This window comes from Schistosoma haematobium, chromosome 6 (assembly GCF_000699445.3).
Source record: "Schistosoma haematobium chromosome 6, whole genome shotgun sequence".
NCBI classification, from domain to species: domain Eukaryota; kingdom Metazoa; phylum Platyhelminthes; class Trematoda; order Strigeidida; family Schistosomatidae; genus Schistosoma; species Schistosoma haematobium.
Genome location: NC_067201.1, coordinates 11,389,679 through 11,456,734, shown reverse-complemented (window position 1 = coordinate 11,456,734; position 67,056 = coordinate 11,389,679). Strand labels below are relative to the sequence as shown.

General features: G+C 34.2%; 2 protein-coding genes across 2 annotated transcripts; one reads left to right on the top strand and one right to left on the bottom strand.

Annotated features, from left to right (window-relative positions):
* The first annotated feature begins 14,152 nt into the window (after positions 1–14,152).
* Positions 14,153–27,335, top strand: MS3_00011041 (uncharacterized protein). The gene is made up of 2 exons (XM_051219450.1): positions 14,153–14,478; positions 26,120–27,335. The coding sequence occupies exons 1-2, from the start codon at positions 14,167–14,169 to the stop codon at positions 26,591–26,593; spliced, it is 786 nt and encodes a 261-aa protein (XP_051065464.1). The 5' UTR covers positions 14,153–14,166; the 3' UTR covers positions 26,594–27,335.
* Positions 27,336–35,595: 8,260 nt separating this feature from the next.
* Positions 35,596–49,092, bottom strand: MS3_00008514 (uncharacterized protein; the record flags this gene model as incomplete). Its single annotated transcript, XM_012937003.2, has 4 exons — positions 48,154–49,092; positions 46,144–48,120; positions 42,749–42,862; positions 35,596–35,715 (listed from the first exon to the last, which is right to left on the bottom strand). Exons 2-4 carry the CDS (start codon positions 46,255–46,257, stop codon positions 35,596–35,598), a joined length of 348 nt encoding a protein of 115 aa, XP_012792457.1. The 5' UTR covers positions 46,258–48,120; positions 48,154–49,092.
* Positions 49,093–67,056: the final 17,964 nt, after the last annotated feature.

Below are 67,056 nucleotides of genomic sequence, written 5' to 3'. Positions count from 1 at the left end.
AGTAAGTAACAAACTGCTTAGATATAAAGAACAGAATGTCGTGTTACACTAGTCAGTGAGTTAATTCGAAACTTTTGTTTGATGGAATACGTCTATGATAACCTGGTGACCTATTAATTATGCAACAAGAATATGTATTATGAACAGAAATCCAATAGTTGTGTACTAGGAATACAAACATAATAACCTACAATATGACCAGAATATTATTTATTGATATTTCAAATTAGCATAAGGAAACTGAGTTTCATCAATTATGGCTTCTGACTGCGAAATACGAGTACATTTCGATTCAGAAAGAAAACAGCACTTGATTATTTTATTTCCTTTAACATTTCTACATTTCGTATTACTTTATCATAGAACTCAATATCCGGCATCATAGTTCTACACATAATGTTTTTAACACTGTTAAGTGACGCTGGTACATTTCGTAGCCACTTTCAATAACTGGTAGATAGAAAATACCCTATTGATTAGATTCATTGAACTGATTGTTGATATCATTTATCAGAATTTTCCGTAGAAATTAGAATCGAGAAATTCAGCCTGACAAAAGGTGTGTAATAGTAGTGATGAAGAATCCATTCCAATATTCATATGAATATTAGTGCCTAGAAAAACAGCGAAATCCATGTTCAAAAGAACTGAGCTTGTCCGACAGTGAGTACATTATTGAAGACTAAAGTTCCTCTTGGATCTCCTCAGCATTCAGTTACAGTTAAGTTGGTTTACTCATTCAGTAATGATCTGTGTTGATCTACATAAAATAGCTGTTGAGTAGAGAAAGAATGACGATTTGAGCAAAATAACACGAACTCATTCTTCTGCATTATGTTCTCATCAACTGCTTAAAACCTATAAAATTTGAAATTAAGATTGTCGTAAAGATTACATTATTTTAATAAAGAAAATGGTTTTGCATTTTCATAGTGGAGAAGTGGGAGTGAAGACATATAATGAGTACTGTTAGTAAATGTAATGTGTGGCACATTCTGTATGATCAGATATGGTAATTAGTTGATAATATAGTGAAGTATTTGACATAAATTAAGCAGCTGATGAGAAGATAATGCAATAAAATGAGTTTATGTTATTCTGCTCAAATATTTGTTCGATATGATAGAATAAACAAAAGAAACGAAATAATTAGTTACTGTCATAGAACTGAACGTTTCAAGTAACAATTTAAAAATAGCAAGTGTTTGATTGATTAATTAATTAGGTACTGCGTTAGGTAAATATTATGATTTTATCAACAGCTAAGAAAATCTGGGTCGACTCACAGTTTGTTCCGCATAAATGTGATCACGCAGGTCATTCTGCTTTAATAAATGAAAAAATGAATCGACTTCAACAAATCACTTACGCCTTTTGAAATCACTGAGATGAAGGCGATTTTGTATCACAATCATTACATCAGGCTAGAAGGGCCAAACATGTGTCATCAACTCAAACAACGCATGTCATAACTCAGTTTATATCAGTAAGCAGTCAACATGAGAGTACGATGAGGAGAATGTAGAATTGTAATGACTTAATTTCATATAAATTATGCTATAAAACTTTAAGAGAAAGCAGTCACTAAGTAGATCTGAAATTCACCAGCTTCTTCCTGTCAAAATTGAATGAGACTATCGTTGATACTGAAATAAAATATCGAACGTTCGCAAGGTGAAAAATGAACTATGAAATAATTACACAAAAATGTAATTTACTGGCGGATATTAACAGCGAACATCCCTGAAATAGACGCGGACGGCGCTTCAATACCACTAATAAAGAACTGAAGTTATCGATCCTCACAGTCATAATCGAATAACCGTGGTCTGTTTTGACGATCACTAGCATGTGTGTGCAAATGAATTCCCCGAACAATGTGCGTCCTAACAGTATCACTGCGATCATTATTGTTGTATTTATAAGCAAAGTATAAGTATTTAGCACTCTGCGAATTGTGAGAATGAGTTTGTATAGGCTGCACCTCTAGTTTATGGTTAGTTGAATTAACAGTACGTCGGTCACGAAGTTATGATGTCACTGGTTACCGAAATTTCATTTTTAATGCCGCGTCTTAAGCTGTAGTATAAACGATATGATCGTCTGATTCCTAGAATGATATGATCCAGTAAACTGTAAATTTTACTTGTATTGATTGATTTTACGCAAAACGTTTCACTAGTAACCACAGAAAGATCCAAACAAGATAAAGAGGTAGACAGTGACAGGTTAAACTTCAAACGTAACCCACAAAGATCGAGGTCAGCAGGATAGTTTGTGAATTCCATATGGATAGATTCTAAGACTTCACTTTGACCTGATGGTTATGCTGATGATGATGTTCAGAAGAGCAATCAAATCTTGTTGAACAAACTATGCAGTCTACAAAACAAACTTCACATTAACAAAGATCTTCATTATTTCTTTCTTATTTACCATGAGATCAAATTAGTACACATAGATGGCGGCGGTTGTCAAGATGAAACTAAAACTAAAGACTTACTGGAGAACTAGAGAATTTTCATTGGGAAGATTTAATAAAGCTACGCTTCATGATATTCACGAACAGAAGAATCTGAGTTAGCTCAGAACAACAGGTTGCAAGCCTTATAAGGTCCTCATAACCGAGAAAAAGCCAAAGCAAAGGAACCGAAAACCCTACATTCAACTGGTCAGAAAAGTCTAGGCTGCAACAAAACCATCGTGAGGAGTGGATCTCGATCTAAACGCCAAAAATTTCAGCAAAGAGAGAACAAACACTGCAGTGAACAACGACCGAACAGGAACAAAGGAAGTCAAAATACAAGCAGAATACAGAAGAGTAAACAAGTCAGTGAAGAAGAGCATTAGAACTGACAAGCAGAAATACGTGGATGAGCTAGCAATGACGGCCGTAAAAGCAGCAAGAGAAGGAAATATGAAACAACTATATGACACAAAGAAGAAACTGACAGAGAAATATTGTAAACCAGAGAGACGGGACAAGTATAAGGAAGGCATGACAATGACTGAGATTCAAGAAAGGAGTAACGGATTGGTGGAACACTTCGAGGAACTCCTGAACTTATCAACCACACTGTATCCCATGGACATGTTAACAGTACGTACAGTTCTTCTCAGTGCTGTCGCTCAAGCAACAACCGAGGGAATTCGGATGGCCATGAGACAATTCAATTTGTGAACGCAGTGTAACCTGTTCAGTATATACAAACTGAAACATGGAAGTCAGACATAGAAGTAACAGCAAACATGCTTCATTATTATTATTATTATTATTATTCATGTCCTATTTATGAAGATATTGGACGAGGAACATGTTCCAACAGACTGAATAGATAGAGAACTCATCAAGAAATAAGTATGGGAGATGTGAGCAAATGTGATAACTACAGGGCCACATATTACTGTCAGTACCAGGAAGTGTTCTCAAGAAAGTGTTGCTAAACCGGGTGAGAGACGCAGTAGACACCCAACTTCGAGATCAACAGTTGGGATTCCGTAAGCAACGGTCGCGCACAGACTAAATCACAACACTGTTGATCATCGTTGAGCAATCAAATGAATGGGACTGATCACTGTAAATCAACTTCATTGACTATGTGAAAGCATATGATATTGAGTGTAGTATGACTTTGGGGAACCTTCGTCGACACCATGGTGTACGTGAGAAGATCGCCAACGTCATACGGTATTCATATGACGGGCTACAATGCAAAGTGGTGCATTGAGGACAGCTGACATATGCATTCCGATTGAGAACAGTAGAACGCTGCCTACACTCTTCCTTTTTCTTTCTTCTGGTGGTTGACTGGATTATGAAGAATTCCGCATTCGATGTAGAGCACGAATTACAATGTACAGCTCAGAATCAATCGGAACATTTGGACTTCGCGGATGGCCTGACTCTTCTATCTCATACATACAATTAAGTGCAAGTCAAGGCAATCAATACGGTAAAAGCCTCATCATCAGTGGGCCTTTACATGCACAAAGGTTAAAACCCAATTACACTTGATGAAGAATCTCTGGATTATTTGGAATGTTTCACGTACCTGGGAAGCATCGTCCACTAGCTAGGGTGATATGATGCAAATGTAAAGTCGATGGTTGTCAAAGCAAGGGCTTCATTCCTACAATTGAAGGACATATAGAATTGAAAGCAACTTTCAACCAGTATCAAAGCCAGAATCTTCAATACGAAGGTCAAGACAGTTATACTGTACGGAGCTGAAACTTCGAGAGCTACTACAAACACCTTGAATAAGTTACAAGTATCGATAAACAGTTGTTTACATAAGATACTGAATTTCATTTGGCCGGATACTATCAGTAACAATCTGCGGTGGGGTAGAACAGACCAGGTTCCAGCTGAAGAGGAAATTAAGGAAAGGTGTTGGAGATGGATAGGACACACATTGAGGAAATTATCAGACTGCATCACTAGAAAAACGCTTACCTGGAATCCTGAAGAGTAACGGGAAAAAGGAAGACCGAAGAATACACTAAGTCGATAATTGCAGGCAGACATGAATAGAACAACACATATAAGCGAACAATTGTTTCAAGTTAGATTGTCATCAGGCTTTACTCGAATATACATGAATATTTATACAAAAATGTTAAACCAATCAAGGCAATATTGGTCAATAATCACAATGAAATAGAATAGGTCATCACACATAATAAGTAAAAAATACAAGTTGATGTTAGGAAGACAGGTGTACTGATAGTAATAAGAATAATAAAATACGATAACAAAATCTTATCAATAGCTAAAAGTTGACTGCCAATATACTCCTGCAGTTTCACACCTATCCGCTACAAAAGAAATTTGGTTAGATGTCTCACTAGTAGAGCTAAAAAGATCTGCACAGTAAACACCCTAAGTCAGGGGCTTGAATTCATAAACAACTGACTGACATAGATCGGCTACCCCAGTGCTTTCATTAAGAAGTACATGTATGATATAATAAAGAAGTCAGAGATTTCGACTGTTCGTAAGAAACCTTTATTCATGTAAATACAATTCAGCGGGAATGTGGCTAGTGTTACTCTGAAATATAGGTTGACGAAAGTAATCACCAGGACATTCTACGCAGCCAATCTTGCGTTGACTTTCTCTTGTCGACCAGCGATATCTACGCAAACGAAGGATACGTTAACTGAGTTGACCTCCTCAATGTGCATATACGAATTCAGCTGCTCTTGTGGACATAGCTATATCGGGCGTACTACCAGGCAACTTAAGCAACTGTAGCGGTAGATAAATCCCCAAAATAAATAGCTCTAAGTCTTCGACATTGGATACTGACCAAATGTTTTAGTGGACTCATCTAGCTAAAGGCGCTCGGTCATGCATCCGCACCAGATCACGTGTGGTAACGCCGTGCTCAACATCAACCGCAACCGCTAGCCAGATTAGATCAGAGAATTCCGATATATTGGTCATCGCCAAATATACTCTTCCGATCTCCTCGACTCTGTCTTTTGATTTCTCTGGGTGGGAACGAAATACATTAGGTGTTACTGGTAGAAGCGTTGTCAAACACTGAATACCTGTGACATCATCACAACGAATGAGTGAACATCTACCAGCTTGGTTTAGAAAGGGCCAGATAAAAACAATGCGCAGTTCTATGTTGGCACATCTTATTGACAGCGGTTATGCTGTAGATGAATCGAAATCATTTCGAGTGATCTATCGTATACCTACATCATTTCCCAACGGAGTTCGTTCCCGCCTTCGACATATAGCTAAAGCCATAGGAATTCGTACATATAACCCCAATTTGTGTGTACAGAAGAAATTCACAACCCCCTATTCCTTCCATGGCCAGTTATAACTTAACCAACGATTTTTTAATTATTATTTTATTATTAGTACTTATTTATTTTATTCCGTTTTTGTTATCATTAACCTTATCTTTGCATCCATTATATGTTTGCAATTTTCCGCCTCTTTCCGTTTGCATTCTTCACTATCTAATCATTTACACACTTCTTATTACGTGATAATTTTAGTGTATTTTGATGACTATTCAAAGTCCATTTACCCACGTTTAACCTTCTATTTCTTACGTTTAACTATTGATAAGACTTTTTTGTTATCGTATTTTATTATTCTTATTACTATCAGTACACCTGTCTTCCTAACATCAACTTGTATTTTTTACTTATTATGTGTGATGACCTATTCTATTTCATTGTGATTATTGACCAATATTGCCTTGATTGGTTTAACATTTTTGTATAAATATTCATGTATATTCGAGTAAAGCCTGATGACGATCTTGTAGCGGTGACTAAATCCCCAAAATAAATAGCTCTGTAAGTTTTCGACATTGGATGCTAACCACATGTTTTAATGGACTCACCTAGCTGAAGGCGCCCGGTCATGCATCCGCACCAGATCACGAGTGGGAACGCTGTGCTCAATATCTACTGCAATCGCTAGCCAGATTAGATCAGACGATTCTCGATATATTGATAGCCTATCTAATATATCTTCGAACCTCATCGCTTCTGTCTTTTGATTTCACTTGGTGTGTACGATTCATATTATGTGTTACTGTTTAAAGCGTTGTCAAACTCCGAAAACCTGTTGCATCTTCAGTCTAACTGAAAACAATTGTTCGCTTATATGTGTTGTTCTAATTTTCACGATGGAAATCTCTAATAGACATGAATAGGATGAGTAGAAACTTAAATAGATCGTCCAGGACAGAGTCGGATAGAAAATGTCGGTGAGCGAAATATGATCCCCCACCCGGGATAACAGGCATATGTAAGTGTAATAAAGGAGCGTCATAATTATTGCTTCATTTGAACAGAAATGTAACATAAATTAACTGACTATAAATTATTAAACCCATAAAGTGAAAAACAAACTACGGGCCGGTAAGACTAACGTAACTGAGGACATACGATATTGCTTCGCGACTAAAGACAACAGTCATTTATTCATTCAAACATAGTTCACAGTACATCGAATTGTTTCCGTCTATCTCCTCGTCATCCCTATTTACCTGTCATTTGAACAGCTCTGTCTGTTCGCACTATCCGCTTGGTTAATTTACATCAAACGATCCTCTTTTCTTAGCTCTAATAATTGAGACTTCTTTGACATTCGTTATTTTGCAACAAACCAGCAACCTGCCCACTTATCCAATGGCCACTGATTTTTATGACCCTACTATCCTAAGACAAAAACACTCGCTTAGATTATTAGACACGCAAACAGAAACAAGAACCAAATTGATTTAGGCTGGTTTAGTTAAGTGACTGTATTATTGTTCATCATAAATTTTCAGAGATGTAGAGTTATTTCAAGGCAATAGGAAGCAAGTGGAAAACAACACTCGGTTTATGCAAGCTGATCATAAAGATATCAGTTATTGGGAATTGAATTATTAGAGGTTGTAACGTGTAAAGCGGTACTTCGGTTACTAGCTATGATTACGGACGTACAGTTGACGGTATTTGCAAATTTGGCTGGCTCTGTCCTCTTTCTGTTAGTGGTCCTTTATCATTATGTTATAGCTAATCAAAAAACGCCAAAGCTGAACAAACGCAAAATCAAAGGTGCTGAGGCTGATTCTATGTCATCATAATGCCTTCATTTTTATATATTTGGTTTTCTATTTGAATACTTGAATAATATATGCTCATGATTTTAACCCCCGGCTATTCTCTATTTTTATTGTTGAGGGATCTCAAACGTCCTGTGGATGAAGTGTCCGTTTCGGGTACCGAAGAGTGTGTATGAAAATCAACATTCTCTTGTAAGCTCCTCAAACTAGAACTAGACGTTGTAGAACTAAGTAGTGTTGTAGTCTGAATTCACGAAGGTACTAGTCTCATCCACATATTAGCAGGTAATGGGCTTTTTTTACTATGGATCTAAATTCGTAGTAATATAATAATTATTACATTCGGTTACGAAAACCTAGAAATATTTTATTTGTTGCGCGTCAGTGATAATTTGAAACGTGTATAAGTAGGTTTTAGGTAAGAATGCTGATGCGTAAAATCTTGTTAATGCCCCTTGTTTGAGCACTTTTCCAAGACGAGGTTCAAATAATCAGATGTGTGCTTTGAAGGCAGTAGGCTTCCTTGTCTTTTCTCCCTAAGGTTTCCGCGCTGTTGTAATCTTCAGTATAAGGAATAGGGGGTTAGTCTACTTATATATAAGCCCTTGCAATTTATAGAACTGTAAATATGCTATCTCGGTTTGAATATATATTCAGAAGGTGCTGATATTACGTGTTCTGGTAGAGTATTCCACTAATTCACTGCTCAAAACGGAACTCCGGGCTTCAGCGGTTTGGTCTCTCTTAGAATGCCTTCTCAGATGATTAGTTCTAGATGGAAAGGAAATATTAGACATGAATACGGGTATCAGCATACGGTGGGCCAGTGTTAGGTCACTCCGTAACCTGTGGTAAGATAATGGTAATAGGTTGAGTCAACTGAATCTGCATTTATAAGATAGGCACTTCATCAAACTCGTTCCAGCATATCCGCCTCACACTTAAAACAATGACTCTGCTTGAATCCCACATTCCGATTGCGGCCCTACAAAAGTCGGGTATAATACCCTAAACATTTCGCCCAAGTGATGGAGTAACCTACGAATATTTCGCAAGATCTTGGAGTACTTGGTAGCATCAACCCCAAAGTTATTCGTAGTTCTGCTGTCATTGATTATTATGATTCCTAGGTAACACAATTTCGCTTATTTTGTAGTGACTTGAATCGTCGCAGTTACTTATTCACATCACTACACTCTTTTTATGATTAAGTTCTAATGACCACCTATATGTCCATGCAGCCGGTGAATTTAGGTCATACTTTAATATTCTAACAGACCATGCATGGGCCTTCACATCTTCATGTCATCTGCGAAATGTAGGACCGATGACTTTGCGGCAGTTGGTAGTCATTTACATAATGTAGGAGGACGTAGAGAGGCAAACATTTTACCCTAGGAAACTCCACATTTTACGGATTCCCACGTCGATATAGCCCCGTAACCATTGTCTCCTATCACTGAGAAAGTCAATTATCCAGTTCTTGATTAGACAATGGACCCCAAAGCTTCAGTTTTAATTTAGGATTCAAACAAAAGACTTGGTCAAAAGGTTTACTTAGATATGTGAAGAATTACATCTACCAGAATACTACTGTCTTTCACCACAGCCCAATCTCCTCTTTCAACGAGCAGATTCTCCAAGCATTAAGAACCTTTCATTAAACCATGTTGTTTCTTGGCTAAAGAGTCACTCCCTTTTACACAGTTCAAAATAGCCATCTGAAAAATAATTTCCGTTAGTTTAACACCTACATTGGTTTAACTAACGGTCTGATAGTTAATAAGTTTCTGCTCCGTACTTCATGAACCGGACTGATCATTGCATTTTTCCAGTCCGTTAGCAGGTTTGACTACCTCAAACATACGAAACAGTATCGCCAGAGGTTCAGTAATTACATCCTCCAGGGCTCCCATAATCCTGGGATGAATATCGTCAGGACCACTGGACTTATCTGGTTTCAGATGTTGAAGTAATTGTGAGACATCTCTAACAGCAGCTCCTTTATTAATAACCAGAGGACCCATCGACTAGTCTCCTACAATTTATTGATGGTCTTTCACTATCGTCGGCAGAAAACACTACTACAGTAATCTGATAAAGCCCCAGTTTCTGTCACATCATTTGCCAATATCGACGGATTTTCTTGTACCAAAAGTGGTGGGATCCCATCACTTTGAGTTAGCCTCTTTGTATGCGTGAACAATATTTTGGGACTGTTGTCACAACCCTTAATCAGTTGTTTTTTATACAAACGTCTAGCCTTACTTATCAACGCTGTGCATGAGTTCCTAGTCTTATAATGAATGGATCTACACTGTTTAGAGCCTGTTGAGATAAACACATCCTAACGCTTCTCCCTACTTCAAAGAATTTTCTGGACCTCTAGTTATCCATGATGGGGAGTTATTGGGTCTACGTGGTTCTAAGCATAGTATAAACAGGGACGTGACTAAGCCATGTGGACCATGCTTTTTCAGTCGATGAGCTGTTATTTACTGACCAGTCCGTTGTTACAGCTTACTTCTGTATAGCTGTTATGTTTGCTCTCCATACATTTGGTTGTGGTATAACCTGATCATATACTATATCACGAGTCTTCTCTTCGGTGTATCGATCAGACAGCACTCCTTTGTTCAGTACTTTCCAAGGCTTGATTACTTGATGGAACCTGTATACCCTGAGGGTTTTTTTTGTCACTTGTTCCTAAGATTTTCCACTAAATCTGAGTTTTCATGACAACTAAAAGAAATGAAAATGTACCATGTCCAAAATTCTTTTTTGGCAATATATGAATCGTAATTAATCCACATACTTGATACGATTCCTCAAGTCGCTCATTGTATGATAAGCTACACTCGTGGTTGTCGGTATTCTGTACTTCAAAAGTTCTCAGTTGCGTCGAAACAGTGTCTTGTAGCCTGGATACAATTACCTAGTTTTGATTACACTAAGGCTCCGTTTGCCGAGGTGAACATGTGTTGGTCTATCTTAAGGTTCATCATAACTCCCAGACGATTCTAAGCCCTTAAGCTGCAGTGGTACGTGGTCTTGACTCCGTGACTTACCATGGCTATGTGATCGTGACTTAGGGATGATGGTACGAACGTTCATCCAATGTCATAGTGCCACGTACGTATCTAGTGTGTATAGAGACACTTAGACGGACTGTTGGCCATTCACTACACCTTAGAATGGCTTAAAAGGTTTTTCTTTGGTGCATGTACGACATCCTCTTCTGTTTATCGTCAAGACTCAAAGTAAATCTGATAGGTAGTCATATAACATATCATGATCCTATTGCATAATCCTTTCAAGGGGTAAACGAACCAACCCACAGTATTGACGCAACTGAGTGACGAAATCGGATTTAAACGTAGGCTCAGTGATACTAACGGCTTTAAGCAATGCTATTTCGGAATGTCTCTTTGATACAGGACTTCCATGGCAATGGTTGTATGCACGTGGCCATGTGAGAGCATTTCGAGGAGAGCTGACTCTCCCTGCCCTCGGCATTTGGCTTATATACAATAGTAAGGAAAACTCGTTGTGTTGCACGTAAAGGCATGCACTTTGGAACTCAACACGAATAAAGGCTCTGATATATATCAAACGGAATCAGAAGTGATCAGTAAGAAGTGTACAAGTCCTAATTCACGTCTTGGAAAGTATTTCTTTAGTGTCTGAGATACACTCATTTTGGAATAATCTCCCGTTAACGTGAAAGTTTATCACAATTCATTTGTTCTTCATAGGTTCGGTGATTAGATAGCACCGAATGACCATTCAGACAGCATAGGAACATTGAGGTCACATTGAATTGTGATTCTTCGTAGCTGGCGACTTGGTCAAAATAGGTTCTCTACCACGAATGAATATAATATAATATTAAGTCTGCGGAAGGCCTAACAGATTCATAATTGTTACTGAAACTCCAAGTATAATGACGCACGGTTAGAAAATAAAGACAGGTGGTAAGGATTTATTTAATCCCCAAAACAAATCAAGCTGATGTCTGAATACACTTTTTTATATGATGTTTTTGACGTCAGATTAACACTAGAGTTTATGTAATCTGAACAAAGTATTAAGGGCCAGTTGGTCAATAACTTATCATTTGAATATACATTAACGGTATCATGATGGTCAGTCTCCACATTCAACAAATGTTACTCATATTATTCTGTCGTATTAGATGCAACAGATTAAGATCCAAATCGGTTAGCGGTGAGGAAAACCACTCCTTATGTATCTGTAACTCGAAGACGGTATTCTGTGTGAAGTAATGTCATAACACCCTACATCATCAGTCAAGGAAATATTTTTACTCAGAAAGTTCACCTTAATAGCATAATTTTCGACTAACTCTCATCCAAGGCTAACCTAGGGATGATCTAGTTGCGACTCGTTTTTGCAGATACGAGTAAAAGTCTTACAGTGAAGAAAGCCACATACCCGATCTAAGTAGGTGGTGAAGTTCCATCGTTTACCGGTCATATGTTACAAACAATTGCCTACACAAATTTACATGTACCTCCCAAACCTGTTACATTGACAGGACAGGAAGGCCCTACTTTTGATTCTAAAACACATGTCAAAATGTCCTAGGTTAATAAGGCTAGCCGCTTTCAGCAATACTATTTTCAGATAACTCTTTGATACAGGACAACACGTTGACATACTGTGATCTCTTAGTTATTCATCGATAATCAAACTTTATTCTTCTTAACGCCATCTGGGCCGTAGCTGTTGTTAAAGACAATTTAACTATGAGGTAGGGACTTTCGAAGCTATTTTTCTATGATTTGATTTATGTATATTGACTGCATGTTTATTAGATACCTCTCAACGCGTGATATATCTAATATGGATTTTAGGATTAGAACTAAACTTCAGCTTAATGTGTAGTTAATTGTAAGCTTTCAGTTATTTTATATTCGTCAAGGTTTTATGAAGGCAAATTTGGGTTCGGGATTTTGTTTATTGATTACGATATGCAATAGTAAATAATAAGTCTCGTAAATGATTCATAAACACAAGTAGAGATGATACATGCTTTTTTAAAATCCTACAAACAATAACTACTATGGCAAGGAATGAAGAGAAATGATAAAAATCACTCCCATTTAGTATTTTTCTGTCATGTTATTCTGTACAAAACACTATAATGTGAAGTTAGGGGAATTAGTTTCTTTCAACAAATTGGTTGTGTGATGTAACGTAAACTTATAGTTAAATGGCAATATCAGAGGAATTCACCCAGTATGTAAAAAATGACTAAGAAACCACAGTCAAGAAGATATCTATTTTTGTTCATTTTAAATCTCAATGGTGACAATGTAGCCTTAACAGTAAGTCGAAAAAAAGCCATAGTGAACAGCATGCTTTTTGTAGCCAAGCTGATTATCTTGTACAAAACAATATGTCTTTTACTGCGTCCAAAGTCTGACAGGTACTCCATCCATGTTACTGTCAAATACGGAAACACACTTACACGTGTCTGTGAAACCAAATGAATTGATACGACAGAAAAAAGACCCTTTTTAACTCTAAGAACATATTTCATAAAGCAATAGCTCAGTGATACTAACGGCTTTAAGCAATGCCATTTCGAGACATCTCTTTGATACAGGACATCACGTTGATATATTGCGATATCTCAGTCATCAATCGATAATCAAACTCTATTTTTCTTAACACCATCTGAGCCGTAGTTGTTGTTGAAGACAGCTTAACTATGAGGTAGAAACTTTCGAAGCTATTTTTCCACGATTTGACTTACATATATTGACTGCATGTTTATTAGGTATTTTTGCTTTATTATTTCCTTATTATCCTAAATATAAACTTTTAGTTGAGCCGTAATTTGCTGCCATAGCATTTTCCACTCATAAACTAGGACCGATCATTTGTGCACCTAGTATTCCGTTTTCCCATCATTAGTGCTGCTGTTCCGTGTTAATACTGTAACCCAACTGGTCTGCTGCGTATTCTGGTCTTATATGTATACAAATGAATATCTGGAATTAAATAACGATCTTGGAGTCGTGAACATTAGTCTTCAGTTCTTTGTTCGGGGCTAGTTAGCATGGGCCAACCTTGAGGCAAAGAGTATCAGTCTTTCTCGTCCTTGCTGCGTATTGGTTGCTTAAAGTCATCTACATTTATTGGGTCATTGTACGGCATCACATTAGCCATCAAACTTCTTAAGCCGGATCTGTGTATCCATAAGTAAACAGCAACAAATCTCACCTTAGTAATTTAATTATAGTCTCACCGTCATTTCTCTAGAAACGGCTCTTTACATAATGGTACCATCAATCGTTTCAAACTGAATGCTTCTTGTAAATCCAACGTTTCGCCTGGCAATCTGGTCCAAGCTTTTTCAAGGAAAATGCTTCTTGTTTTCATGTCGAAGTCACATTCGTCAACAATTTGACCTGTCTGTTTCGCCTGTCACCAATATTGTATCAGGCGATTGGTCAATTTGATTTTACTCAATCAGATTGCAGAACGAATAAATGACCTTGTGAGGATAAAGTGTGTGCAATTCAGTGGGGCTTATCATTCGTGGGTAATGGGTCGTGAGGACGAGGAGTTTGGTCTCGTAGTAATAGGTGCAGGTCTGGGTCGTACTGGTACCAATAGTTTAAAAATTGCTCTAGAGTTGCTTTATAAAAAGCCCTGCTATCACTTAAAGGAAATATACTTGCATCAACATTCACACATCACGAAATGGATGGAACTTGATAGGAAATTGAGTGATTCGCCGGATAAAAAACTCGACAAAGTTCTGTGTCATAAAATTTTCAAAGGATACACGGCTGCCATTGATCATCCTTCATGTGCATACTACAAGGAGTTATTAGAACTTTATCCTAATGCAAAAGTGAGTCTATAGTTGGTATTTATTTTCAAATATTTTTATTGTAAGGATAAAATATACAGAGATGCTTCGTCGTGCATCACATTTAATAAACTATAATATGCCAATATTAGCTTCATCATATGTTCGTCTGGTTCTTTTAGTTACTTCCTTGAGTATCCAAATGCGAAGTGTAACAGCTTATGCACTACAGCGCTTTGGGTTGGCACAGATAATTAGTAATTTTTTGTTTTGCGTGTTCACTTCACCAAATTTTTGCAGTCGAGACGAAAACTGTATTTTATGTTCTTCATCGCGGTGGCTTCTTTGTGAATGCTACTTTATCTTGTATATATTGGAGTACCATATCTTAATCTAGGGACTGACAAGCGTTGTCAGTTGTATACAACAGTCAGCACTTGATCAGCTTTCTAGACATAGCTGACTTGCACTTTGTGTTAAGTGCATCAGATCTATATAACTAAAAATTAAAACAATCTCATACATATATTAAAAATTCATTCGTCACATCACATCAGTTACAGTTTGAAAAGAACTGGAGACTGAGAGATCTGTGTTAGTCGTGGGAATGGCGGTATCTCAGTTGATCCAACTTTCTTTTGAATGCGTCTACAGATGAAGCTTCAATCACGTGTTGAGGTAGTGAATTCCATTGATTGATGACTTGATGGGAAGGTCAATGGTCAGCTGACAAGTTATTTATTCTGGGCTTGTGAGCTTCCTTACAGTGTCCTCGTAAATCCTCTCTTTTGGAAGGCAAGAAAGATGACAGCATATCAGATGCCAACATATCATTAAGTAGTTAGAAACTGATCAGGTCACCTGTGGTTCGTCTATATGACAAGGGAATTAGGTTTAGTTTAGCCAAACTATCATCATCACCCATGCCATTCTGGGAATCTGCTTAATTGCTGTTCTTTGAACCCTTTTCAACAAATCACTATCGCTTTCTATTCAGAAACTAGTCGCTTGTATACAATACTCGAGTTTAGAATGGATGAATACTGTATACAAAGTCAAAAAGATTTTAGCATCTACATGACTAAGGGCCTCAGGTATTGACTATAGAGTTCTAAAACCTTGACCGGATATCACACGGCAATGTGCATTATTTTTCAAGTCTTGTCGATCGATAACTTCTAGATCATTGTGTCCCTAGACAACAAACAGATGGTTAAGTGTTATCCGCCGTGTATGTGTCTGTATCTTGGTGACCAGTATGCATCATAATGTACTTGGAAGCATTTATCGGCAACTGCCAAGTTTCAGACCACTCAGATAATTTCTTCAGGTCATTTTAGAGGTCTAAACTATCACTCTTACTTTTTATGGCTCTCCATATCTTGACATGGTCAGTGTATAACAAAACCGATTATGATAGGAGAGCAGGAAGCCTTACTGAAGCCAATATAGGCTTCATCCGTTGGTAAAGTTTGATTTTTATAAATACACCAAATTCCACGGTCTACTAGGAAATTTGTGAGACATGGATAACATGTTCTAAAGCCGTGCTACGTTTTTGGAAATAATCCGGTTGTTGTCGAGATTCCCCCTCATAATCGGTCAATGTGAGATCTTTTAAGGATGATTCGGAGTTTGGGTCGTGCCTAGTTGCTTCTTTCACATGTTGCTCTAAGTTACATGTGATAACCCTGTCAACTAGGTTTTGTTTTAAGAATTATCTGATAACTCAGTCCTCGAACCTTCCCATTCTACCATAGGGTGCATTAAAGTCTTTCAAGATAACAACATCGACCACTTAATGACTAAGTGTTGGAACCGTCTAGCGACACCTAATTCTCCTCACTGTAAACCAAACCAATCAGAAGCTCCTGTCCTTTGCATTTCAAGCAGTAAATAACTAATTCACACGTCTCACTTTCACAGGATATCACTGACGGCAAAAAGAATATTTCTAGTGAATAGAGCTACTCCTCTCTTACGCTTTTGGGTTCTGTCAGCTCTTACTAGTGTAAAACTTTCTAAATAAATTTCCCTACTGTTTACAGACTGCGTCAGCCAAGTTTCTGTGACGGCGACTACATCCGGCTTGATAGAGTCTATCTGTACACGTAGCTCCGATCGCATGTTGAGCAAGCTACAGGCATCTATGTAACAGATCCGAAGATCATTCAGATTGTTTATTTAAACACATAAACATAGGTACAAGAAGGCACCAAATAGATATGTGCCACTTAAATCATTCGCTTTGCGTGGGGGCTAAGATACTGCTCGGGTGCCTAGACCGAAGCAGGTGGTTTTCTTAGGGGGCCACACCCCCAAGGAATAGGATGTCGCTGCCAGGAAACGAACGTCGGCTGCTGCAGCCACAACGCAATGTCCTAACCACTAGACCACAGCGACGACATGAAACGGTCTTCCAGTGATTCTAGGTTTTTGATGGTGATCTAGCTTAGATTGACTCATAAGTTCAACTATTAAAGTAAACAGAAGCCATTTTCACCTATTACATGCTTAACCATAAAAACACTGGTGATTATATTATGTCTAATTCAATTTAACATATCTAACGTAACCAACGGATCAATATGATCTATGTTTGTCTGTTTTCCTACTGTATTTTTCATCATAAATATATGGCTTCAAATAGAAACATTAAGACTGATTCAATGAATAAATCGTTTAGATTGCTTCATGCTTCATCCAAAGTGGCTTTGGTATCATTCTTTGTCAAAGTCTCACCCGAAAATTCTAAATTCCTCGCCAACATCTAAACTTAGTTCAAGTTCTTTTTTAGCTTCTGGTCTTTTTATACGGTCCGTGAGCGGTAAGACTTTACGGACGAAATCTCCACATCCCTTCATTTTATGTTTATTCTGTAGTCTTAAGTCCTTCATTGAGATATTTAGCAACTTGGTTTGATTTTGTCTATAGACCTTTAGCGAGGTGACCCTAGAGCTTGCTTGAGACACTAGTTGGTCAAGTAGATCTTTTATCAACCCAATGTCCTGGGTTCTGAGCTTTCACTCCCCTTGAATCTATGAAAGACGACTGATGTGTCACTGTGATCGGCATTCGATCTCTCAACTACTGTTTGGGTGACTGGTTTTTCTTTAACAACATGCGGTTGTTTCTTATTCCTGATTTGTACCCGCTCATCAGCTTTCATTGGAGTAGCAATCACAGTCTCGTTGCACACACTACAAGATCCTAAATGATTGTCGATGATTTGTGTGGTCATATTTTTGTTTTTCCTGATAGAAACAGTCCTAGCCTTACGACTAGGTCTTATAGGCGTTTCTTTCCCTCTGGAGAGTGGTAGCAAGGTAAACCCCCTTTCTTGAGGTTTCGTTGCTGACTGATCTCTTTGAAGTCGGTCCTTCCTCTTTTGGTTCATGTAAGTCAATCGACTCAGCTCATTTGGGATGACTTCACATCGACTTGTGTATCTACAGAGTGAATGTCATTTGATTCATCTCGGTTACGCTTTCTAATGTGCCTTTTAGTAGTATCTACCACTGAAATCGCTTCGAATAGGAAGCTGTTTTTGCCTCAGCAGCATTGCCGGGTTGTTAGCACTTACTTTTTTGGCACATTTCCAGTCAACAATCAGACGTTTGAAAAAGAAATAGACACAAAAAGACACATGGAGACAAAAATGATGACAAGAAAAAGTGAAACCGTGAGCTGTTAAATCTAAAAGTGCAACAAACAAAAATCCCAGTGTACTCAAGAATCACAGGTGCTAAATTTCTTTGAAAAAACAATACTTTCTGGTGTTACTTTAACTGAAATTAATTTAATAAAGTAAAGACAGTATTGTTAACGCTTAATAAATGATCAGAACTATAAATTTAACTCTGAGGGGAAATACCACTGTCATTTTAAATAACACGCTTTAGATTGTACAATACTGTTTACAAAACTCTCGAGGGCTTTGCAAAGTTAAGCATGATTATATTAGTGATTTGGGCAAATATCTCATAATTTCTTTCCACTTACAATTTATCTTGTATGTGAATCTCCCAGTAAGTCACTGTATATGCAATTAAGTGAGTGTTTAGGTTTACTTATGAACGTTAGCCTGTTTATATTTGTTGATGTAATAAGTATTTGCTTTCCCATTTATCGTACCTTGATCCGTATGTTGATTTAGATTTTTTTTTTCTTGGGCTATATACTATTTAAACGAAATTCAGCGAAGAAAATTTTCGTTTCAACGATATCATTTACTCAAGCTGTACATTCGTATTTATAATTGTCTATAGACATATATATTTACTAATGTACAGCTTAAGTGGATGATTTCGTCTAAATGGAAATTTTCTTCTCTGAATTATATTTTTATTCAATGACGCAATGGGTTATTTTAATTATATGTTATTTGTTTAGAGTCCCTTAGAAAGAATTTTGCTATATTTAGTTACTTTAGGACATATAAAATGGTGTTAACCGTATCATTTTTTTATTATCCAAAAAACCAACTATTTGTCAAAGATTACTTAGTGATCCAAAATGGTACGTAAATTTTATGCGGTCGCAGTAAGCTAAAACATTTAGTAATACTATTTCGACTTTAATCCATATTTGTATATTGAGGACAGGAGGTCAAATGTATGTGTTAGGCCTTTTCTAGTAAGTTTGTCTGTGTGTCTAATCTTCTCTTGAATGAGTCAGTTAGAAGTATACGCATCACTTTCCCCGTTAGTACGTTCCAAGAGTTGGTTAATCGGTAAGAAAAACCTGTAAATCATGTGTATTTTGTTCGTTCTTGACTTTTGAACTTGCCTTCTATGTTCTCTGAGTTGTTTTGACCTAGTTGGAAGAAAAAGAGAAGACATATCAAATCCAAAACATTTTTTAATATTTAATTTACAGTAAGATAGTATAGAGGTTAAGCAAATATTTGTTTTCATAATTCCAGTTAGTTAGGCGTCTAAAATATATTATGAAGGACGTATTACTAACCTTTTGCTAGTAAAACGCTTTTAATCAATACATAAGGATCATATTTCATTATTTCACCAAAATCGTCCCTAACTTTTATTAGTAACACAACAGAAGTACGTTCTAAACTGTCACTTAACTCAATCTTGGAATACATGGTTATAAGGATGCCCCATGGTTTGGATTTAGAAGCTGTTACACAGTAGCCATTATTCAGTTTGCTAATTAACGATTAGATATGACGTCCTGTCTCTTAAGTAGATTGTTTACCTAAGTATGTCTCGATATTTGGGGTAGGATGCTTAACGTTTCAAATGTTTGTAAGAAGTTTTATCACTCGGTAATTGTCTCCTTTTTAAATTGAACTAGTAATACCTCTGAAAGTGTAACTCTAAAAGTCAATGCAGAGTATAATGGGTGTTGTAAAAATCTTTAAAGCATTATCAGTGAATAGCATGTTAACATCTAAGTAATTTTACAAATGAATGGATTTTCTCAGCAAACGGTCTTTGTTAATCTTAAAGTAACTCATTTACTTAGTACAAGTTAGTGTAACCAGTTTAAAGCCACACTGCTTTTAAATACCAGTACTACCACAATTACTACTGGTGTTGAGTCAAAGTAGATTAAGGAGGGAGGGTTAGGCTTGACGAGCTGTGAAACCGCAATTTACTAATTGAAAACTGAGTGTTCTAACCAAAGCTACTACTTTATTTTATTTAAACTTATTGAAAGTAGTATCCATTATATCATAGTGTATGTGGATTTGTAATGGAGTGGTTTGTCAGTCAGATATCACTAGTTATATGTAGTAAAACTATGCTAATAATATCATTCTTCTACATTGTAGTTCTTCACCTTTCATGTTCATTATTTTATTATATCTTTTAATATTCTTGGAGTTAATAAAACTGGGTAAATGTATTATGTATGTGCATATACAGCTCTCATGGATTGTCATCTACAAACTCTAAACAAATAGAAATGAGATACAATTCCCTACAATTCCCCTACATCAATACAGTTTTAATGTTAATGTATATAAATGATTTTGATCCAGTTAACCAAAATGGTCTCACTGATTCATATAATCTCATTTTCACTAATATCAACCAATTTAAAGTATAAACAACGGATTCACATGTATCTAATATATTTTATATTATATTATATTAGTTCAATGTTCCTAATTATATAATCCTGTTCGGCATAATTTTTCTCTTTGAATTTTAGGCTTATCAGTCCAATAGTGAGAATATTAGATACATTTATTGTGGTTATCGTATATATTCTTTTATAATAGTTAACGTATAATTTGATAATTTCAACATTTGAATTAACTATTGTAATGATTACTTAAAATTACATTTGTTAAACTGTGGACTACACCTATTCTACAGGAGTTAGCTATATCACATAACTACGAAAGCTCGGAGTATGTGTATATGTTTTTAAATACTAACATAAATGTTATTAATCCAGTCGATAGTGGTTCACTAAGTTATATTTAGTAATTTACAGATAGCCAACTTTTCCTCACCATGTAAATCAATTGATGGTAATCAGTTTTTATTTTGCCAAAAGAAATATGTAATTAATCCATCGAAAATGTCTTAAAAACATTTCGTCTTTAGTTTTCTAATCGGTTACTTTACCTTAACTGATTAATTCATTTAAAATAGAATTCGTACGCATTACTTCCAGTGGTCTCCTTGTTAGTTACATTGTTTAGTTTATCATTTTTTATTTTCTTGTTTGATACAACTTAATCAGTTTTACGCATGTGTAAAAGGTTCCGTAAAGGTTAGTACTCACAGTTTCGACAGGATTAGCTACTGTACAAATAGTTTGGAGAATCATTAGTTGTTGAATGGTTAGAAAAGTGAGTTTGAAATTCTAATTGTAACATTGGGTCAGACAGCCGACTTAGAACCTGATTGATGTAATTGTCGTACGAAGTCTAGAAATTTGACCGTTCAAAGTAATGTTGAAACTTACGATCCAGTTACAGATTTTAGTCGTTGTATAAGCTCCTGATCTTTCAGTGGGATCTAGTTATTTCATACTGTAGTCTCGCAACCTGGAGACTGCTCCAAATTTGTTCTGATGCTTGCCACGAGTGTATATATATAATTTGTAGTACTTATTATGTCCTACTCGCCTCAGGCGATATAAATTTACAGCTTTATCAAGCGATTTGTCACATTTATCTAACAGTCAATACTTAGCCTCAACATTATTCACTTTGTTGTCCAGTCATATACGTGGGGTACTTTGAAGATACTTCCAAGTAACTAATCCGGAAGGCGATCAGCTCTGACTCGACAAACAGTACTAAAATGAAGAGATTTCAGTAGGTCTACAAACTTTTATGATATGTCTTTGAATGATAAACGTAGTTACAATACCTTTTTGTTGTTGAGGATTAATCTCACCTTCAGGTTAACGAGCTTCGGTAGTTAATAGGTATGTTTATGTTTCTAGACATGTCAAACAGGGAATGCTTATTTATCATATTCGTGACCCGTTTGGAAACCTGTCTGATTTTCTTTAGTCTGTTGCTCTTGAAATACACTTACGGGTTACATAAGAATGAATGCCAATGTTTAGGTAACTATTGGGCAAACTGTAGTTGTTGCAAAGGAATTTCTGTAATTCACTTAATGAAATTGCATTCACCTCACAGGCCTTACTTAATATTTTAACCTGTCCCTAACTGTCAGTTATTTATGGTGTATAAGGTGTGAAATCAAAATTCCATTCTTGTTGTTGCTGAGTAGTGGGAAACTGGTGAGTAATCTGATGACCGGTTGAAGTTCTCAGAGTGTTCCAACTATCATACTCATTGCTTATTCTGAGTGGATCATATTTTTCGACATTTTACATGATTTTTAGTTAGTGATTTCTGTTCTTTTAAGCTCCATGTTTTTCCGGTGGCAGCGGTTATTCCTTAGGATGCAGAGAATTTAATTTTCAATTTACGAAAAAGGTAATAGACCTAAATGTAATGTTGTCTGTTACTGTCGTCACAACCCGGTCGACATCAAGGCTTTACCGTCGGACTTAATGTTTTCTATTTTTTACCAACTTGGCTGTCGTGGTTAAGACGTCAAGAAATAGGTGTTCCAGCCAATTGCTATCTCGATTCGGTCGTCATGATTGGTGAACTACACCATCATGTTGAAGTAGCGGCTGCTTTCCGGAATAATACAAAAGATATTGAATTATACTTTCTTGCCATCAAGAAAGCTAACTAAAGAAATCGATCTTAACAGGCTATTTGCGAAGAACCTTATCAATTTTTTGACTGTTTTGTATTTCTTTTCTGAAAGGAATTCTTGTCATATTTCTAGTAGTTACTTACCATGTTACATGATGGTTAAAAAGTTAGTTTCATGACAAGAGCTTTGGTAATTTTTCGTTCCCAAGTCTTTTGTATTCTTGAGCTCCTAATATAATAAAGGAAAGTTTGTATTTTTATGAGAATTCGTAATCGTTTCCCTAACTTATTGCGAGTACTATTATCAAGTGGCGAGTGACGCAAAGCTCTCAACGATTTGTTGACAAATCGAGTCATTTTACAAAACTAGAATATATATATATATATATATATATATATATATATATATATATATATATATATATATACTGCTCATATTTTGTTCCATAGAATTTACTAGTATTGATCTTTATTGAAGTTAATGTTTACTAAAAACTAAATGTTAGATATATCATAATCTAATATATTTTCCGACCACTTGAATATACTCAGCGGTTTACGATTGCTTATTTTTTTTACTTCTAAAGCCATGGGCTTTATTCAAAAGAAATAAAAATAGTCTTAATGAAGAGTCACTAGTTTAACTGTCACTTGCATAAGCTCGATATGTTGTTTGATGTAGGGGTAGAAAGCCAACGTCACACAAACTAAAACTTGGCATCAATTCATAAAGTCATTGACTGTTTGTCTGAACTTTACTGTTAAGTGTAGAATACCTGGTTAAATTGTCGTGACCAACGGTTGGAGATGTTGAGTGAAATTGCTTAGAATTTGTCTCAATAACATAGATCCATATATTCATTATTTGTTTTCTCTTAGGTCATGAGTTTCGAAACTACGTTGTACCTTTTATTCATTCGTTCCTTTCAAATCGTATTTTATGCGTTTAATTCTTTTTATTGTCACTGACTAGTGTTGGAGACAGTTGGAAGAAAGTTAGGGGCGGTCAAACCAAGAACGTGGCATCAGTCCTTGTTATCACTAACTTCTGGTCTGAGCCATGTTGGTAGATGCAGATCACTTGGTTGAGGTCCGCGTGACTATCATAACCAATAGTTAGAGACTGGGTGACATGCCTCAGAATCGATCACAGTGGGATTACAATTGCTTTATATCTTTCTTTTTATGAACTAATTCTTTCTTCCTGTACTATATCCTTATACACAATCTTTGTTTTATACATTACCATCATTGAAGTGAGTACTTCTATGAATTTGGTGTTCATCTTGTTGTGCTAATGCGGTGTGGCAACTTTCGTGATGCATGTATGTGCCTGGTCCTACGTTGTAGCTGACTGGCAATACTGCTACTACTTTGGTTTTCATCTTGAGGTTTGTTGATGAGAATGAATAGGAGTGGAATGAATAATGCACTCATGCTTCATGTTCTACGTTGCTGATAACCGATATTCCACTGATTAGTTGAATAACAACAGAATAATAATATTTTTACTATGGAATCTCAAAGCCGTAGTGTATAGTCCTCTTAATTTCAATAAAGTTGCCCAATGTTGTATTCGGTAAATTTTGGACTTAGTGAACACTAGTTGAAGTAAGCACTGACGATCTTGTTCCAAATGACACTGAAACCACTCAGCTCAATAAACCTATCACTACTATATAAGGATGCACTTGCATCACAAATCTCCAAAGTTTCAAAATTCAATTATCTAAATGTTAAAGGAGCTTCTAACATTAAACTTATTGTAAGTATCATTATTAGTAAGAGTTTGAATTATCTCGTTGTTGATAGTCGGAACTGAATTTTGATCAATTTTTTGTTGGTACATGTGCTACTTGTGGGCATTGTCTTATATGTATATGTATTCAGTAGATCAGTGGATAACATTCATGTGTCAGTTCGTATTTTTTTGAAATAAATAATATGACTAGAATATTAAGTAAATGTATTGAGGCAAATCATGATATGATAAATAGAATGCCATGGATAAACCATATATTTTGAGGCTCAACTGTTGTGTTCTTTTTGGCCCTGTTAATTAAATCATGTGGTTAATCCTACCAATTAAAACACTGACTTGTATGGCCTTAACACTACAAGCAGCTTAGAGTTAACTCTGAGTCCTGATTGATTCTTCGTCAAGCCTGCCTGTTACGTCCAGAACACAGCTTCTACCGTGTAAATCATATATTTCAGACATACTGGGTTTATAAACAAGCAAACCAGACCTCAAAATACCATAAAACAGAAAATAACAATTATACTAGATCAAGCCAAAAGTGGTTGTGACTGTGTGAAACTGTAATTAGTAAATTGGGTATAACTTAAGAATAGTAAATCGTATAATAGCAGTCAATATGTGAAATAGAAGCTTATTATAAAAGGAATATATATATAACAGTTTCCGGAAGTTACCCATAATTTAATCTTCACTAGCATATGATAAAACTCCAAATATTGTTATTATTTATAAATTCATGTATTCGACTATAAGCCTCATTCTAAATATGAGAGCTAATGATACATTACTCGATTGGGGCGGGATTCAAACTTGGAAACTAGTGGCTAAGACTCTAACCACGAATCCACCTTTGCACAAGACTAGTGAGACTAGGTTGTGTTACAGAAAACGTGAATGAATCCGCTGTACTTCATTAACTATCATTGTTTAACATAGAGTCTGTGATCTAAGCTATACACTTAGTTTTTTTACTTACGTCTGTTACCCCTCCCGTAGAGGAGCATAGGCCACTGACCAGGATTCGCTAACCTACTCTGTCCTGGGTTCTCCTTTCCAGCTGTTGCTAAGTCCCATCCATTTCTTTCTTTTCTGCCCTCCAATCCCCTGTGGAATATGTTCCTTGGTCTTCCTCTTTTCCTCTTTCACTGAAGATTTCAGGTTAGGACTTACCTCGTGATGCAATTTGATGATTTACTCAATGCATGTCTCATCCATTTCCGGTGTCTTTTCCTAATTTTTTCTTCATCTGGAATTCGGTTTGCTCTCTGTCACAGTAGGTTTTTGCTGGTAGTATCTGGTCAACGGATCTGGAGTATCTTGCGTAGAAAATTTTTTAGAAATATTTGTGATTTATTGTTGATTGTTGTAGTAGTTATTGAAGTTTCATCTCCTTACAGTGGAATTGTCTTGCAGTTTGTATTGAAAAATTTGACTTTGATGTTGGCTGACAGTTGTTTCAAGTTATAGATGCTCTTTAGCTGTAGGAATGTTGCTTTATCAATCTGTGCTTTCACATCTTCATTAGATCCTCCTTGTTTATCAGTGATGCTGCCTTGGTACTTTTCATGGGGTTACTGCTGTTCCCAAGCCCGGATAAAGGAGGAGAGTTGGGCATAGGGTTAGAAACTCTGTGCAGTATAAAACAATCTTGCCAAAAAAATGCTAACGAGAGTAAGCTTTACACAAATACATATTTTTAAAATCATCGTTTTGCGAATAAATACTAATCATTTATTTTATCATTTCATAAATAGGTTATTTTAACTATCCGTGATCCTGAAATATGGTTAGCTGGTTGTCGTTCCACTATATTACCTAAAGATATAGATCAACCACGTTCATGGTCATTTCAACTTTTAAGAAAATGTATCGGTTTACAACAATTTCATGAATTATTTCTTATGAATTGTAGACGTGTATTTGGTGAGAATATGGATTTTACCGATGATACAGCTATGTTGAATGGTTTTGTTAATTGGAATCAAAATGTCATAAAAACTGTACCATCTGATCGTTTATTAAAATTTGACATAAGTCAAGGTTGGGAACCATTATGTAAATTTCTTAATTTACCAATACCGAATTGTCCATTTCCTCATGTAAATGAATATAATGAATTAAGACGTTTATTAAAATTAGAGCAACGTGTACTAAAATTTTCACAATGGATTTTACCCATGTTAATATTGTTTATTTTTGCTTATATGTTTTGTAAATTTTTACTCTAAACTAACCTACCTAACTAACTTTATGAAAAAACAACATCAGGTAAACTTATTTCAGCATGGAAATAAGCCTAGTTTTTTTTTCATTGTGTTTAATCGTTACCTCTCTTTTGTGTTACTGTTATTGTTGTTATCTATCATCATTGTTTTGAAATTTCTGAGTAAGTCGTATTCTGTGTCTTCCTTTTCTGATGTCTATTTAATCTCCTTTTTTGTTTATCAGGATGTAATGAACTTATTTGTTAAAGAAGGAAAGATTTTGTTATCATCACAGTTGATTTGTTTGTATGTATGTAGGTGTGTGTATGAGTGTGGGTGCATGTAGAGTTTGTTGATAAATGCACATAAACACATTCCACACATTCATAAATTCTGTGTGTATTTTTCAATCGACATTGATTTTGTGCTATACACTGTATCCTGTCAAAGTTATTCTTACGAAATTCGATCCCTTGTAACAACTGTTGGTAATTGTCTTTCTTTTTCTGAATTGATCATTTATATTTCAAAACGGGGTTTACTTTACTTTGTTTCAAAGAGATTTTGAAATAATTACTGATTCATGATCGTAGCATGAGTTAATGGGTTTATTCATGTATTGTCCTTTTCTAAGTTTATTGCTCAGGATCATTTCTCTTTTTTTTCCCGTGTTATATAACTATGTAATTACAAATTGTACTCAGTTTGCGTGATTTTGATTGTTGTTTTTTTTATTTTAAAAAAAGTATAATGATTTGTGTATAAACCCTCTTCATTATCATCGTTCGGATATAATTTTACTTAATATGATGCATAAATCTACTTAACTGATCAACTGATTATCATTTTGGTGTGAGGTGTTGTGATAAAGCCCCAAATGCCCTGGTACGGCTGAGATTGAGGCGAGTCCGCTTTTCCTCTCGAAATGCTCTCACATGACCACGCGTATACAACCACTGTCAGGGAAGTCCTCATGACGAGGGTCTTGTTTAACGAAGTCGAGAAGACGAAAAGCGAATGTTCGGCGCTCCAACCGGGTTCGTGGGTACGGAGAATCCACCTAATGGAGTAGGAAAACCCTAATTCCAAACCAATAATGCACATGGGCTCCAGAATCCTGAGGGAACGAATGACGTGTGAACCTATTGTTGGTCACCGGCTACCATGGGACTGCATCTCCTTTGTGGATTAGACCTTTAGGTCAAAGGCTCTAGGAGTTGCCCTCCAAAAAACCACCTATTTCATTTTGGGCGTATGGGCAGTGTTCCAGTTCTCACACAAATCGGATGATGCATATATATATCGTACCTCCTTGCACCAATGTTTATGTGATTGAATGAATAAATAGTAGTGATATTAGAGGTAATTCTTTTCAGTACTGACTGGATTTTTATCGATCAAGGATTGTACAAGTATATCATTGGTTACTTACTGATGAATTAAAGTAAATTCCTGATCCTTCGAAAGAGGTCATTTTGAGCCCTAATAAATTAATGGTAATGTAACAGACTGTGGAGATGGCTGATGTCAGTTCTAATTCCGAAGAGAGCATCAATCTCCTAAGGTTACACATATCTCTTGCCGACGAGTACCAGCTAGCACGAAACACTAGTCAGGCAGGGTTTCCTACTGGCTATTTCCAACCACCTCACATCAATGTCTTCAGTTGTGGTTAAAATAACTGGGTAGTTTGAATTTTTATATCTATAGGATCACGACATACTATTGGACAGGAAATAGTTCTCAGATGTTTATTATTAATTATGGCTTTATTCAATATTGTAGTACCGTTATATAAGTTAGTTTACAATATATCAAGTGTTATATATATATTGGACATTGTGACATAATACTGTATCAAAACAATTAGCTTATAATACATGTACATGGCGACAGAAAATCACTAATTGCAACTCCTAATATCAACAATGGGATAATTAAAAACATTTATTACTGTTTATATGTAAGTTTAAATAATGTCATTTAAATACAGTCATATATAAGTTACATCCTTTAAATGATCATTTCATTTATTAGAACATCGTGTTTAAATCATATGACTAATAAATGTTAAGTTGATATCTCTATGATTGAAAACCATTTCAAATATTCGGATGAATTTAAAAACTGAGTTTAATAATTATATTAGTATTTTATGTATTAATAAAATTTCTTTAATAATTGAATTCATGAGTTAATTGAAACTAGATCACCATGGAAAACCTGAAAGCACTGGATGGCCGTTTCATCCTAGTATGGGACTCCTCAGTAGTGCACATCCACGATCCCGCCTAGAGGGATCCCAACCCAGGACCTATCAGTCTTGCTCGAGAACACTCAACCTCTACACCACTCAGCCGACCGGCATACAACGGTGTTAATGTCCAACTTCAACCAATTCACAAAATTGAGCCACCGTCTACCATTGCCTTAAGTGAGTTACTATCTCACAACAGACCCGCGAGACTGATAGGTCCTGGGTTGGAATCTCGCGAAGCGGGATCGTGGATGCTCACTGCTGAGGAGTCCCATACTAGGATGGAAAGACCGTTCATTGCTTTCAGGTTTTCCTTGGTGGTCTAGCTTCAATTGACTCATGAATTCAATTGTTAAATTACTACAAGCTCCACGAAACCCTCTCTAATTAAAATTTATTTACAAACGTTTATGTACTGTGATTTAAATGACACTTTATAAAGATTAGTAATATTAACCAATACTATCCAAAATGATTTAAGTGAATCAGTATTCAAATCTGAATGAAAGCCGAGTAACTTAATCACCAAGTCACGATCTTACGTCATCAACTGAATTGGATTGAAAAATTGTTGAAAACTTGAAGAAAAGTCAAAAGTCTGTTTTATTTGTAAATTTAGTATACTCTTAATAGTGTACTAGTTGAACAATGACTGCCTATATAAAAGTGTACATAAAACTACTTTATATAATAATGATGGTATTTTATAAAATTGTTTTACATCTTAAACGGAATAAATTTATATATACACTACTGATCAATGGCAATCAGAAGTGACTCAAAGGTAAAGTTCATTTCATTGGGATCAATTTCCTTTGGATAGAGTGGTGTATATATGAGTGAGTATTTGTCTATTACACTCAGTAGTACAATACACTTTCTCTCTCACTCTTGTGTTTTCGCTCAAATAGTGGTTAGTGCATAGCACACCATGTATCAATATCAGATTCGGACACCACACTTCACAACTGACTATCAGAATATTAATGAACATACTAAATTTTATACTTTGTGAGATGATATTTATATAAATGTTTAAATTGCCTATTTCATATACACGTACTTATTATTCTCTGTTTAGTAGTTCATCTAACATGTAATATCCTGTTTGATTTCTTATCAAAAACTCAATGAAACAATACTATTGAATCACAAATGTCGACTCATTCGAATATAGGGCGATGCATAGTTTGTTTACAAATTGAAATTTTCTCTGCTATGTCATATGTTCATGCTCAACCACACCCATTTCAATAGTAGATAGTCAATTAGTTTCACTACCCTGTTCAGTAGAAACGTGGATAAAACTTACTAATTAGTGCTAATTTATTCATTATTCAGGGATTCTTCCATAGCCTGGTTTGTATGCTTCTATTGTAAACTGTTTGTAGTTGATCTGGACAACATAAATAACGCATGTGCAAAGGAATTCGGAGAGGGGAATCGAAAACGTTGGGGAGGGGGAAGGTAGTAGTTGTGTGAAGCCCAGAAACTGACAAGATCGACTGTGTAATGGTTATAAAAGATTTAGAGATTTTATATGTCTAAGATCATTGGAAGATAAATATTAGAAGTAGAAAGCGGTAAGTTAGTAATTATCTAGAATTCGGATATCTATGAGGCAGATTTTACAGCAGTTGTAGAAAATGCAATAGCGATATATTTAATCGATACCGGACACACTAAAAATTCACTATGCTTTGAAAATTATCAGCAGATAAAAATATGCAGGTACTTTACACTTCGCCGATGCAATAGCAATTAGAATGTTCGAATCGAATTCATGTGTTATGAATTTATCACTCCCTTGATAAATTCACAATTTCAATTAAAATAATTTATTATTATTATTATTATTATTATTATTATTATTATGTAGAATGATTTAGCCGCTCTCTGTAAGACTTGTACACAAAGTGTAAAACACTGAAAGCTTCCGTCCCTGAAATCAATAACGGTTGGGCAATTTCAAGTTCCATGTCCATAAACCTTCTCCTCTATAAATTATTACTGTGGCTTAAGGAGTTGCATTCATGACTGTGGTACTCATTTTCACTTGGAACTGTCCATTACATTTCGATAAATTTACAAATTACGATGGCTGGGCATTGAATACATATGGTAGCTCTTCCGGAAACAAAACTAATGTTTAACTTACCTTGTTCGTCGAATAGGATTAATGGATATCATGTCTGCTGTTTGATAAGTCTTCTGACTGAACGTTTGAATCGGTTTCCTAAGCTCTTTTAATAACCTAAGGCTAAATCTACATGACAACTTGAACACGTGAGAAAAGACACAGAATACAGGAAGAAAGCTTCACTCCAAGGTTAGCTTATGTACAGAAAATTGAGGGTATTTATAGCATTTTAGACAGCATTAGATTTCTGGAAATTCTGGAACCCTACTAAACATAGTAGCAGGATAGGTAAACATCTGATCAGAAATATGACACATGACTCATCACTATCTAGATGTATCCGAGATACTTCCATTCAACTCTGACTAGAAAAAATGTTTCCCAGAGTTTTCAGGGCCCCTTTGACTTTTTATCCAACAAGTAGATTTGCTATTTTACTTCAGATTCTTATGAAAACAAGGACTGTGTACTAGAAAGAGTCAATAATTTGCCTCTCCAAAATCTCTGATGATGATTTCTAACACATCAAACGACTGGAACTCTGCCACATACATCATTTTCAGTGTCTGTGACAGTGTTCAAAATTGTATAGCTGGTGCTTGGTAAATTGAGAAAAGGTGTTCCCTTTTATACTACTTTTCGTACAGTCATAACAAATAACTTTCTTTGCTTAAACTACTCGTCTTACTGAATGAAACGGGATGAATTTTTTTAAAAATGGGATAAAACAATTTTGAATATTCCAGAAAATGTACAAAATTCACCTTAACCTTAATGGTATTCTTATTAAACAATATCCATTAAGTCGTTTGTTATCTCATCAACTTTAAATTACTTTTTTCCATTCATATATTTGAATTCATGAGTCAATTGAAGTTAGATCACCATGGAAAACCTGAAAGCACTGAACGGCCGTTTCACTCTATTATGGGACTCCTCGGAAGTGCGCATCCACCATTCCACCTCGCGAGATTCCAAACCAGGACCTATTAGTCTCGCGCAAAAACGCTTAATCTGTAGACCAGTGAGCCGGCATCCAATGTTGTTAATGTTTAACTTCAACCAATACATCCATTTTTGATTTTAATCACCTCATTCTTATATGTCAACTCTTTAAATCTATGATTATTATTATGCAACCAAAACTAATCGTTCCTTTTTTTAAAACGAAACTATCTCTGTTTCTCACTACCATCTTATGTTATTTTATCAGAGTTTAACATTTCATATCACGTTAAAACTCAATATCAATCAGAATACGGTTGTGAACAGTTAAAGTGGATAAATCCCTATTTATTCTTACTGAATTGTTATTTTGTCTTGATTTAATTTTATCTCTTATATACATTTTCTTACTAGTCAATTGATATTCTTACAATTTTTTTCACTTTAAACAATCTTGAATAATGGATATGTAGTGTATGCTACTTATATTAACAGATGTAAGTAGTTTGCAGAACGAATAGGAAGTGAAATGACTGTGAGCAGAAGATTGGAATGAAGGGATGATGAAGTTTGTAGGAAACAAATTATGGATGATGTGTAAATGATATATTTAATATGTGGTTTTCATATTTTACCAAGACACGATATAATTTTGTATAAAACAATAAATTGGTTATCCCCATTAGACATCTCCGTTAATATTGAATATCTCTGTGTTATTATTTGTTGTGAAACATATAATAGGAAACTCAATTCACTTTCACAATATCAAATTAACTTATGTTTCATAGCTTTAAATATTATTTTATGTCTGTTTTCTTTTATTACTAAAGGTTCAGATGAACAAATAATACCAGTTTTAGTATTAGAGTAAGATAAAGAACCGTGTAAAAATCTTATAAAATATACATTCTATCTATGCGTTGATGTCATGAACTGGTAATCAATTACTGAAAAGGTATCAGATTTATGTATACGTAGCTAACAGTTCTGATTAAATTCTATGATTTCAGTTTTAGCTACGACTACTAATAGAAGTAATTCGACCATTTTTCCGAGGCGTACATTGCTGATAAATTCCAGCTAGCTTACACCATAGTCTAGGGATTACGGTTGGTGGTGTTCCGTTACTTTTTATCAAAGCATTATTTATTTGTTAACTGATTGCATAATAACTGTGGCATACTTATATGATCGACGAATATTATTATTCAATAAAATGAAATACTTAAAAACAATTTGAGTATTTTGTTTCACCGACGATGCTGAAGCTTAAGCAGTATTTGCGAGACTCCAAGTTCTTGGATATGATCCTCAGTGAGATACCGGGTGTTCAATATTGAAATATATCATACAAGTACGAAATAGTCATTTATTGGTTCCTGGTTTCTAATGGTCAATTAATTTAGATTCATTCGTAATGTTGACTATGAAATTGCAAATAGATTAAATTAAAAAAATGAGTTCATTAATTACGTTTTTTGTTTTCAATCAATTTATTTTAGTTTATTAACTATGGTAATTGAATTGATGAAAATAAAGTTCAAGGTTCAACGTTGAGTTAGAAAAACACACACATACAAAAAACAAATCAAAATATCTGATAATTAATTTCAGTATGGGGTTGTAGAGTTTGTTAAGTTTTTGATTGAGATAATGAATCGACTGATGTTAGACGACCATTGAAAACCTGGAAGAATCGGACGGCCGTTTCGTCCCAGTATGGGAATCCTCAACAGTGCACATCCAGGATCCCGCATGCGGGACTCGAACCCAGGACCTTAAGTCTCACGTGTGAACACTTAGCCTCTAGACTACTAATAACTAGCTTCAAGGTGAATTTCCTGAACTTCTAGTGAGAAACCGTGACCAACTGAAATCCGTGTTGGGTGGAGACGGTTATCCACTTCAGACAATGGATGAAGGGTTGTGCAAGATCATGGATCCATTGAAATTAGACATTAACACCGTTGAATGTCAGCTCAGTGTTCTAGAGTTTAAGCGCCCGCGCGTGAGACTGAAACCCCCGGGTTCGAGTCCTGTGGACCGGACCGAGGATCGAGTCCCATACTAGGACGAAACGGTCGTCCAATTCTTCCAGGTTTTCAATAATGATCTAAGTTCGATTGAATTTTATTTTCATAAATTCGAAAATTTTCAATTTCCTTTTTATTTTTTCAATATATTTAAATTCAATTATAATAGAAATTTACATACTACTGAAAATAAAAAAGATCTTAAACAGATTTTCATTCATAGTAAGTGATTCGTTCTCGGTTATAGATAGATATTTTTCAAAAAAGTAGTTTTGTTGTTCCATTTAAGCTTAAGAATTCTTTCAGCATACCTAAACTATAATAATATCCATATATATATATATATACATATAGAAATCCATACTTTTACAAACAGTAATGCTATAAAAAGAATATAGATTTGTATAAAATGTAATTTGTTTGTAAATGATTTCATTGATGTTTATAGTTGTTTTGTTTATCATCATTATCACGAGTTCATATGATAGAATATCATTATTATTATTATGCATGTATAATTTTATTCATATGATATACTCCTACACTTCCTTATTTGATAATGAACTTTCTAATATAATGTTGTTTTCCTAAATACTTAACTATTTCATAATGTTTACCTTAAATCTGAGATAAAATTTACCAATAGGTGTGTTGGTATTAGTCATTTTAAATATTAAGATACTTTTATATATATACAATGGAAGATGGTCGCGGAGTTTCATGGATTGGTTGATGTTAGATACTAACACCATTGGATGCCGGCTCACCGGTCCAGTAGTTGAGGCGTTTGCGCACGAGACTGAAGGTCTTGGGTTCAAATCTCGTGGGGGGGGGCGGGATCGTGGATGTGCACTGCTAAGGAGTCCCGGAAATAGGATGAAACGGCCGTCCAGTGCTTCCAGGTTTCCAATGTTAATCCAACATCAATCGGTTCATGATCTCAATCAAAAATATTATTTGTTATGTTTGTAATTGGGTCTGTATCGTAATGGATTCATTCACTCATTGATTTAGTTCACTTCTGCAGTTGATAATATCAAAACTATCTTGAATGGAATATTTGCTGTTTGAGCTTTTTTTAATCACACTTAGTAAATCGGTTAGGAAGGGTTGTGAGTAAAGCCAGAAAGTTTGAGAGTGAAGTTGTATTGCTGCCTGTATTAAGATGATGGATGTGTAAAATTATTTCTTCAGGATAATATGAACTGTCAGCACTGATATCTTCTCGTCTACAAAAGAGGACAATTATTACATGTATGTGCCTCATGTATTTCTTATATCAGTGATGTAGTCTGATGTATGTAGGATGACGATACAAAAGCAAAAAAAAAATCATTCGTAAAATTCAGTATGTCACAGAACTTAAGTAACTATAATTTGGATTATGCAATCACGCTGTCAGGCTGGTAAATCGATTCATTTATTCACAAAGAAGAAAAATCATTTACCGTTGTGAAAATGTTGATGGGTTACACAACTTTAGAAGCCTTTAGACAAATTCTAACTACCACTTAACCCCTCTCAGGTTATCTCTATTTTGGTAGTATTCGTAACCAGTACAACTGGTTCAATTTTTTGAAATGTTATTGTAGTCTTCTTAATATTATGTTGAAAATTTCAGTATTTAACAGTTGTATGATACAGGATATCAGATATCGTCAGCTGAAAATACTGAATTCAATGTCATAAATTCAATGTTTGCTCTGAAATTCACATGTAAGGCAAATACATAATCACTTATTTCTGATGATAACTTTTTTGCTTTACACTTGTAAGTATAGAATGAACTCTGAAAACATAGCGTCCACCCTTGTATGGTGATTAAATAAAATAAGAACTTTAGAACGTGAAACGACATAAATACACGCTATCACAGATTTCAACTTGAAATACTCACATGTGTATCTTACCGAAAGTTAATATTCCTCAAAAGTCACTATAATAAGTGACTCCAACATTCGTTGGCTGAGCCAAAAATTTATGTGGTACTTAGTAAGTAATTTTAGCACTTAAGATGAAAATTAACATTTACTGTAGCATACTGTTCTCTGAAAACCTGCTATTTCTAATATGCACCAGCTTTAGATTGAATGAGACAGATTGACCCGACTACAACCGATGTCATTTAGACTGTAGGGATGATGATAAATAATTGAGGGCAAGAACTGTTTAGGATAAATACGTGTACATTTTCATCACTCTATGGTGTTAAAATGTATACACTGTCGTCTTATAGAGTATGAAGAAAACATACAAGGAGGAAGCATTCTTTAGCCAGCATAATATGATACTCAAAAAATAACCATATCGGAGGTTAACTAGACTAATGAATCCTCGTAAACTCATGTGTTGAATTCAAACATGATAAGAAATAAAACGTAAGCTGATTTCCTATCGATAAAATGTTTAACGGTGTCATTGTGGACTGTGGTAAACACTAATAGTTGAAACATATATAGGACACGCAATTACGATAGTAGACTATAATTATATGTGAAAATTATATATTTGAAATAACCTCAGTGATTGAAATTTAAAATCATTTCAACTTTTCGTCCAACGATTTGTTGGGACTTCTTCAGGGTAATAATCAAAATCATCAAAGAAATATATAGTGTTCAACAATCAAATCAAATGTATACTGTGCTAATCTAATCATATTTGGATGTTGATTTTAGTAAATAGAATAACATGAGTCAGTTATATGTGGATCATATGAAAAGTTCACGATGTGAAACTGAATAACTGAACGAATTGTGAGTGTATGTGCATGTAGGTATGTGTAAGATTGAGTTATCAACAATCGGTGTTAATTTGTATTCACTTGGTGTTGTTTTACTTGTATCATCCCAATGTTATTTAGGACTGCAATTGATCCGTCTCATGTTGGCATATGTGCATCCTCTACGGATTGCCTTGATATAGCCTTAAGTCACAAGCTTCTTTAGCACTGCTAGGTACTATTCATCTATGGTGTTAAACTGTTTTTTTATGAATGAAAAAATAAAATAAAAGTGCAGGTTCAAGGTTAAAAAATTGTTTTTGAATAACCGATGTGCATATAAAATGTGAATCATCAAATACATAATTGTATTGCTAAAATAACCCACATTAATTTTAGTCAGAATAATAATGCATGTAAAATAAACAGGTTGAATAAAGAATAGGTCGAATTAATTGTTAACAAATATTTACCATGTTGTAGCTAGTTGAATACTATCCTTTCGGTTCAGTCTGTTCTTGTTCAATCTTTCTCTATGAGTGTTAAAACATTTCTGAAGTATTTTGGTCCCTTTAAAATTAATCTTATATCCTGTTTCTAACGCGTGTAACTCTATCGCCGACTTATTTTCAAGTTTCTTTTGGTTAAATGGGGATTTGAGAACATTTTGCAAGCACTTTTTGTGTTCCTTCAATCTCACGTTCAATTATCTGGAGGTTTCTGCTATATGTGCTGCATTACATTCATGACAGTTGGTCTCATAGACGATATTCTGTTGTTCTTCCTTTGGTAACCTATCCTTAACTTTCAGTAATGCTGATCTTATGGTGTCTTATATTATGTTTGTTTAGAATTCTCTTGATTTCTTCCAATTTTTCAATACGGTATAGGATGACCACGGTGGACTTACAATCTTTCGGTATACACTCTAGCTTAGTTTTTTTCTTTTATTTCTAATAATCTTCTTTAAAAACTCTTTGGGGTAGTTGTTATCTCTAATCGTAGATAAAACCCTATTCAATTTAACCTGTTGGTCTTATTTATCTGTAACAAGATTAATACTTCTGTTAATTAGATGTTTTACAACTGTGACTTTCTTACAAGGCGCATAAGCCAAACCATAATCTAAGCATCTCTCAGAATATGCTGATTTCCTGAATACATTTATTTTCAACTTATTTTAATTATTTTTTTGTCCAACTAAACAATCAAGAAATGCTATTTTGTGTTCACTGGATTCTATTTCCTCTATTAGCTTAATGCTCTCTGAAATGCTGTTTATATTTCCAAACGGGATTATTTAAATTTCAATCAATCTAATTATTTTAAATATAATTTTCACGTATAATGACTTCCCTATACTTGGCGCCCAATTGTTGTCAAACTATTCGCATAAATAGGCTATAATTGTTTGAATAACTCCCTAAAATTAGGTACCAGTGAAAATGTCTGAAGGAGAATCAAATTATCGATTTCAAATTTGAAAATTTTCGTCATTTCCCCTCATGAAGTATTCATCAGTCAGTAGTAAATCATTTGATTCTTCTTACAAACTAAAAACTTAAAAGAATTTTCATATGATTAGCTTAAATCACATGACTATTTAGGTAGTTTTATTTATCTAGTAAGTGAACTTATATATATCGACACATTCTCACACTACTTATTTGAACACAAGACAATCAAACTTGCTACGTTTCCAGTACAAGGTTGTATAAACTGTTGAATTTTGCTGAGATCACAAATGGATCTCAGATAAACAATCACTGAAAACCTTGAAATACTGGACGGTCATTTCATCTCAGTATGGGAAAAATCAACAATACTCACCCACAACTGCGAAATTGTACAGCGAATCAAAGACCTTCGATTGCACACGCGAGTTCTAAATCTCTAGACCACTGAGTCAGAATTCAATGATGTACAAGTTTAATTTTGACCAATTTTCAATCACGTTACGTGGAGATTTTAGTAATTTTATAGTTGAATTCATGGAGTTCAACCGGATCTGTTGTGAGATAGTAACTCACTGAAGACAATGGTGGGCGGTGGCGCGATTTCGTGGATTGGTTGGAGTTAGATATTAACACCGTTGGATGTCGGCTCAGTGGTGTTCGCGCGCGAGCCTGTTGCGTGCTGGTATGGAATCTCGCAGGGGGGGGCGGGATCGTGGATGCGCGCTGCCGAGGTTGTAGTAAGCCTATTCCACTACTGTATTATTTATCTGCTCATTGTAATTTAGACACTTAACCCGCTATGTAATTTTGTGTGAGTATGATTGAGCACATTTCTGCACATCAATTTTCAACCTATTCTCCCATTGGTTGTAGTACACAGATAATCAATAATTTATCCATACTTGATTAACAGTCAAAAATATATATGGATTTTGAACACACACACATAATCTTGGTTTCCTTGTGTGTTTGCTTCGTGTACGATTGCGAACCTTACCAATCTTTAACAAAAAACTATCTCTATAATTGCTGTTTAGGCTTTTGAATAATCTCGAGTAAATCCATAATTCTACTAGGAGATTTAGCCTGCATTAAATACTCAGTTAATGGGATACTATTTATTGGAGTCAGATATAGAGGATACTAGCCTCTGAAAAGTTTTCCATTTTGGTCTAGCTTCAATTGACTCATAAATTAAACTATAAAATTACGTTACGGTTTATAAAGACAATTTGTTTACCTAAGAATTCACTTGATTGCGTAGGCGATGTTAGTATTTTTGAAGTATTTTATTTACACTTATATCACGGCAAAAATTCAAGTAAATAAAAATATCCAGACTGAATGATTCCTATTCAAGATTCTCTTAATAATGAATACGTTATTTAAAAGTTTTTAACATAACTAAATTGTGTGTTGTAGATATGTGAAACTCTGTGGTTTGTACCACAATGTGACTTTAATTACGCAACTATTGAAAGTAAGAAACGGCTAGACAACTATTTTGCTCTATTAGGACAAGCTTTTAGAAGTTATACTCTATGGCCACCTTATGAATTGAATAGAGAACCTTCACAAAGTACAATAAGATCATTTAAATAACAATTGATGGTTCATATTTCTAATTTAAGTTAGTTGGTGATGTTACCTAATGATTATCAATTATCACCATGTTCAACATGGTTTATTGTAGAATTTATTAAGAGACAATGATAAGTAAATATAAGATTTATATAAGCATTTTTGGATAAGTTATTTTGTAAATTTTCTAAGTATTATGAAATATCAGTAGTGGGTTTTGGAGATTGTTAATGATTTTGATTGAGATCATGAATCGATTAATGCTAGGCCATTGTTGATAATCGTCTAGTGCTTCCAGGTTTTCAATAGTGGTCTACCATCAACCAATTCATGATCTCAATCAAAAATATTATGAAATAGTAAGTAATTATATGGGATTTCTTCTGTAGAATGAAACTATAAACTATCTTTTAACCGACTATTTGTTACTTTCGGTCTTAAACTAATAGAAAATGGCAAACGTTTAAGTATTAAAAAATTTATATAGTTATGATAATTTATAGCTTGGTATTTCATTTGTGACAGCATCATTGATATACACAGTGGATCTGATGCAGATGTGAAGGCGCGGATTGGCAAAGCAAGAGCAAGATATTTATAACTGAAGAACATCTGGAACTCAAAACAACTGTCAACAAACATCAAGGTCAGAATTTTCAATGCAAATGTTAAAACAGTTCTACTGTATGGGGTGGAAACTTGGACAACTACGAAAGCCATCATCCAGAAGATACAGGTGTTTATTAACAGCTGTCTAAGCAAAATACTTCAGATATGTTGGCCAAACACTATCAGCACTATGGGAAAGAACAAACCAGATCCCAGCGGAGGAAGAAATCAGGAAGAAGAGCTGGAAGTGGATAGGACACACATTGAGGAAAGCACCCAACTGTGTCACGAGGCAAGCCCTCACATGGAATCCCCAAGGCCAAAGGAGGAGAGGAATACCAAAGTACACATTACGCTGATAAATGGAGACAGACATGAGAAGAATGAACAACAACTGGATAGAACTGGAAAGGAAGGCCTAGGACAGAGTGGGATGGAGAATGTTGTTCGGCGGCCTATGCTCCATTGAGAGTAACAGGCGTAAGTAAGTAAGTAAGTAAGTAAGTAAGTAAGTAAGTAAGTAAGTAAGTAAGTAAGTAAGTAAGTAAGTAAGTAAGTAAGTAAGTAAGTAAGTAAGTAAGTAAGTAAGTAAGTAAGTAAGTAAGTAAGTAAGTAAGTAAGTAAGTAAGTAAGTAAGTAAGTAAGTAAGTAAGTAAGTAAGTAATTAAGTAAGTAAATTAATTCCATTTGTACAATCAGGTAAATGATTAATCATAGGAAGAAAAATTGCTTTTGATCACTTATCTGGCTCTCTGCTTTTCTATAATTGGATGATTGGGGAAAAAGATAATGTCCACAAAACATTATTAGTGGGAATAAAGTGATTATAGTCAGCAGTATTGAATATGTAACAGTGTGAACAAATTTTAATGTTACCCCGAATAATGTATAACTATAACTGACTTTAAAAATGAGTTAATTGCTGTACTTAATTTGTATGACTGGTAATTATACTAAAATAATTCCCTATTTGATCATTTGTTGCTTACTTTACTATCAAAGCGAAACTTAATCTATTGATTAAGTCACAGTATATTGTAAAAGGTAGATAATTAGTTAACTCTTAAATTCTTCGTAGTTTAACATAAGGTGATACGATGAAAATCGCAAGTTCACTTCTACTGACGGATTGCTTGTTGAATGTGCCTGAATTTATGTTGATCTTCATTGTTGAGATTAAAACCCAGTTCATATCACTTTAAATATCTATACGTAATCCAGTAAGTTCACGAGTTACATTATCTTATAGCTTGATCATGAGGTGTGATAAGAAATTGCTATAACTTGTGGCCTTGTGCCCTATTTATATATAATGTAATGATACCACCAATTAGAGAAAGGTGATTTATCGGCCGAACCGATGACGCGTAAACCCGTGCGAGCGTTATAGAGTCTTTATCGGTCCTTCTTCCTGCTTAGCCCTACCTGTTAAATTGAGAACACCAATCTCAGTTTCTACGATATGAATCATGTATTTCAAACATATTGGGTTTATATACAAACAAAACAAATCACATCGTAACACAAAATAGAAAGCAACATTTGTACAAGCTCTAGCCAAATGTGGCTGTGAATGTGGCAGACTGCAATTAATAGACTGGGCATAACTCAAGAATGGTAAATTGTATAATAATAGTCTATGGGTCAAAATAAAGCTTTGAATAAGAGAAACATGATTATGCATAGTTTAGCTACTTAATAACTATACAATAAACATATATGTATCGTATTGGTCCCCAAAAGTTGCCATTCATAATTTTCGTCGGGATATAACAGAAATATTATTTACATGATAAAAAATGTTGATAACTGAAATGACCAATTGGTCGTACTTGAATATTCGATACAATTAAAAAAAACAGGAGCTTTAGTCCAACACTTAAAGCATGACATATATTTCAGGATGCTTGCGCAGTGATTTTTGATCTAGAATATCAAGTATGAAAAATACAACATAACATGACTGAAGGAATAATTTCTTTCAGGTAGCCTCTCATAGCTTGGAAATAATATATAGTTAGACATTAAAACCGGCTCATTGGTCGAGGGACCAAGTGTTCGCGCGCGAGACTAATAGGTCCTGGGTTCAGATCTCACGGGTGAGGTCGTGGGTGCGCACTGCTGAGTAATCCCGCAATAAGATGAAATGGCCTTTCAGTGCCCCCAGGTTTTCCATGGTGATTTAGCTTCAATTGACTCATGATCTCAGCTATTAAAGATAGCTTTATATCTGAATATAAAAACAAATACAGTGAGATGGTGGTAAGTAAATTAACATAATAATGGTAATAATAATAATGATAATAGTAAAATGAAGTTTGAATCTATTGATGATTAAGAATGATTTAGTGTGAAGAAGCCAAAAAAAATCACTTAAAATCTCAAGTGTAAGTTTCAGGTCAAAGAACTAACTGATTATATGTAATAATTACGTATGAATAAAGATTGATTTTAACGATCCAAGGTATCGGTTTGTTGCTGGAAATGTCTACACAATCGTTTAAATGAAGTAAAAAGAAATGTAAGCGAAGTTCGGAACCAATAATCTTTTAATTATTAAATTCAAATACAAACCAATTACAGATAAAGAATGGGTTTGGAATTAGTTAAATACTTGACTAAGACAAAGTGTAAGTGATGGAATTCTGGGATATGGGGCAATTTGATAAGATCAAAATGTAGATATCTTTTAATATTACAAATATCTTGATTTAGTACATAATAGTAGATGTTCTTACTGTTTTTCTTCTTCTTCTTTCATTCAATCATGAAGGGTCCATTTTATTGTACCATGAATGTATTGTCTCAATAAAAATCTAACTCATCTCTGATTGTTTTCACTCTTTAGTTATATCAAAACTAAAAGCCCTAAATTATTTACATCGATCATATGAACTGTTGCTAATCACTTGGAATGGTGTTATTAATAAGATACTTGCTCATAAAGTAGAAATATTGATCTAAAACCATTAAAGAATGAATACACATACAAAAAAGCAACAACAATTAGTTATCAATAATTAATTCGTTTCAATTAATCAGATCATGTACTTACTTACTTACGCCTGTTACTCCCAATGGAACATAGGCCGCTGACCAGCATTCTCCAAACCACTTTGTCCTGGGCCTTCTTTTCTAGTTCCATCCGATTCTTATTCATTTTTCTCATGTCTATTTCCATTTCTCAGCGTAATGTGTTCTTTGGTATTCCTCTTTTCCTTTGGCCTTGGGGATTCCATGTGAGGGCTTGCCTCGTGACACAGTTGGGTGCTTTCCTCAATATGTGTCCTATCCACTTCCAGCTCTTCTTCCTGATTTCTTCCTCCGCTGGGATCTGGTTTGTTCTCTCCCACAGTACGTTGTTGCTAATAGTGTCCGGCCAAAATCAGATCATGTACTTAAAGCTAACTAAAGTTCATTTTAAGGTTTAAATAAAAAAATTGAGATCTCTTAGATCATTCAATAGTCAATAGAATACAAATTTTATTGTTTGGCTAAATACTATTTGCTCCCATTTTTTTTATTAATTAAAGTCAACAACATATAATTAATTTACTTACCTAAGTTTAGGGATTAGTTTATAAAATTAATCAAAAACAATTCATACAATTTAGTATCAGAAGAGGTTTTGTGGAGATTGTAGTAAATTTCAATAGTTGAGATCATGAGTCAGGTTTTCTTTGGTGTTCTCGCTTCAACTGACTCATGATCTCAACGATTGAAATTCATTTAATCGAAATTGAATATTCATTCAAAACACGAAACTTTTGAACGGACTATTAGTCAAGCAAGTTTGCAATGTAGTTAACATAGTCAAGCATTAGACTATTTACAACAACCGTTCAAGATCAATCATTTAATTCGCAGTTACATAATATTCTGACGACCTGTTTGAATATATGGACTATCTGTTTCTGCCATCTAAATATTTCAACAAGTTATCTGGTTTTATTTGTTGTAATACATCATAATATCCATTAATCGCATAACCCATTCTGGTGCGTTTATGAACTTTCGCTGTACAAGTTACGAAAAAGTACAATGAGAGACATCGTGGTGGCTAACAATATCCATTGAAACATTCAAATGTCGATTCTTGAACTGTTAGCATCTAATCGGCGTTCACTCAATATTTATTGTCAGGATCGATCAAGAAATAAGAAAAGGAAACCTGATGAAATACTTTGTGCTGATAATTCTATATTCTATCAAAAATAGAATATTGAATAAAGCCATTAATAATAATGATAATAATAATAAACGTGAAATTTTAAGCCAAAAGAAATTGATGAGGACCGATTCTATTGATAATAATGATTAAAAAATATGGTATTGATATAATTATTAGAAAGGATTTGAATTGAATTTTGTTTAGTAATAACTAACATATATATATTAATATAACGGATGGTTTACAATATTTTCCTCAGTTACACATACATTATGTTATTACGTTAATTAGACTGATCTCGTTATATCAGAATCACAATTCACGATCCAAAATATAAAACCAGATTAATACTAGAGAATAGTTTATTTAATACAATTATGATCGATCACACACAGTGAGTTTAGAGAAGAAATCAATAATAAGGAAGAACATCACATGTTTAATAGTCTATAGGGTGTGGCTATTAGTCTGTACTCAACGAACAATCATAATTTATTTACACTACCACACATCATATATACATCCTCAATATAACCATCTTGTCACAATTGTTTGCTATGTATAAGAGCACAAGTTTGTTATGTAATTAAACAGTCCTGATATTTAGATGTCAGGTTAAACAATTTTAAAATGCTGAAAATCGAATTCATGACCAGTAAATAGTTCTGTTTTTATTGATTTATTAATTTGTATGAATCATTATTGATTGTTGTTTTGACTTGACAGAATCAGGCTAAAGAAGATAATTAGGTTTATATGATTATAAATATGATATATTTCGAACAGTAAATCGATGGTTTCCATGTTAATAGATGCTTTTTTTCTACCCTATAGTAATTATAAAGTTCGATTGACTAGTTTATTGATTCATATTATTAATAGTAGAATGCTAATGAAAAATTATGTGAAGTGAATAATTCAGAAAACGTTTCCTTGAAATAAAAAAACCCACTTCTGTGTTATCTAGTATTTCTATGTGCTTATGTACTCCTGAATGAATATTAACCTTTGACGATTAATCGATCTCATTTAATGAATACCAATTCACATATTCTGATAGGCTCACATTTGTAGATTGTTTATTATGGTCTATCATTACTCATATTCAACAATACCTAAGAGAGTGGGACATTAAAGGCAAACACATAACAATTACATTAGCCAAAATGAAAAATGTGGCAAAAGAAAAACATTTCGCCTCGAATTCTTTATTGGATTAAAAAGTTTGAGACGAGTATGCAAAAACGTTAAGGGCTAAGTATAGTTTATTATTATTTCAATAGTTGAAATCATGAGTCAGTTGAAGCTAGACCACCATGGAAAACCTGGAAGTAATGAACGGCCGTTTCATCCTATTGTGGGACTCCTCAGAAGTGCGCATCCATTATTATTATTACTACTACTAATAGTAGTAATGACAAAGATACCATGTCATACTGTCACATAACTTTGATATAAATATTTCTTAGTTCTACGTAACTCTTGATCAATATTCATTAACTCAAACTATCCAAAGTATTTACATTCCTCGTTATTCCACTTATTTTATTGATTACAAACAGTGTGCAGTTTTAACAACAAAGAGTATCAAGAACGCAATCTTTATACAACATTTATGTTGAGAGTATTTTAGTTATTGTCTAAAAGTATGCGTACTTCTGTGACTGTAATTAATGGTTTGCAATTTATTGGTAGAAATGAATGTCTGGTTGATAAAACGAATACATTCTTTTTCTGGCAAACATCATGAAAATGAGGTGATTCAGGCATTATGTAAATAGTATATTAAATTTTGATGTGACGTGAAGAAATAACCAGTGTTTTGAAAAGTGAAGATTTTAACCAACTCTTCCACAGATTTCCAAAATCAGGTAAACACTAGTCTTATTAATGTTAAAGAGTTTATAACCCTACGTTTTATAATATAAATATTTTTGGAAATATTTATGAGGAGAAATGGACAGTGGCTGAAAGTGGAATCCAAGATGAGCATTTTGTTCTGTTTGAGACTTGTCAGTCAGATACGCTGGCATCCATGTAGATGCTCATCCCAGTACTTTTTTTATCAAGCTACTCGGAATCCCGGAGTGGAAACCAATGATGAGATCAGGTAAATCAATGTGACAAGCTCAAAAAAGGACGAGTTACGTGTCTTAGATTCCACTACTGGACACTATCCATCTATGCTTAAAAATGCTTGTAGGTGACTGGGTAGGTATCTAACATCGTAATCCATGATATACGTTTCATCCCCTGTATATATATCGAAGATATCCTGAATCAATGAGCTTATACTAACAGAAGATAATCAACCGGAGTCGTGAATATCAACAATAGAAAAATACAAACACTTGCCAATATATTCACAACTAGTTCGGTATGACAAATAATTGTCAGTGTGAATACTCCTAGATGTTTCACCAGTTTTGGCTGTCATAGATGAAAAATAATCAGACATATCATTAGTTATTTTCTATCGATTGCCAGTTGAAATAACACATGAAGAAAAGAATCTGATCGAAAATGTTTTGTTTTAAATTTTACACTACTTGAGAGTAGTTCTTTAAATCATTTACAAAATTGAAGATCATCTTGATCATTCTAAATTCATATTTGATGTTAGGTTAGTTCTACACAAATTAAAAACAAGATAAAGAATTGAATAACTGTTGAATTCATGTACAAAATCTATTTCTAGATACATATTATAGTGAATAGATTCATCTATGGTCAGTCAGTTGTAATAAATTGATTAGATTGTTTGTTAGAGTATAGTTAGATGAAAGTTTATTACATAAGAATCGTGATGAGACAGCACTACATACTGTACGATGTTACTGACATAATTTGCTACTTTCATAACGACCTTATATTCAGTATGAATGGTACGAATGCTTAAACTCGTAAATGATTGATAAACACAAGTAGAGATGATACATGCTTTTTTAAAATCCTACAAACAATAACTACTATGGCAAGGAATGAAGAGAAATGATAAAAATCACTCCCATTTAGTATTTTTCTGTCATGTTATTCTGTACAAAACACTATAATGTGAAGTTAGGGGAATTAGTTTCTTTCAACAAATTGGTTGTGTGATGTAACGTAAACTTATAGTTAAATGGCAATATCAGGGGAATACACCCAGTATTTAAAAAAATGACTTTAAGAAACCACAGTCAAGAAGATATCTACTTTTGTCCATTTTAAATTTCAATGGTGACAATGTAACCGCAACAGTAAGTCGAAAAAAAGCCATAGTGAACAGCATGCTTTTTGTAGCCAAGCTGATTATCTTGTACAAAACAATATGTCTTTTACTGCGTCCAAAGTCTGACAGGTACTCCATCCATGTTACTGTCAAATACGGAAACACACACGTGTCTGTGAAACCAAATGAATTGATACGACAGAAAAAAGACCCTTTTTAACTCTAAGAACATATTTCATAAAGCAATAGCTCAGTGATACTAACGGCTTTAAGCAATGCCATTTCGAGACATCTCTTTGATACAGGACATCACGTTGATATATTGCGATATCTCAGTCATCAATCGATAATCAAACTCTATTTTTCTTAACACCATCTGAGCCGTAGTTGTTGTTGAAGACAGCTTAACTATGAGGTAGAAACTTTCGAAGCTATTTTTCCACGATTTGACTTACATATATTGACTGCATGTTTATTAGGTATTTTTGCTTTATTATTTCCTTATTATCCTAAATATAAACTTTTAGTTGAGCCGTAATTTGCTGCCATAGCATTTTCCACTCATAAACTAGGACCGATCATTTGTGCACCTAGTATTCCGTTTTCCCATCATTAGTGCTGCTGTTCCGTGTTAATACTGTAACCCAACTGGTCTGCTGCGTATTCTGGTCTTATATGTATACAAATGAATATCTGGAATTAAATAACGATCTTGGAGTCGTGAACATTAGTCTTCAGTTCTTTGTTCGGGGCTAGTTAGCATGGGCCAACCTTGAGGCAAAGAGTATCAGTCTTTCTCGTCCTTGCTGCGTATTGGTTGCTTAAAGTCATCTACATTTATTGGGTCATTGTACGGCATCACATTAGTCATCAAAATTCTTAAGCCATAAGTAAACAGTAACAAATCTCTCCTTAGTATAGTGGCTTCATCGTCAGGTTATTACATCACTGTCCCAATTCTTCTAGTTTTAATTGCACCACTTCCGTCACTTTTGAATGACTGATCTCAACTCGTACTATTCCTAATTGCTGTCAATTTGTGTTCAGTTACTTCAACACATAATCAATTCATTGTTCTAGTTCTATGATGTCTTGTCACTGATGATTCAAAATCTTCTCTCACATATATTTGTGTACAACACTCATCATATTTCTCCAATCTCATAACATTTATTCGAATCGCTAATCAACCATGATGATACATATTCAATTCTACTGTTATAAATAGTTTGAATTTCTAATAATTGTTATTTTGAGAAATTATAAGTTGTAAGCAGCTAATGATAACCCAAAGAAATAAAATAAATTCATGTTATTCTGCTCAATTCACTATTCTTGCTCCGTTTGATCAGAAGTTCTGTAGTACTACACTAGATGGTTTTAATACAACATGTACAAGTATCAATGCCAAGGTTGAACTGTATGGTTTCAAATAAATTCATCATTCTATGAAAAGTTAATGATAAATATACTTCTTATATATCTCAATGAATGGAAAAATTGTATTTACAATGTTTCGTGACTTAATTTAAACCACTTCTTTAGAGTAAGTATATAACCAGATTCATTTAAAGTCACGAAACGTCTAAAATACAAATTTTCAACTCATTGTGATATAACAGAAAAAAATGTATATGTATGAATTATTTTACAAGTGTTTGCTCTTTGGATTTGCTCTCCTTAAGATAAGTAAAGAAACTAAGTGTATAAGGTTTTTTTCAATTTAGACTGATTCATTTCAATGATTTACATCAATAAAAAGTAAATACAAATGCTAACGGATTGGTTTAATAGTATTTTAAAGCAGCGTTTCAGGACTACTTTCATGAAGCAAAGAAAGAATGACGTATGGAACTAAATAAAATATATGTCGTTCAAGCATAACAGTTTCGATATAAAATCTTTTTTTCTAAAGTTATTTAGGCATAATTCGTATAAATGATGTAGTGGTATTAATAGATTCAATTGATTTCTCAATGAATTTTTGTGGTGTTTGAATGAACTAATGATTCCTTTGTACTTGTTGAATGCTTTGTTTCGAATTCCAAATATAGTACATTCGTTCGTGTTTATCTAGTACTTCTTGATCGAGTTGCGTTATTTCTTAATTTGTACTCTTAATTATCATATTGACGTCGCGATGGAGCCTGCGATGGAACAGTCAGATATTCATTCAACTTCTGAAGCTTTTGAGGATTATTTGGAAAGGTTTGAAATCTGGAGCATGACCAAGAAAGATGTCAAAGGTGATAAAATTGTTTAGTCGAGAAGAGGTTCCCACGGTGTTAGTAACCGATAATGGCTCTCATTTTGCTGCGGATGTAGTCACTACCTGGTTGAATGGTGTAGGGTGAAAACATTTGTTTACTGCTCCCAGACATCCTTGTTCTAATGGTCAGGCAGAAAAGTTTGTCAGGACATTGAAAACTGCTATTGATTCTATTACCGCCTCAACCTTTCTGCTGCAATATAGAAATGCCAAACATTCGGTGACGAAAGAGACTCCATCAAAGCTATTAAAAGGAAGAATTCTTCGGTCGAATATGAGATGTTTGGAGTCTGCAGAAGTTACATACTATCGTGGAAATGATCTGCGACCATCCACGGGGATTGTGCTGAAGAATGTCGGGAAACCTATGACTTAAGTACACACAATCGACATGTAGATCAAATACAATCCCAGGAAACAGGTGAGTGTGTTCCGATTTCGGTTGTTAATTCTAATGCTAATGAGCACATTCTAGATAATACAGAGTCCTTATCCAATACACTGTCTGACAGACACAGAATGAACTTGAGAAGAAGACTTATAATTGATTACAGACACCTAGACTCCAATTTAAGCTGTAGTAAATATGGTGTTTGAATGAACTAATGGTTCCTTTGTACTTGTTGAATGCTTTGTTTCGAATTCCAAATATAGTACATTCGTTCGTGCTTATCTAGTACTTCTTGATCCAGTTGCGTTATTTCTGGGATTCCTAATTTGTGCTATAATTCAAATACTCCTAATCATCATAATTTTTCTCTTATATTACTACTTAGGTACTTACGCCTGTTACGCTTCGTGGAGGAGCATAGGCTACCCATCAGCATTCTCCATCCAACTATGTCTTGGGCAATCTTTTCCAGTTCTTTCTAGTTATTATTCATTACTTTCATGTCTGCTTCCGATTTCCTACTCAGTGTGTTCTTCGGCCTTCGTCTCTTCCGTTTCCCTTCAGGATTAAAGGCTATTGCCTGTATGGGAAGGCAGTTTGATATATATTTCCTATCTACCTCCAGTATATTTTCTTAATTTACTCTTCAGCTGGAATCTGGTTTGTTCTTTCCCACAGTCGGATGTTGCTAATGTTATCCGGCCAATGAATGTTGAGTATCTTGCATAAACAACTATTTAGAAATACTTGTAGCTCTCCAAGTTTCAGCTCCGTATAGTAGAACTGTTTTGGCGTTCGTATTGAAGATTCTCACTTTGATATTGGTTGACAGTTGTTTTGAATTCTATATGTTCTTCAATCGTAGGAATGCCTGGTCTTGCTTTGTCATTCATCGCCTTTACGTCTGCGCTAGATCCTCCTTGTTCATCGATGATCTCATGTATAACCCATTTTAATAACAGTAGATCTATGTAGTACTTTTGCTTTTTACTCAAATGTAATCTGGATATTAGATGAATAAATCTATTATATTTTGAGGTATTTCACTATTTACATAGAATATATTTGAAGTACATATTGGTAGAATTAATTTCCACCATGGAGAATGGCTAATTTCAATGTCTCATTCATCTGTTGCTACTCTGATATTATAGTTTCAATAGTAAAACATTTATTACTAACTATTTACTTGAAGTGTAGTTTTACGTATACTAATGAAAAGATATTAGTATCAGGAGGGGTTTTGTGGATTTTATAGTAATTTTAATAGTTGAGATCATGAATAAATTGAAGCTAGACCACCATGGAAAACCTGGAAGCAATGAACGACCGTTTCATCCTAGTATGGGACTCCTCAACAGTGCGCATCCACGACTCCGCCTCGCGAGATTCCAAACTAGGACCTAACGTTCTCGCACGAGAACGCTCAACCTTCACACCACTGAGCCGACCGGCATCCAACGGTGTTAATGTCCAACTTCAACCAATCCACATATTTGAGCCACCGTTCACCATTGCCTTAAGTGGGTTACTATCTCACAACAGACCCGCGAGACTGATAGGTCCTGGGTTGAAATCTCGCGATGCGGGATCGTGGATGCTCACTGCTAAAGAGTCCCATACTAGGATGAAAAGGCCGTCCAGTGCTTTCAGGTTCTCCATGGTGATCTAGCTTCAATTGACTCATGAATTCAATTGTTAAATTACTACAAGCTCCACGAAACCCTCTCTAATTAAAATTTATTTACAAACGTTTATGTACTGTGATTTAAATGACACTTTATAAGGACTAGTAATATTAACCACCAGACCACTGAGCCGGCATCCAACGATGGTAATATCTAACTTCAACTAAAATCTCCACAGAACCCCTTCTGATGATAATGAAAAGTATATAATAATCTTTTTAGGAATGATCTATAGACCATAACTTTATAGTATTGTGAATACTTAATATATACAAAATACATTTTGTATGACATTTAATTATGACATTATCATATGATCTATTTATTACTGAAGATCATTATGACAACAATAATTGATTTTACTAATAGTAGACAGAGGGGAATTTCTTTAAAAATCCAAATATCTTCATCATTTAAACCATTTTATATATTTGCCTATATTTGTGTAAGAATGAAAGAGAAAAACAAAACGTTTTAGACGAAAATATCTTATTAGGTCAGGTAAGAAGTGAATAATATAAGCAGTAAAACATTTATAATATATTACATATGGCATGGTGACAACACTTAACAGTTAACCAGTTCAGTTTGGTTACATTAATGAGATAATAATTGAGTATTGAATGTATTGAATGTATTGAATGAATTTATTGACGTCTAGATATTCTATAGTTTAACCGAGAAACACTTAGCAGTAGCGGTTCAAGCTAGTCAAACTACCTGGAAATTTCACGTAAGATTATTTACTGATTAAGTTAAACTAATAATGGCTTGAATATTTTTAAAGTATACTTTATGGATATCATGTTAGGTACTTCATTCCGGGATACCGTTATGAACAAGAACACAGATAAGACTTATAAAAGTAAGCTTTCACAAGAAATCCATGCACAAAATCTTCATAATTTTTTGGGTACATCCGGCTAACGAGTCGTAAATAGGAGAAAACGCACTTCCAGAATTTTGCTCCTGATCACCATTCATTGCTACTTAAAAATGTTCTCACAATGTTTGGGTACTAGCAACTGCTTTGGTTATATGTGATCCAAAATATAAAAGTAGCATAATGACACTAATATTCTCAGTGTATGCAACAATGCAAACAGTAAACATTATCATATTATAGTCCATTATAAACTCTGTCTTTTCTGTTAAGTTTATTATGATTAAAAATAAAACCTTTTAAGGCGTCACCAGATTGTGCGACTTTTAAAAACTATTATTAATGATTTTTTTACTTTACAAAACCTTGTATATTAATGGATAACACTTTTTTCTTCAGAACTGTATTCCTTTAATAATTGGTTTTAAATAAACATACATTTACCAATTGGTATATAATATAATCAATGAAACCACGTGGCAAATATATGATCGAAAGACTAGTTCAAGTTAATTGAAATGATTAAAGCTAGGTCATCATGGAAAACGTAGAAGGCGTTTCGTTCTAGTATGGGACCCCTCAGTAGGGCGCATCCACGATCCCGCCCCCGAGATTCTAACCCAGGACCTTCGGTTTAGCGCGCAAATGCCTAACCTCTAGACCTCTGAGTCGGTATCCAGCGGTGTTAACGTTTAAATTCAACCAATCCACGAAGTTGCGCACTTCTGAGGAGTCGCATCCTAGGACAGAACGTCCGTCTAGTTTTTTCCATGTTTTCCATGATGGTCTAACTTTATTCGACTCTCTTTCTGTTAACTGAAATGATTACTAATAAATAGGTCATATGAGATTTACTGAACGCTTTGATACTTAAAGCCGATCCAAATACGGAATAAATTTATATAATAGAGACCAATGGATATTTATATGATTATTGGATGAAATTCTAAAATTTTCTGAAACGCCTATTTATAACAGTAATAACTTAGATCATTACGTCAAACAGGGATAGGATTCAATGTCTCGCAGTGTGAAAGCTGCTCGAGCACTTACGTCTCCCCGACTCATGATATCAACTGTTGAAAGTACTACAATATCTACGAAGCCCCTTCTGATACTAATCAATATATGCTCACTAGTGACTGGCTTCAAGAGGTATATCCTGGAGTTCCAGTGAGAAGCAGTGACTAATGGAGTTCAATCGGGTCAGTTGTGAGATAGTAACTTACTGATGACAATGATGGATGCGTCGCTCAATTTCGTGGATTAGTTAAAGTTAGACATGAACACCGTTGGATGCCGGCTCAGTGGTCTAGTTATTTAAGTGCCTGGCGCGAGACTAATAGGTCCTGGGTTCGAATCCCGCGAAGTGAAGTCGTGGATGCGCGCTGCTGAGGAGTCCTACAACAGGACGAAACGGCCGTCCAGCGCGTTCAGGTTTTCCATGGTGGTCTAGTTTCAATTGGCTCATGACCTCAACTGTTGAAATTACTACAATCTCCACAAAACATCTCATACTAATAAATTAGATGCTTTATTAGACACGTTAGGTAATAACTTAAATGAGTTATTTTCAGTTTCTTCTAACAACGTTTTAACAAACCTTATTGACCAATTGATAGTTTCATTATTTTCAGCTTTAATTGAATTCCAAAGAAAAGAACCCAATTAATTGTATCCATAAGAAAAAAATAAAGGATCTTAAATCATGATATTTTAGATATTGACTGAGTAATTGCTTAAATCCTGTCATAATTCAGTGTAATTATTATTTATTGACAGCCATCATTAATCTAATGTCTATCACATAATTTATGATTATTTCTGTAATCTCTTTTGAATAAAACTATTAAATAGTGTGTTCGAAAATGTGACAGTCTTCTCACATATTCCTCACTCTACGTCAAATGTTATTGGATTATATGTCGCTCGATGATTTATTCTTTTTTTCCATTTATATATGTACTCGAATCCTATTAATTGCTTTTGCCTTGCCTAACTGCGCTTTGATTCAGTTTCATTATAAATTCGCCTCTGTATTCGGTCTTATGGATACACATTAGGCTCTCTGCTCCAAATTCGCTCGTTGCGTTTTCAACTTTGTTATTTGTACTATATGCTAATAAACTGTAATTGCCACTTTTTATTGCCTTGTGAATTCAAACATTGTTGGGATTTATTAGAATAATGGCTATCAAGGTAACTGATTAACGAAGCTAAGTCACTACATACGCATCAGAGATAGAATGGATTCATTTTGGTATATATTTTCTGTTATCTAATAATTTTTGTATAACATTAGAGTTTCCTTTAGTGTAGTTACGAAGAAAGAATACAATTTGTCTCTTTCCGACAAACATTAACTAAAACAAAATAACACTTTTTCGTTAAATAAGGTTAGATGGCTCATTATTGTGTTTGCAACAAAGTGAAAGGGATGTTCATAACATTTGTTACAATGTAGGAGTAGTACTGTGGTGCATGCTACTTATACTAACAAATATAAGTAATATGTAGCAACAATCGGTAGTGGAACGCCGGCAGAAAGTTGAAATGATGAGAACAGGAAAGGAGACATGGAGAAATTGTATTAACAACAGAAACGGAAGAATCATGAAGCATATAAAAAGCAACTCAAGGAAGATGTGTGAAGTTCTGCATTAAACAATAAATTGAATTTTTCCATCTGAGTTTTAGTTTATAACAGTACTACTAGTTGACCTATTCGGTAGATAAAATATTACAGTGAAAAAAATAAATCATCAACGTTCTATGTATTTTTTAAAAAAATTGTCTGCATAAAATTAAAGTTGGTTGAATACATTATGAGCCGAGAAGAAAATAATCTATGTTTTGACGATCATGCAAATTATTTACTTTAACCTTATGTCGTAAATGAAATAAGGAAAAATAGACAAACCAATATTCATCAGAAGGGGTTTTTTTGGACATTTTAGTAGTTTCAATAGTTGAAATCATGAATCAGTTGAAGCTAGACCACCATGAAAAACCTGGAAGCAATGAACGGCCGTTTCATCCTATTGTGGGACTCCTCAGAAGTGCGCATCCACGATCCCGTCCTGCGAGATTCGAAATCAACTATGAATTTACTAAAATCTCCACGAAACTCCATTCTGATAATAATCACTAGTGACTGTCTCCAAGATGTATTTTCTGGAGTTCTAGTGAGAATCAGTGACTGGTGGGGATAGTAACTCACTGAAGACAATGGTGGACGGTGGCGCGATTTCGTGGATTGCTTTGAGTTAGACATTAACACCGTTGACGCCGGCTCATTGGTGTAGCGGTTAAGCGTTCGTGCGCGAGACTGATAGGTCATGAGTTCGAATCTCACGGGTCGGGATCGTGGATGTGCACTGCTGAGGAGTCCCACAACGGGGTGAAACGGCCCTCCAGTGCTTCCACGTTTTCCATGGTGATCTAGCCTCAATTAACTCATGAATTCAATTATTAAAATACCATTGTGATGATATACTATAAAAGATACATTATCTATTGTAACGGAATAAGAAATTAATTTATGACTGCATCGGACTACCAAGACAATATCTCAATAGCTTTATAAATATCATATAGTATATATACATATTTAACATAATTTTCATGATCGATAAAAACATAATATGATTGATTTTGGCTGAACTTCCCCCTTACGTAATACAACCGATATATATTTATATATATAATAAAGTTTCCATATTTGAAAGTCTCATTGGTAATTTAAAAAATACTTAAAACTTACAAAAAATAATGGTTATCTTCTTATGTATCCTTGGGGGGATAATATAAAACACTTTCAGTATATAAATGATAAGTTATTGTTGCTAATAAAATTTCATGGGGTAAATAATATTTATTAGTCCATTATTCCATAAAAAACATTTATCTATTTAAATAAACTTTGACAAATGATAAATATACTCTTATGCTCAATTTCGTGGATTAGTTGAAGTTAGATGTAAACACCGTTGGATGCCGGCCGGCTCAGTGGTCCAATAGTTAGGCACTCGCGCACAAGACTAATAGGTCCTGGGTTTGAATCCCGCTGGGGGGGATCGTTGATGTGCACTGCAGAGGTGTCCAACAGTTGTAGGAAACGGTCGTTCAGTGCTTCCAGGTTTTTCATGGTGATCTAGCTTCAATTGACTCATGATCTCAACTATTGAGATATAAGCTGTCATTGAGTATAATCATCAAGCTGAAAGATATGTCGATAAAATAGCAAACATATGAGTTAATATAGAATAGATATATTGGGATTCAGGTTACTTGTTTCTTCCTATTTTAGAACTTTTCAGTTGAATACAGCTAAACCTTAGTGTTGATGTCCACATAAAGATTGATCAAAATACAGTCAATAATATCAACAATGGAAGAATTCGAATTACCTTATGTATAAAAATCATAATACAAATATAAGTCCCTTTTTACAAATGTTTTTTTAGTGACAAAATGGTTATATCTAAGCAATGTGTACACGATGTCCGTATACCATTAAAGACTGAATGAAATTCAATGTAATAATCCAAATAGTTTCTAATTTTGATGTGAATATAAGTTAATATTTATCTTCCCATTTAGTTCAGGTTTAATATAAAAGTTGGTGTATACAGTTGATTGATAATGCATACTGTCCGGTTCTGGGTCGAATAAGAGAGATGATCACATTGTAAGATCTTGAAACTTACTACAAGACTACAAAACATTATAATACAAATAATAAAAGTTTTGATAGAGTTTTGTTCTCTGAGCTGAATGATTTAGTCTTGGAGGTTTCATCATTCTTCTGAATGACATGATCAGCACAAATTCGATGTTGATTGGTTCTTGTTGACCTCCATCATCTCAAATAATAAAAGTAATTTAATCAAATTGGTTTTATAAATAAATTAATGTATTTCTAATATCCCAATGAGTAGAAAAATTAGATTTCTGACGTTTCGTGACTCAGTGTAAGCCACTTCTTTAGAGAATAAATAAAAAAATCAAACTTTGGTAATGTTACCTACGAACTCATTAATTTGGTTTTATGTTTATTTATGAATGACATTTGAAGTGAAGTTTTGAAATGTACAGAGATCATGTCATTATCACTTCTTATCGTTAATATTTAAACGATTTTGTGAGTGATGTACTCTTTAGATTTTTTTTGTGAAAGAAAATAGTATGGTTATACACTCATGATTTTGTTTGTTGACCTATGGATCAGAAGTTTCGTTTCTTTACACGTTTGTAAGATAACTGTAATGATTGGTACCCATTCAGTGTGAATAATTAGGCATTCTTATATTATTTGTTTAACTTTATTTAAGGTTTGTTTTTGGTTTTTAACATGTTAACTAAGTAATAAGTATTTACTGTAACAAGCTAAGTGAAATCTTCTAAAATCCGAGAATTTTGAACAGGGGTATAATACAAGTTGAAACAGTCATATTCGTCTTTCATATATGTCGTTTAGTGTAGTCTGTTCGTTATAATCATTTCAATTTAACCAGTCACATGTTTCGTCCTATTTGGGACTCATCAGACGGATGTGCATTGATGTTAGTATAGATGTGTACACTGGCACTCTGAAACAATATTTTTTACGTTAAACGTTCAACACGTACTTATATACTTATACATGTTGTCCCTCATAAAACATGGGTCTGCGAACAGGATTCGATAACTTACACTGCACTGGGAAATCCTTTCCATTTATCGTCATGTTCTATTCAACCTTCTGATGTCTGCTTCTGATTCCCAACATAGTGTATTCCTTGGTCTTCCTCTTTTCTTTTTTCATTGAGGATTTCAAGTTATGACTCGTTTCATGATGGGGTTTGATAGTTTTCGTAATGTTTGTCCCGTCCACCTCCGATGTGTTTTCTTAACATCATTTTCATTTGGAATTTGGTTTGTCTTCTTACACAGTAGATTGTTGCTGATGGTATCTGGCAAATGAACATTGAATATTTTGCCTAGTATGCCCAACACGCTACTACCTTACATAATACTTCGTTTTATTGTAATCTCAGTTGGCAGTCATTAAAATACGCAGTTATGAAATCAGTGACTCAGGTAAAAAAAACTGTTAGATTTCCCCCTTCTAATTATATTTTATTCTTTAGACCATAATTAGCTAATCAAAAGTTTCTTCGTAAGAAATCAAAAATAATTAATTAATTAGCCAGTTACTCTACTTTTTATAACTTAACCTTGAAGTTACGGATCTTTTACAGCTCATCCTATTCCACTGATTTATCGCTACTTTCAAGTACTTAAATAGAAAGACCCTTTGTAATACAAATAAAGTAATCTAGTAAGATTCTAGAATGTGTATTAAACAGATAATTAATTGAATAATTATACTGAATAAATGATATACTGATGGACCTGAAATTTCACCCGAGTGCGTATGCGATGATAGCTACTCTGACCAGCTGATTGATCTATGTCCTAATGGAATAAAACAATTCTCTACTGATATTGATGGAATATATCAATTTGATCAGACAATAACATAGTTAATCCTTTCGATAAGTTCAAATGTAATACGAGGCTCATTTGGTGAAAGGCTAACCAACGGAAAATAAAACACAAATATGGCCTTAATTATAATTTCTAAGTAAAATGCAATCGAAAAGTGAGTTATCAAAATATACAAGGATAGATTGCTGGTATTTCAAAGAAAATGAGAATTATTCATAGCTGAATAACAGAACTGAGTTATAATGGTACTTCTTAAAATTTAGAACACAATTTATTATGGACATGTACAGTGTCACAAAAGCAATCAGCTTTTAGATGGTGAGGGAGATTTGTAGCTCAAGTGGATGATTTTTGATGGAGTTTTGTTTTTTGAGCTTAGAGAACAAAACTCCATCGCGATCAGCTTTCGCGATTTGAATATATATCCTATCCTACTAACATACCTAAATTGTCTTGACAAAGATAGTTTATGCTAGCAATATATTATTGTTTCTCAAAAGTAAACTGTTTAATTTTATTTTAAAAGTTTTAGTACCAAAAAAAAAGAAAGAAACGTGATATTTTTAGGATCTTAGACCACACCGAAAATCTAGGGACAGAACTATGCATTACAACAACAACAACCAAAATTCTTCACAATTTTAACGTTTAATTGAAATATTCTGTGCAATTGTGCTCATCTTATTGACAAAGCAACATGTTCGATGCTGAAGTTTGCCTAAACAAATGTTAGTTCCACTGCTAAATTATGCATGTAAATATCTTAGTGTGAAGCTGATGTAATACCTGCGTTCATGTGACCTCTTTAGTATGAGTGGTATCCAACTTCTGAACTATAGGATAAACATATTGGTGAGGGTCCATACTCTACAGAATGCCTCTATCTGATTAATACCTAATTCTTGAATTTTTGTCCGTTCAAAATGGATGTTCTAATCTGATCAACTGAAGTCCATTGTTAAATGCTATTTACACATTACGGTACATGTCCTGAAAAACAAAATACTAGCTTTTTGGGTCTCTTTTCTCTATCGTTGATAAACAAGGAGCATCTATTGCAGATATGAAGGCATGGATTGACAGAGAAAGGACAACTTCCCTACAATTCAAGAACATATGGAATTCAAAACGACTGTCAACCAATATCAAAGTCAGAATCCTCAATACAAACGTCAAGACAGTCCTACTGTATGGAGCTGAAACGTGGAGAACCACTACAACCATCATCAAAAACGTACAAGTATTTATAAACAGTTTTCTATGTAAGATATTCAATATCTGTTGACCGAATACCATCACAACAGCCTTTTGTGGGAAAGAACAAGCCAGCTTCCATCTGAAGATGAATTTAAGAATACATGTTGGAAGTGGATAGGACATACATTGAGGAAATCGTCAGATTGCATTGCGTGACAAGTCCTAACTTTAAATCCTCAGTGAAAAAGGAAGTGAGGAAGACCAAGGAATACATTGTATCGGGAATCGGAAGTAGAAATCAAAGGAATTAATAGCATTTGACGACAACTCGAAAGGATGGCCTAAGGCAAATTAGGTTAGTGAATCCTGTACGGAGACCTATAATTCAGACATAAATAACTGTTGTGAGTCTGTCGCCTATGTAATTCGTTTTGTTCGATCATATTTTCTTAAGTCTGATTGAAATCACGACACATGTGCTCACTAGTAACTGGCTTCGTGAGGCAATCCTCGGAGTTCTAGTGAGAAACCATGACCAGTGGAGCTAATCCGTGTCGGGTAGAGACAGGTACCTACCTCAGTACAATGGCAGATGGTCGTGCAATTTCGTGAGTTGGTTGAGGTTAGACATCAACACCATGGGATTCCGGCTCAGTGGTCCAGTATGTTAAGCGTTCGCACACGAGACTGGATGTGCACTACTAAGGAGTCCCCCAGTAGGACGAAACGGCCGTCCAGTGCTTCTAGTTTTTCAATGGTGGTCTAACCTCATTCAGTTCATGATCTCAATTAAAAACATATAACATAACTGTTTTAGACATACGTGAATTTAACTGGACAATTAAAGATAATCGGTTATTTGGATTTAACTAATGAATATATGATAAGAAAAAGTAATTGAACAATATATGGTTTATTATTGTTTGAAAAATATTATACTGCTTAAAGTCCATATATTTCGGTAATATAGTAAGCAAACAGGCAAACTGAATCAAAATTTGCTTTTCAAATGTCATAAGTTTATAGTTTCATCTGAAATTCAACATTCATTTACATGTATTTCTGATCAAGTGAAGGACTTTATTGATTGTAATCAATCAACTGATGCGATATAAATGGCTTGAGGCCACGTGATGAAGCGTAACAGTTGGAGGTCAAAAAATAATAATAGAAGTAACGTGACATTACTTCATGAAGGTACATTCAAAATGTAAATGAATATAGGTTACCATCATGCACTTACCTATGAAATTAAGTTTTAATTATTATAATCAGAGTGGGGTATGTGTGTGGAGATTTTAGTAATTTAATAGTTGGATTCATGAGCAAAATGGAAAACCTGGAAGCACTGGACGGCTGGTTCATCCTATTATTGGACTCCTGAGTAGTGCGCATCCACGATCCCACCCCGTGAGATTCGAACCCAGGAACAATCGGTCTCGCGTGAGAACGCTTAGCCTCCAGAACACTAAGTTTAAATTTTTGTTTAGTATATGAGTTCACTACTTTATAAGCTATAAACAGTATTTACAAACATGTCATACATCATAATAACAGTAAAAGCAATGAATCAATAGTAAAGTTTTGGTAAAGTTTATGTATCGACTAATTTCTTCTTACAAGAGTTAGATATTATTTAGTCACGCTTGTTTCATAATGTAAATACAACTTTACTATTTATATACATTAACAGTCAAGTCATTTAAATTATAATATACGATAAGATGACATTATAAATGTCACATCAATAATAAATAATTAAAAATAAAGATAATTATTATTGGAATACAATGAATATATATGTAGCTTAGTGGGTAACGCGATAGCGTTTGAAGTGAATGGTATTGTGTTCGAGTCCAACAGTGAACATCAACCATTGGATGCAGATATATCCAGGTGACGAGTCTCAAATAGGACAAAACACGAATCCTGGATTCCACTGTTAGTCACTATCCATCTTTGCCTACTTGTGAATTCAAACATTATCGAGGCAATACGCACAATATGCACATATACTAATAAGAGATTGGTCAATTACAGTCCTAATTATCAATGGGAAGATTCAAGTAAACAATATCAAAAGATTTTATATGTTCATATATTTGTTAGTAGTATATTTTAACCATAATTTGTATGAATAATAAAAGTAAATACTAATCACTTTATCTAGCAAAATAAACCATTATTCACTTCATTCATCTAAATATGTTTGCCATTTTGTGTTGTTTTTATAAAATAGTAATGTACATAAACTATAAATGATAGTTAATCTAGCAACAAAACGTAAAGCATAAATGTCAAGATACAAATTAATCATAATTACTACGAAGATAAATAATTATTTTATTGACCTTAAAGTTTACTCTCCCTTTTTTTGGTTTTATTTTAGTGACATTAATATGATTCTATCCAATAGTCATTGAAGTATAGTAGATTGATGATTGAATATACAATGATAATTAATGTATGTTGACTTGATGAAATCAGTATTCATTAGAAACTTACCATGTAATTTAAATATATATCATAAAGTGATTATGTAATCTCATAACTATTTCACAAATTAACAGGCTATTTGTTTGACTATATCATGGTTACAGTTAAGGCTAAAGTTAATGAATTTGATCCTAGTTTGACCGTGATGTACCTCATTCAAAAGTTCTAATGATCAATTAAACCATCAATCCAGATATAATCTCTACCTTTATTTTGTTACAACTATTACGTTGAATAGATAAGTTACACTTCTTTTAAGGACTTAAAGCTTATTAACTTGAAATTCTTTTCCAAATATGTTTTACTTATGACTAAACAAGTGGTTAATATTAATTGTTATGTTGATTCTAATGAAGTTTATATTAAACTGAATAGAAGTTGCTGATTATGTTAATTAAAAAGGTATGTAATCAAAATTACCCCAAAAACATATAAAGAAATATATTTTGTAGATAGTTATGATTATTACACTGAAGAAGTTCAGACAAGTTTGCTGGACGAAACGTTGGAATTATATAAATTTCAATTACTGAGATTATATCAAATATAATTTTCACTTTTTATGTCTTCTTTACACTCAGTGTCCAATTTATATGAAACTTCTCGTCCTAATATTAACGAATAGTTGTATAACAATCTTTTTGTTTATAATATTTCACTGATGTATAGGCAACCAACTTGAATATCTGAGTAACCTGTTCCTGAAATTTAGATATTTCAACAAGTTGTCTGTTTTTTATTTGTTTCAGCAGATCATTATGCCAATTATCTGCATAACCTATTGTTATAACTTGTGAGCCTGCGTGCCCTGTTTATTGTATAACGTAACGATACAGCCGATCAGAGAGCAGCGAATTATTGGTCGAACCAGTGACGCATAAAACACGTGCGAGCAACCTAGAGTCCTGATTGGTCCTGCTTCCCTGTCTAGCCCAGCCAGTTGAGTCCAGAACAACAATCTCAGCCTCTGTAATATGAATCATTTGTTTCAAACATACGGGGTTTATATACCAATTAAACCGACCACAATGTACCATAAAATAGAAAATAACATTTGTACAATATTTGGCCAAAAGTGGCTGTGAGTGAGGGAGATAGTAATTAATAGACAGGCCATAACTCAAGAATGGTAAATTGTATAGTAATAGTCTATGGGTCAAATTAAGGCTTATAATAAGAGCGACATGAATATGAACAGTTTATTTACATAACAATGATGCGATAACAATATACTCATAGTATTGGTCCATAAATGGATCCCAAAAGTTACCACTCATTATTCTTATGGGGATATAACACCTAATCAGGTGAGTTTGTGAAAAGTTCACGACTTTTCGATGTACAAGTTAGAATAAACACAATCAAAGACATTGTGGTTTCTGGCAATGTGCGACGAAAAGAATGTACATTATTTATATGTCGATTCTTGAACTACTAACATCTAATTCACAATCACTCAATATTGATTGTCAGGATTGGTCAAGAAATAAGGAAAGGAAACCTGATGAAATAATTTGTGTTGAGGATTCTATATTCTATGAAAAATAGAATATTGAATAAAGCTAATAATAATAATAATGTTTCCTATTATACATGTACATCATTCTGAGGTTTGCTTTTGTATGAAAAGTTATTAACTTATTGTTTGTAACTGAGCTTATTTAACTATTTTAATTGTAGAATGAGTTTAAAGTGAAATTAAGGTTTGCTTTCTCAATTAATACTATTATTAGTTAATCATATTGTAGTGAACAAGAACACCAGTGGGGACAACCGAATGTATTCAACACTAAATTACAGGACTTGTTACTAAAATCTAACAATCATAAAGTAAATGCTTAATTTGCAAAATGTCCACCAATTGTCTTAAAATGACTCAGACTACATTGTTCTTGCATTTTCATACAAATTGCATTTTGTTTCCATTCCTTACTATTCGATCCTCTTGTCTCTCTGTTGCCAGACCTTCTTTTCACGATTAACATCATATACTACTTATGTCAATATAAGTAGCACACACCACAATATTAATAAGTCACTTTATTACTAGACATACACTATGCTGACGAATCTCAAATAAGATTAAATGCACATCTTGAATTCCATTGCTTTTACCCTGATTTTTACAATTTAGTCTTGTTTATAAACATCAATAATTTAGAATGATTGATTAGTAGCTTGCTAATTTTTTCCTGGTACTTTTTGTCACATTTATCACAATGGTATGTTATTCAAACGAAATAAGTCGAATTCTCCTTGAATTAACGGGAATAAATCAATCTATGCATGTCACTGAAATATGTTTGACGTAAAACATTGAATCGAAATCGACAAACTATGAGGGTTTGGAAGAACTGGGAAAAAATATTATATTCTCGAGATAACACTTTCTAACGAAAACTGTACTTATTTTCTCATCAGGATATTAAATATCAATTATAAGTGATTTAATAATGATTGTACATTCTAAGGTATTTTCAGTCTCCTAAATTGATGTAATCAACGACTAAGTATATCCAGAAAGGGGTTTTGTGGATACTATAGTAATTTAATAGTTGAGTTTATGAATCAATTAAAGCTAGACCACTATAAAAAACCTGGAAGCACTGGACGACCGTTTCGTTCTATTGTGGGACTCCTCAGCAATGCGCATCCGCGATATGCCCTCAAATTAACAGGTTTTAAAAGACAGAAAATCTTATCAGTAGAAAGCAATGAAATGAAAAGCAAGCAACTAGGTTTCGACATAGTTCGGGATTTTCCAATAATGACAATTTACAACTCCGTCAACGACTTAATTAAAAATAATATATTCTGAATATAATATTTACGGAATTCATGCCAGTTCATAGGCATGGTCATCTTGGAAAAGATAGTTATATTGAATGTAGAGGACATATGTGACATCAGATTGCTTGTAGTTATCCAGTTTAGAATTTCTTTAGTTGGTGCATTCTCCACACATATTGCAGAAAATATTAATTTTTTAACTGGACATCCCGTTGGTGTATGAAGGTCATTTGCTGCGTCATAACAAATTGATTATAGTCATCTACAACCAGGGAAAATAAAATAGAAAAAGAGAGGACGGGACAATAAAAGTAATAATTACTACGACTGGTCAGTCGAGTCTATCATAATAAATATGCCAGGTTATTTTATGATCTACTGTTCGGGTTAGATATTATTCAGACTAGTTGAGGTTTTCAGGAACGGTGTAAATGCACAGTAACAACAAGTAGGGAGGTTTACTTGTTGGACTCGGTAGCAAAAACTAATAAACATCTAAAGTTCTTATAATCTCACTTGTGAAACAAGGTATACATACAGGTGCAAGCACAACCAGGGCATTTACAGAGGAAAAGTAAGAATCGATTCATAAAACAATGGATGGGAGTGATTTTGTTTCATGAAAACATTGTGATAAATTATCACAGAGTCTGGAAAATTCACCAATGGTGTAATTCAAATAGAGAAAAGATTTAAAATGAGATTGTTTTACAAATGAAGAAAAGTTACGAATGTGGTAACCAGCAGTTTCCGCATCTTGAATTGCTTCATTATAAGATAATCTGCAAATAGAATATTTGCTCATACAGAAGCAATCGCAAATATCATTTATTCAAACTAAAAATAGAAAACAACCTAAGATGCCATCAAGTATTACACCAATTTTGACAGAGACAGCATCTGACAAGTTAGAGTTAATTTTGAATATTTGGTGTACGTGGCTAAAGCAAGGATTAATCTTAACAGGCAGAGGGTTTTCGACCGTGTAACAAATACTCATTTGTGGGTTTTAACCCATGTTTTTCTCTAGTCTGGTTAAAAATTATAGTTACTTGTGCGACTGCCATGAAATCTTTTAAATTAAAGTGGCGTTTCTGGAGGCGTCTTCATTTATTACAATATTTAATTCGTATAAACTAAATCAGTACGTTT

Bases quoted from the DNA above. Each gene is read 5' to 3' on its own strand.
- MS3_00011041 (XM_051219450.1), top strand. From the start codon at position 14,167: ATGGGTCGTGAGGACGAGGAGTTTGGTCTCGTAGTAATAGGTGCAGGT. The intron at 14,479-26,119 runs GTGAGTCTATAG...TTTCATAAATAG, and splicing joins AACTTTATCCTAATGCAAAA to GTTATTTTAACTATCCGTGA.